The sequence below is a fragment of the Benincasa hispida genome, chromosome 9 (genome assembly GCF_027475165.1).
Source record: "Benincasa hispida cultivar pf3 chromosome 9, pf3_genome.v1.1, whole genome shotgun sequence".
NCBI lineage: Eukaryota > Viridiplantae > Streptophyta > Magnoliopsida > Cucurbitales > Cucurbitaceae > Benincasa > Benincasa hispida.
Window position 1 is genome coordinate 29,559,629 of NC_143486.1, and position 72,089 is coordinate 29,631,717.

General features: G+C 33.8%; 1 long non-coding RNA gene, 1 other non-coding gene and 1 pseudogene across 12 annotated transcripts; 2 read left to right on the plus strand and 1 right to left on the minus strand.

Moving 5' to 3' along the window:
• Positions 1 to 18,306: 18,306 nt before the first annotated feature.
• Positions 18,307 to 46,683, plus strand: LOC120086867 (uncharacterized). Of its 11 annotated transcripts, none has more exons than XR_016532460.1 (5): positions 18,340 to 18,722; positions 20,990 to 21,097; positions 21,459 to 21,586; positions 33,897 to 34,842; positions 42,870 to 45,241. It is a non-coding gene; the product is annotated as an uncharacterized LOC120086867 (long non-coding RNA). The 11 variants fall into 11 exon arrangements; XR_016532459.1 differs by having other exon boundaries at positions 18,357 to 18,722; positions 33,897 to 33,949; positions 34,758 to 45,241; XR_016532452.1 differs by adding an exon at positions 46,198 to 46,683 and having other exon boundaries at positions 18,360 to 18,722; positions 33,897 to 43,844.
• On the plus strand, positions 27,762 to 27,867 carry LOC120087374 (small nucleolar RNA R71). The gene has a single exon (XR_005484512.1). It is a non-coding gene; the product is annotated as a small nucleolar RNA R71 (small nucleolar RNA).
• A 19,859-nt stretch (positions 46,684 to 66,542) lies between the features above and the next one.
• On the minus strand, positions 66,543 to 67,494 carry LOC120084653 (uncharacterized; annotated as a pseudogene).
• Positions 67,495 to 72,089: the final 4,595 nt, after the last annotated feature.

Consider the following 72,089-nt stretch of genomic DNA (forward strand, 5'->3'; position numbering starts at 1 on the left):
GCGTCCATTTGTCATATCTCATAATCATAAAATGTGGCTATGGATAGGAGTATCCTAATAGACTTCAACATGACAACAGGTGAGAAAGTTTCCTTATAGTCTACTCCCTCAACCTGGGTATAACCCTTTGCCACGAGTCTAGCCTTAAATGTTTGCACCTTTCCATCTACACTTCGTTTTCGCCTGTAGATCCACTTACACCCTATAGTTTTTACCCCGTCAGGCTGATCTACAAGTTCCCAGACTTTATTGAAGTACATAGATTCCATTTCCTGGTTCATGGCCTTAATCTACTCATCTTTGTCAACATCCTTCATTGCTTGCTTATAAGACAATGGATCCTCGACCGCATCATCAGAAATAATGTTTTGGGCTTCAGTTAAACCCATCTAGCGTTCCAATGGGTTCACAATCCTCCCATTATGCCAAGGCAGTCTCAACTTTTGAGATGGTTGATTAGATGAACCGACCTCAACAACTCTTGTTGATCTATCGGTCTATTCAATAACTCTTGTTGAACCCTCAGTAGTCTCACTAGAAATCTCATGTAAAACAAGCTTACTTTGTGGTTTATGATCCTTGATGTGGTCTTCTTCCAATAAGATAGCATTTGTAGAAATAAACACTTTATTCTCATTCGGATCATAGAAGTATCCACTCCTCGTTTCCCTGGGATAGCCTACAAAGAGGCAAACTATCAAACGTGGTTCCAGTTTCTTCGGGTTAGTCACTAGCACATGGGCCAGACACCCCTATATCTTGAAGTGACGTAAACTACCTTTACGACCTCTCCACAGCTCAAAAGGTTTTTTCAAAATATAGCATTGTTCAAAATATAACATGCAGTCTCCACTGCAAAACCCCAAAACGAGTTTGGAAGATGAGCATAACTCATCATAGACCAAACCATATCGAACAAGGTTATGTTTCTTCTTTCTAATACACCATTCTACTGAGGTGTACCTGGGGCTGAGAGTTGGAACGTAATTCCATGTTTTATCATATAGTTCTAGAATTGGAGGTCCATATACTCTCCACCAAGATCAGATCATAGTGTTTTTATCTTCTTACCTAACAAGTTTTCAACTTCAGCCTTATACTCCTTGAACTTGTCAAGGGCTTCAGACTTACGTTGCATTAGGTAGAGATATCCGTACCTCGAATAATCATCTATGAAAGAGATGAAATATTCATACCCACCTTGAGCCTAACACTCATCGGACCACAGAGGTCTGAATGTATAAGCTCCAAGGTTTCCTTGGCTCTATAATTTTTTCCAGTAAAAGGTCGTTTGGTCATCTTGCCTTCAAAACATGATTCACACACCAGCAAAAAGTTTTCTTCTAAACTCTTTAGAAGTCCACATTTCACCAACCGCTCAATCATATTGAGGTTGATGTGACCTAACTGTAGATGCCAAATATGGGTGTTTTCCTTGGGAGAAGCCTTTGGTCTTTTAGCTGTTGTCACTGTACTGAATATTTCAATATTAAGCAAGGCTTTTATGATTAACAGCCTTAATACATATAAGTTATTTTCCATTGAACCAAAGCCAATCTCCATACCATTCTTGAAAATAAACACTTTACTCTCAGAAAATGAGACAGTGTAACCTTGTTCAATGAGACAAGAAATCGAGATTAAGTTTCTCTTGATATGAGGAACTACAAAAATATTATCCAGTAACAGATAATGTTTCTTGTCCAAAAATAACTTCAGCCTGCCTACAACAACAGTTGAAACAACCTCACCAGTACTGACTCGAAGAGTCATCTCTCCCTGTGGCAACAATTTCCAGGAACTAAATCCTTGATAAGAAGAACTGACGTGATTAGTAGAACTCGAATCAAGGATCCAGACAGAATCATCATTCTCTGCCAAACACATCTCCAAGACCAATAAATCATATTTACTGTTTTTAGACATCCTCCTCTTTTGGAGAGTAGTGGGAACATTGTCAGACCCTAAATAAGCTCCAAGTTCCATGTCAGAGAACACTTCTCGTCGATGAACTTTAATAGAGTCAGCAACACTTGCTGTCTCTTTCTGGAGGTTAACTTGGGAACTGACACTACTGGTTTTGTCATCCATCCCTTTATGCTCAAAAAGTAAGAATGAATGTTCAAACAATTCTTGCAACGAGTCCATGATCTTACGTGCAATGACCATGTTCTCAACCCTTTTGGCCAAAGCATCAAGTATGCTAGCCACAATGTGAAGCCAGGCCAATGAGCCTTCATCCACACCTCATATGTATTACGAACATTTCGCGGTGCATCAAGGGTCGGGACTTGAGGACACTCCTCAACCATGACAAACTCGAGGTTGTTTACCACGAAATATGTTGTAAAGAACTCTTTCCATTGTATGAAATCGATCAAATTAGAGGCATTTAGCGGAAAATCAAACATGTTGCTGAAAAAACAAACACATTGACCTACATTAGGTTTTAACACATACTCGTTGAAAAACATAAAACATCTAATACAGTTTAGCAAAACTGAAATGAACCCTGTATGACATCTAGTTTTGCAATGACACTTCAAAGGTTAAGGAAAAAAGCCACCGAAGGGTGGTTAATTTATCCCTCCTCTGAATTGAGACCTCAACCAACCATTAATACTAGAACAACTCTTGCTCCCATAATGACTAGCCATTATTGATTTGGTCAAGAAATCATTAACTCACTTAACAATTTCTCGTAAGTGTGACCCGTCATTTTAGAACCTAGAGTTTCACCCCATGCAACCAATCCAAAGGGAAAAAATCATTTCTAGAGTTCACCTTGATATTGACCAACTGCACAAAACCCATTCGAAGGGGGACTCTCCCAGGGCGCCATGAGAGAGTGCAAGAATGATCTCATGGTGCGAACCAATGAAGGAGACCACAGAACGTCTTGACACACACCCTTCACCCACTTACTATAAATACTCTCTCCGTCCACCTTGATATTGACCCATACAAACACCATCTGAAGGGGGATGTTCCCAGGGCACCACGACGCCAAGCATGAATCTTATGGTGTGAACATTCAGGAGAAACATGAGTGAAATCATTAACATATCATATATATCTCTTCCTCCTACTGAGTATTTTATAACCTAGGGTTTAGTTTACTTAGAAAAAATACAGCTAAGGATTTTAACTAAGTGACTTTTTAGGTTTGCTCAAGAGTAACTTTTACCTTAGAAAGTTGAACAACTTTTGATCATCATCCATTAAACTTTTTAATGAAGTCTTTGATTAACTGTCGCATGCTTGCAGAAAATCTATCTAATTCACCTTTCCAGGTAGGTTCCCAGGTAGGGGTGTTTCGTTTCCGTCAGCTTAAGTACCCCAACCTAGACAGAACCCGCCTTAGACAAAAGGTCCCTTATAGATAGATTTAATACAATTTTAATCTTTTATGCCAATCAATTTAATCCTATTAAACCAATTTAAAAGATTAGAACTTAGGTATCTAATCGTATTATAACCTTGAACTTAGGTCTATCTCAATCCAATTTTAAAACCCTTTTAAAACATGAGTTTGCCTAAGTCCACATGCAACTCTTTCTTCTTGATTTTAGTTCTAATTTCTATTATAATGGTTATAACAGAAACAACCAAAACCATCCACAACGCAAAGCAAACACATACAAGGCATTCATAACTTTTATAAATTAGCCTAAGTGTCATGCACCATGCATTGTTCATTCATTGCTATTTTTATATAACACTTATACAACCAAGCAATGAACCAAGCAAACATGCTTCCATTCACCCTTACATTATTATGCTTATAATATAAAGATGATGCATGAATATGCTTACTGCATAAATATAACTCTTATATTTCATGATACATGCGCATGCTGTCTCGTAATTTCATCATGCCATATTATAACACTTATAATATACGATGCATGAATAATTGCATAACCTAAGGTGGGTTTCAAATCTATATGTCATACACTATGCCATATAAACCACATACATCTCATGTACATTAAGTAAAAGTTGATGAACTGGGATAATTAGCCTCAAAATTCTAAAAATCAAAGCTAACTATTACAAATAGTTAAGAGTCTCTGGTTCAAATAGGCGAACCAGGTCTTGAACCATTCGGGCGAAAGAATGCATCTCCTTTGATCGTGTACCAAACACCTTGTGATCGCCTACATAAAAGAGTAAACGCTTTACTCAATCATTGACCAACGCTTTCTGAGCTAAACGATTGTTCATCAACAATCGTGTACCTTAACTATGCGATGAAGCATAAAGTATGCGATCATGCAGCACGTAATGTACAACACAAGCTGTAAACAATCATCTAAATGACAATGATGCGGTGAAGCACAATCGTCTAAACGATCACCGAGCAAGCACAAGGTATCGCATAACGGGTGATCGTGTAGTCAGTGACTATGCGATGAAACATGAAAACTACACGATCATTTAGTGTGCACGTCTTTTAATAAACGATGAGCATCAAATGCTCTATACACAATCGTCTACCTCCAGAGTCCATGCCATCGGGCAACCAACACTACGCGATAGAGTAAACGTTTTACCCCATCATTTAGCATTAGCTAAACGATCGTTTAGTAAATACTACACGATTGCACAAAAAATTTCTACACGATCGTTTAGCCAAATCCCAACGATCATTTACCTGAAGCCACATGATACGACCAAACCTTGATCTTCTTCCTCGATGAGAACCACATCTCCATGCTTCGAAACTTCATCACGAACAACTCAACTAACTCAAACACTTTGAATTACAGACTCGGTTGCTTGTTAATTATGCCCAAAAACACAGGGGCCTTTACAAATTAACATTTTGTAATTTTTTTTTTTTTTAAAAAAGCTTTAAACAGAGGTAATTAACCCATAAAAATTCATCAACACTATCCACAAACGCATTTAACATTTAAACGCAATGCAGAAAACCCACCATGACTGTAAACAAGTTCAAAACAGAAGTTAAATTTAGAATATCAGAACAATCTGCCTCTAATACCAATTGAAGAAAATTAGACATGAGGATTTCCATGAGCAGAAGAAGGATTGTTCCAAATTCTATTCGAAATTGAACACAAATAATTATAGTCACAAAAAATGGAAACTAACAAGTCATGCAACAACTAGAAATTACAGCATGCTAACAAGATAATCAAGGGATATAGTATGTGTACCTTTGAAGACTCATTCTCCAAAGTCTCTCGATCAATCTACTAGCGTCCACAACAATATAAACCTCGAATGCAACGACCGGTGCAACACGATCACTAGCACAAACATAACAAACACAATGACCACGAACCCAACAAACGGCCTCCAGAACCTCGAAATCAATCGAGTTGAGTGAGGACACCACCACAATGATTACCTTCATATTCTCGGTGTGAGAATCCAGGAGTTATGGGCTCTGTATGAACTTGGTTAGATGAAGAGATTAGAGGACAACAATCGTGTAGATGATTGAGCAAGTGGGAGATAAGAGTTTTATATCATATAGATGGTGTGCTCAATCGTGTAGAAGATGGCAGCCTATCGTATAGACAATGCCACACGATCATTTAGCTACGACCAACTGAATGAACTATCATATAGTCAATGTGCATGATCGTTTAGTCTCTGTACTAGCTATCGCTTAGTGAAACACTTTCACTTGATAGCTTTCACCGTGAGTTATTTTTTTAATTAAGTAACTTTTAATTTTAGGAAAATATTTTTCCTTTATCTCACAGTTACTATAAAACCACCAATAACCTCCCACTCAATTGGTTATTAGAGAGAGATAATTATCAAATAATTAATATTATTATAAATATATATGATAACCAACTTACTATATTATATTTATAACCTATAGTTTTAATATTTCATCTCATGAAACATATAAATCATAGTTCTTTTTCTATTTTATGGTACTTAATGTAAATCACATTTACATTAATCCTCCACTTGATATATCTCATACATCACACCAATTATATCATATATAATTGAATTTTCTCTTGTCAATTTGAACACTTTAAACTAACACCAAGAACTAATTCTCAACTTGAATTCATTGAGCTACCAAGAGGACCTTATGGACCTGTAGTTTGAAGCTCCAATGGTACGTGAATAACTGACTAAACTCTTTAGTCACGGAATTCACCATCCGTTAACTGTCGGGCACTCCACTAAAGACTTGCAAATGCACTTTCCTTACTACAAATATATTTTATGTCCAAATTAACCAATCAATAGTGTGATAACCTTTCACAGATCACTCGTAAGTACAGTTGGGCCAATTTATCGTTTTGCCCCTGTAGTAACATCTAACTCCTTAAGTACCACTGATTCCTTTAATGAACATAAGTCATAGCATAAGTCATAGTCCTACTATGACTTAGTCCTCTTTCAAAGAAAGGATGTGGCCACTATGTTCAAGACCCGGAATCAGCGCTTAAGGGAGCAATCTATCTACTTACCCCTGCTTCAGGGAAGGAGTGAATTCCATCTTGTGTAACTGAGTTCCTAACTCCCAAATCAGACAAACCCTCGAATAGGCTTTTTGAGTTTGCAATCTGGTCACTCTCACCCATACTAATCAAAGAACCGCCCTTAAAGACAGAAGTTCCTGAAACACTCAGGATTAAGATCATGTCACCTATTGTCGTTTAGGTGAGATGTAAGTTTCAAGTATCAACGACGTTATGTAAAGAGACTAGTCATCTTGTGGTCCGGTCTTATACATACTCTTTGTATAAGACACCCCCACTCGCATGTCTCTACATGAATTGCCAGGATCAGACCATCTGTAGTAGTTCACAACACTTATATACCTCTACAAAGCGGGTCGTATCCGTAGTGTCACCAAGGTAAGGTATCCCTCCTTTATCCTTATACTACAGATCTTTTTAGGTTATTACTTAAGGCATGATCTACTTGTATATCTCATATACATGCTTAAGTTTACATACAATAACCACAGATCTTTGTTTATTGGATATGAGTAAATGCAAAAATAAAATAACTTTTATTTTATTCATAACAATGTGTACAGTGTTTACAAACTACAAGACTCCGTGAGAATTAGGATACCAATCCCAATAACAACATATCGTCAAACACCTTCTGCATGACACGTTCATAAGTGGCGTCAGCATTCTTCAACCCGAAGGGCATTATCTTGTAGCAAGATATCCCTTTTGGGGTTCGAAATGCCGTCATTTCCTCATCTGCAAGGGCCATTCATATCTTGTTATACCCAAACGATCTGTCCATGAAGGATAAGGCCTCATGTCCGTTGTCGCATCGACCATGATCTCTGTGATGGACAATGGAAAATTGTCTTTCAGGCATGTGCTGTTTAGGTCACGAAAGTCCACGCAGACACGAAGCTATCCATTCTTTTTTCTAACTGGGACAATGTTGGCTATCCACATTGGGTATTTGACTTCGCAGATGAACCCTGCTTCAATCAGCTTATTGATTTCAACCTCAATTTGGGGGATAAGTTTCGGCCGAACGCATCGTTGAACTTGCTTAACGGGTCGACACCCTTGTTTGATTGCAAGATGGTAGACTGCTACCTTCGAATCTAGTCTCGACATCTCTTTGTATGACCAAACGAAAACATCCCTGTATTCGGTGAGCAAACTCATATATTCGCCCGATTCCTTTTACGAGAGGGATGTACTGATTAAAGTCAGTCGCGACTCTTCTGCTATGCCTAGATTTACCTCTTTGAGCTCGTCCTACGTGGATTGACCACCGTCCTCTAGACACTATGGAGCATCCTCCACTTCCTCCTTAGTCATATCATCTTCGGATTCTTCGGTGACGGTGATGTGGTGGCATGAAGTTTGATCCTCCTCTTACTCTAAATTTCCATCCTGAAAGTTGGTGAACACAACGTCATGCCTCTTTACCTTGAGCGAGGCTTCGCTTGTGTTTAAAGTAACGAAGGTCTTTCTCTTCATTCGTGAGGGGACGATACTACGAATTTCTCCGTCACTTCTTGCCTCACCTGATAGTCTCTTGTTCGATGGCCTTTCAGCGTCTTTAAGGTCGAGGAGTCGCCAAATTGACGCCTAGGGTATCGACCCCCTTTTTCTTATAGTCGTATTGGGGGCATCAATATAGGCTTTTCCTATCCCTTTTGTCTCACTAGAGATATGTTCTTCGAGGCGATCTTCAACCCTCTCGCGCTTCAGGCGATCAAAAACGAGGGTGCGAGGTTTTCCTTTGCTTTCTTTTAGAGCTGTGTCTAATCTCTCGAAGGCTGAAGGCCGCGCCACCACTGGCGGCTGACAAATGACTTCCTTCTTTCTTTCATTCGACAGAGTCAACCTTCGAAAGATCGAGCGTCGAGTAGCTCTGGGATTCGTATGTTGACTTCCTCTTTTTGCTTTCGTTATACTCAATCTCTCAAAGACCAAAGCGCGTGCGGTGGACGACCTAATACAGTCAAAGACGGAGGCTCTTTTATCTTTTCCCTCCTTTTCCCCTGCATCATTTACTTCTAATACAGTGATATAATTGTTGTTGGCCACCTTTTCCTTCTTCTTTCTGGTTATGAAAACCGGCTTCAATGATTTATATCCGAGTCGCGTCCTCGACGTAGGTATAGTGTGTCCCTCTTGCAAAAGCTTCTTTTGGGTTGACAAGAGTCTGGGTTGCTCATAAATCTTTAAGCTCTTGAACTTAATGTGAATTGTGAAGTCAAAACTCGCCTTAGCCAACAGTTTGTAAGCCTTGGGTAAAATCCGTCTTTAGTTCGCTTCTCGGGTAGATTTAACTATGTCAGGTCTGCCTCCGGCTTGTGGACTTCCTACTTTGTTATAGACGTGAGAAGTGTGACGAAACTCTCCTTTAAGATTTCTATATCGCCAACCTACAAACCTTTTGAGCATTTCATAAAAGGAGACTCCCCCTTCTTTCATCTTGACAAAGGGACATAGTGCAAAATCGGAGGTCTTAAGGCCTTTTCATCCTTCACTGCAGGTGTTTCTTCAATGCTGGTGGAGGTCCTACTCCCTTTTGGGCTGGAGGCCAATGATTTGCTACCCGTTTCCTTCCTTGTACCAACTGGTGACCTTGATCGAGATCTACCTGCTTTCTTTTCTAGCAAGGCCTCTGCGGGCATTGCTTCACCAGAATTCTCATTCTTCAAGTAAAACTTCGCATCTGCAAAGTAAGATTCAACCTTTGAAAATGGATTAGAGTCTGCTTCAGCCTTCTTAATCCCATCCTTGCAGAACTTGAAACATTGATGCATCGTGGACGTAATCACACTATTCCCATGAATCAAAGGGTGCCCCAATAGCAGCCTATAGGCGGTCTTTGAGTCTATAATGTGAAACAACGCATCGTTCTTCAGGTCGCCGATGAGGAGCTCTAAGCGTATCATGCCTATCACCCTTTGGCTGCCTTGATTGAACCCCTGAATCACCAACTTGCTGTTCGACAACTCTTCCATGGAGATGTCTAATTGTTTTATAGTTGCCTTAGGCATTATATTGACAGTGAATCCATTATCGATGAGAATCCGACCGACTTTTTGTTCCCGAATGTATCTGGAGACGTACAAAGGCCTATTGTGCAACTTGGATCCTAGCAGTAGATCTTCATCTGAAAAGCATATGGATGTACAACACGAGGCACATACACGTGCTGCGGAGGTCGGTGCACCAGATGCATTAGATTTCAATAATGTCTCAATGAGGGTCACCTTAGCTTCTTACGGAAGTGAGAGTAGGTCATCTATGCTGAATGACGATAAACCCTTTGATTCTTCTATTGATTTCAATGGGCTTAGGCGGGTATCTTCTTCTTCTGTGGTGTTGACATGTAACACCCTCTGGCATTTCTCCTGAACCTCAATCGCAGAAGTTCTCTAGGAGGAAATTCACAAACGTCAACTGTCGCCTGGGATGGGGAACATCTTTATCTCCCTCGTCAATGGCCTTGGGCTTCCAGACCTTCTTTTTACCCTTCTTTTTTTTGTGTCTTGCTCTCTCTCCTGTAACTTTGATAGTAGTGTGACTCTTTTTGGGTAAAATTCGACCCTTTCTTCTTACGGCATGTCACAAGGATCCAGCCTTCGTTATCATCATTATCAACGTGTTCTCCTCTGTTTTGAGGATACGTGGCTTGGACCTCCCACTGAAATCGCACAACCACTGGTTCGAAGGTCTCAAACTGAACCAAACTTTCACTTTCTTCATAACATATGATTGGCATCGATATGCCTGAAGTTATCTCATCACTGCATGATTTGTTTGGCCCACCTCGTCAAGATCCAACTCTATTTTCCTCTCACGTGCCAACTTGAGGATTGGCTCCTTCAATACAAAATATTTTTCAACCGGATGGCTAACGACCCTGTGATACTTGCAGTAATTGGGATCGTCCACTTTGTCGGCTTGTTCCAGTCATTTACATTCCGATAGCTGGATAAGGTGGTTTTCCAACAGTTGCTCAAGCATATTTGCAATGTCGGAGTCGGGAATGGATAGACTTTTTCCTATCGCTCCTTCAGAGTTAGTCGACGTCTTTCACCTTCTTCGTCTTTCTTTTTCGTCTTCTTCTCTTTCTCTTCCGAGGAAAACTTCAACGAGATCGTATTAACGACCATTGATTCCTTCATGGCGCCTTTCATAATCTTCTCAGCGCCCTTTACTTCGTTTTTGTCCTTCTTTGACTCGGGAATCAAGAAATCCTTCGTTCCCCTATTGATGATGCTTAGCTACATGTCGTGGGCGCGAGTCACCAATTCTTCAAAAGTACGGGGCTTTATGCCCTGCAGGATATAGAGAAGTCCCCAGTGCATACCTTGAGTGCACATTTCCACAGTAGATAGTTTGGTGAGTCGATCTTTGCAGTCTAGACTCAAAGCCCTCTCGGTTGATGTAGTCAATGAAGAGCTCCCCTTTCCATTACTTGGCGTTTGTCAGTTGCTTTGACTGTAGATGCTTGGCTTGATTCAGCAGCCTCTCGAGACTACATCTGTTCTCTCAGGGCAGTGATCTCATGGTCTTGCTCCTCGACAAATTTCATCAGAAAGTTGATCGTCATTTCCATTTCTGCCATGGTCATTTCAGTCGTTACATTTGCCATCATGACAGAAATCACATCTGGCTACGAATCCCTTTTCGACTTGCTAGAGGCAGAAGTAGAGTTGTCAAATAAGAGGTTCTCCTCGATGACAATCCCGCCTTATGGAGGGAGCTCTGGATGCAATCTTCTTTGGTGCCATTGTCTTGTTTAGATGCTGAAAGAGAGATGAAAGGTAGGGAGGTCCCACTGGGCGTGCCAATTTATTCACATTAAGTTTCCAGAAGAACGTATTTTGTGGAGTTGAACTTGAGTTGGTATTGATTTGATGTGATGTGGTTCGATCTCTAGTATTTGATCCTTTGATTCTCTCTTTGTTGAATGAATGTGCTTGACTTGAGAAGAAAAGCATCGAACATTCTTGAAATAGAATTCTTGGAAGAGTCTTAGTATCTTCAAGGGTCTTCTGTCTTCTAGGAGTGTAGCTTCAGAAGTCTTAGGAGTCTTCTACTTGTTGATGAATTCTCTTTCGGTTCTCTGAATGTAGAATTGTTGATCCCCACAAATGAGGTTGGTCCATAGGCCTGGCTCTTGGGCTTAGTTGGTTCATAGGCTTGGCCATTAGTTAGACTTGGGTTTGGTTGGTCCATGGAGTTGGCCATTGGGCCAAATTAGACACTTAGGTCAAATTCAGCCCATTTTTAGGCTTAGTTGGACTTTAACCCAAATAATAATATCAAATTGAGTGAAATTAATCTTATTTGATTCAACGGTCATGATGAAACCATGTGGCATCATCGAAATTTGTTTTCGACTTCAATTTGGGACACGTGTCAACTTCTAATTGATCCTAAATTTGATAACTTGGAATTTCGTCATGAATGACGTGGCAATTTGTGATTGGTCCAAAATTTTTCCTTCAACAGTATGTTTTTGCTTTTTGTTGGGTTTTTAAAAAGAAAATGAATTTCAAAAGAAAAATAATTTAATATTATATTTTGTTTGTGTCTAACGGCTAGTTTAGTTTAAAATCTCCACCATTGATTGTTACTCTCTTTGAGCTACAATTTTCTTCTTTTCATCTTCTTCTTGAGAGAGATATTTTATGTTGTGAGAATTACTTTGTTGAGTGCTACAACTTGTAAATCCACTCTATCGAGAGAGTTGTAATTGTGTCTTTTATTTTTTCAAACATTTTGTAAGGGTTGCTCATGATCCCAAAAAAAGAGTTACTGTAACGGTTTGATCCTCAATCGTGGAAAGGATCGGGTTCGTTCTTGCTCCCAAAAAAAGAACATTATAGCGATTGACTCTAAGTCGTGGAAAGAGTCAAAGACTTCTAGTGAACCCAAGAGGAGCTTGGGAAGTGGATGTAAACTGGGTTGTGTGGAACCACTATAAAATTACCGGTGTCAATTTCTCTATCCCTCTTCTCTTTAATTTTGTAATTAATTTTTTTTATATTTTATTGTTTGAAATTAATTGCAATTTTTGTTATTGAAATTAATTGTTCATATTGGATTATTTTGATTGGTTGTTCTTGAATTTTTACATCCATTATCAATCTTGTTATGAGAACCAATTTGAGTACTTTAAAGTAGTATTATTAACTTCTTGATTATTTTGAGTTGAATTAATTTGCATGAATTTATTGTTCAAATTACTTGTTAGCAAAAAGTGTATTAACTTGTTTAATTGGGTCCACTAAATAAAAAGTTTTCATTAAGTTAAATAAACCTTGTTCACCCCCTCTAGGGTTGCCATACCGATCCTACAATTTTAATTTTAAATTAGAAAAAACTAGTTAAGGTGCTTGGTAAATTAATACTAAATTAGTGTAATTTAGTTATATAATTATTTTAAAATATATATAATTTGAATTGCAACCATTTTTGTTTAATTAAAAAAAATTATGAAATAATTTTTTTAAAAAATAATTGTTATAGGAATTGAACCAATTAATATTTGGAATAAATGTGAGAAAATAAATTAATAAAATGAAACTTTGAGATGGGTAAGGGAATATACCAAATTTTTAGGAAAGTTAAATCTAAAAGCTCTATCAAATAACTTTTGCACGTTAGAACAATTTTAAATGTTTTTGGGTAGATTAATAAATAAGTTGTTTTACCAAACAACCTAGGCGGTTTATGGTGTGTTTGGAAGTGTTTAATTTAAAAAATAAGTTATTTTGGAAGAAATTGAAGTATTTAACAACCATTCAAAATAGCTTTTCAAATGTATTTCAATCAAATTTTGTCAAAAGTGATTAAATAAAAATAAATTTTTTGAAAAATATATTTTTCCCAAGTCAATTTAAATGGACCCTAAAATTCTCCAAAAATAGTTTTCAAAAACAATTCCAAAGAGGCCTTTAATATGCCATGACCATACTTCATGCATAAATTACAAATGGGAAGGGGAAGAATGATAAGGTAAAGGATGAATTTTCTATTTCCCTTTTCTTTGTGAGTGAGAGAGAGAAGATGAGATTGGACTTGGAAATTGTATTGCATTCCTCTTTTATATCTTTGCCTAATAAAATTAATGGTATTTGCTCTTTTAAATGTCTAATTTTAATTTTATATTTTTAATAAATTTTAAATTTAATCTTTCAAAATTACCTAAATAATAAGAATAATTTTCAGTTAAGAAAATGTAATATTTGAATATGTTTTTAAAATTTTGGTGAAAAAGCTAATAAATAATAAAAGAAAAACTAAAATTAACAACAAACAAGCTGCAAAGACTAAATTTGAGATTTATTGAAAATATAATAACTAAAATTGAATATTTAAAATAACGTAGACTAAGATTGAATCAACTTTAAAACGATATTTTAACCTAAAATTAACTTGAAGCCTATAATTAGCCTCCAATCTTAGCTTCATTTAAAATAGGGATTTTTCCTGTCTCATTCAAAAGTAGTCTAAAAGTCCACATCTTTAATTTGCATTAGTATAGTAAGATTTCCATTTTCCACCCTTCTTTTTTAATTTGGGATTTACTTGTAATTAATTAATCTTCCCTTGATCAAAATTATAGATTCAAATTGCCATAAATTGAAGGGAGATGCATTTCAATATGTGTTAGTCCAATTTAGAAAATAAAGTTATCATCAATATAAGGAAAATCTATCATACTTGATTTCCTTATAATATCATGACCATTATTTAGATAAATTAAGAAGGATACGTTTGGGATCAACTTTAACATGACTAAAATCACTTTCGTCATTATCAAAATCATAATATTCTAAAAGATTGATGTTTGGCCAATGTTAAAAACGATTTTAGAAAAATATAAAATGATTTAACGTTGATATTTCAATAATTAGTTCAGAGTTGATTCTTGGTGAAGTGACTAGCGAAAAATCAAATTAAGTTAAAACATAATGATTTTTAAAATAATTAAAAAAAAAAAACAAGTTGTGACGTGTGGAAACTATTAGTAAAAATAAGTTTTATCTAAAATATAAATATTTTATTATTTTCCTTTAGTTCAGATAAAACTTATTTTTACCAATATAAATAAGTTTAACTAATATAAGAAAACACTATTTTCATTTATATTTATATTAGTTAATGCAACCCACTAAGTTTCTGTATGTATATATATGTGTGTATAAAACGTATTTTTTTCCTTTTTTTTTTCATTTACTTTGGACCTTCTTTTCTTTTTCTCTTCTTATTCCATTTTTCTTTAGAATTAAATACTTTTTTTTTTTTTACTTTTTTTATTTAATACATTGAAACTTCTTTTTAAGATTTAAATTAACAATAAAATGTTTAATTAATTTTCTAATTCTAAATGTATTTATTTTTTTACAAAATCTCGAATTTAACAATTTTATAAATTTAAAAGGTATTTAAATGACTTAAATATAAACTTAAAATTGTAATTATAAAATATAAACTTGAACTAAATGTCTTTTTAAGGAGATATTATGAATGTCATGCCAAAAATATGGATCAATTGTAAATTCGTAAATTTGTATTTCGAGAAAAAATAGTTCAAGTGCCATAAGAAATTGATACCCGATGTGGTGGCTCACATGAAGCTCAAGTTAGACACTTGTATACTATCATAGCAAATTTATGGTTGAATATATATATATATATATATATATATATGTATTTATTTATTTATTTATTTGTATGAATAACATTCTTAACATCTTCTTGAGAAGACATTTAATTCATGTACTATATTTTATAATTAAAACCTTAAGTTTATATTCGAGTGATTCAAATGTCTAAGTTTATAAAATTGTTAAATTCTAAATTTTTGTAAAAAAATAAATATATTTATTTTTAACATAAAATTAGAAAATTATTTAACATTTTATTGATATTTTAAATATTAAAAAAGTTTCAATGTCCTGAATAAAAAAAATGGTTTATAAGAAAATGAACCAAAATATTTACAAATATAGCAAAATTTCACTGCTTATGGCAAAAGACCACGATAGACTACTGTCTGTGTCTATCCGCGTTATGATAGACACAAACAAGTCTATTGTCGATCTGTTACAGATAGATTGTAATATTTTGTTATTATTTGTAAATATTTTTACCAGTTTTGTCATTTAAAATAATTTTCTTAAAAAAATGTAGAAATTTTTTTAGTTCAAAATACAAAATAAATGAAAAAAAAGGTGAAAATAAAAGAAAATAAAAACTATATATATATAAACAAACAAACTAGTAGATTGCAAAATGCAACGCAAATAACTAATATAAATATTAAAATAGTGAGCTTCAGTCTTCTTAAGACTGAACTGAATAAAATAAAAAAATTAACTCTAGTTTTATAAATTGTTTTCACACGACTTCTTTTTTGCAAATTGCTTTAAAATCACTCTATTTTAACTCTTATTCATTTATTGATTATTGAAATGCTGAATTTTCCCTTATATTTAATGAATATTTTTTTTTATTTGTAGTCCAATAAGAAATAATAATTCAAAAATTACTTTTAAATATGTAAAAATTACTTTTAAAAGCTTGAAATCAAACACCAATTTGATCGTATGAAAATAAATTTTATAAAGTCAATTATACTTAAATCTTTTTTCTTTTAATTATTATTTCAACTATCAATCCTAAACCTGCACGAAAAGTCGTTTATTTGACTCGTTGAAGTTAAATAATATATATATATATATATATATATATATATGGAGAAAAAGACGAACGAAAGTATATTTTTTCTTTTATTAAAAAGGAAAAAACACTTGAAAAGAAATTTACCTTTGAAAATAGAAAAGATTCTCTCTTTATTACAAATTTACAGCGTGTTTTAAGGCCACAATTTACAGCAAGTGGAAGGAGATATAAATTAAAAAAAAAAAAAAAAAAGTTAATTCTTTAAAAGAAGATATCTAGTCATAATTTGTTTTAACTCCACAATTATCTCTTGCGTAAAATATAATCTCTCTCTTTCTCTTTCTCTTATTTCTTATTTCTTATTTTTTTTCAACAAATAGCATTAATTTTAAAAATAAAATTTGAGATGCCTAAATCATATATTTTGGTTCCCGTATTTTATTTTATTTTTTTGTTATGATTCATTTTAGTCCTTATATTTTTAAAATATTTATTTTGGAAACTATACTTTCAACTTTCATTCATTTTAGTCTATGTAGTTTCAAAGTGTTCATTTTAGTCTTTGTACTTATAATTTTGATTCATTTTAATTCTTAAACTTTTAAAAAGTGTCTATATTGATCACTAAAAAATGAAGTGAATGAAAATGAAGGACTGATATGGTTACTTTTTGAAAATACAATGATGAAAATGAACTTTTTTAAAATACATAGACCAAAATGAACAAAAGTTAAAAGTATAGAGACTAATATGAACTAAAACAAAAAATGCAGGGACCAAACTAGTATTTAAATCATTAAAATATATATTATTGACTTCAAGTGAGATGTTCACTAAATAAATAATAATAATTATAGGTTAAAAATCAACTTTAGTCCTTAAACTTTCGTAAAATAAACAATTTAGTCCCTAAACTTTACTATGTAACAATTTAATCCTTATACTTTCAAATTTGTAACAATTTAGTCCCTATTATATAAATTAATGTTAAGATTTAATGGGATTTATTGGATAAATAAACCGGTAGACTAATTAGAGACTCAATACTTTTATAAAATACAAAGTCTACATCATAAAATAATAAAAATTAACATCAAATTTTGATTATTTTTTTTTTAATCTTGGGGACTAGATTGTTACAAATTTGAAAATATAAGGATTAAATGGTTATATTTAAAGTTCAAGGACCAAATTGTTACAAAACTAAAAGTAGAGAGACTAAATCGCTACAAATCAAAGTTTAGGGACTAAATTATTTCTTTCATGAAAGTTTAAGGACCAAAAATGGTTTTTTAACCTTATTATTAATTATTATTATTATTATTATTATTAAATTAATTTAATTTTTTTTATAACTTTAGTTACAAGTTTTACCATAATATAATTCTAGGTTGTTCATACAAAGCTTTCCTACCTACAGATGTGACACATTTTCTTTTGGATCTTGAATCAGGAAAAATGATATGTTTTCGGAAATTAGGGTTTATAGGGTTGTACAAAGTAATTAAAATCCAGTCATTTCTTATGCATCCCATTATATTCATTTGGTTTTTCAAAACTTTCATTGTTTTTGTAAGTTTTGTTATCAAGATTTTTATGATCATTTTCAAATTAAATACCTGAATTTTTAGTCGAATTTCAACACCAAAATAATTTTAAAAAAACTATTGAGAAGTAGTATTTATAAAGTTGATTTTCAAGGACTAAATATAAAAAATCAATTGGTTATCAAACGAGACCCTTATCTGATGTTTACCAAATAAGTAACCTAATTTCCTTTATCTTTTACCCAACTCAGCTAATGAAAGCAAAAAACTTAGACCCCGTATGGTAACCAATTTGTTTTTTATTTTTGTTTTTGAAAATTAAGTCTATTGACATTAGTTCCACCTCCAATTTTCTTTCTTTACTATCTACTTTCCACCCATAGTTAAAAAACCAAGCCAAAATTTGAAAAACTAAAAAAAGTAGCTTTCAAATTTTGGCTTAGTTTTTTTAAATTATTGGCAAAAAGTAGATAATAAAATATGAAAGTTGGAGATAAGAATAATATTTACAGATTTAATTTTTTTAAAAAAAATAATAAAATGATTACCAAACAGAACTTTTTAAGTAACGAAATAAGGGATAGAACTTTCAAGGAAAACTAATCTTTCAGACAAGATAATGGCAATTGCATTATTGATGCATTTATTTGAAAAACCTTTCCCTCAAGATTATCAAATCAATTTTCTCTATGTTCAAATTAGAAATCTTCTATTACAACAACTTGCATATCCATTTAATGGCTGAACATGTGAGAAGCCAACTAAAATAAGAAACCTCACTACTATATGTATATAATAGAGCCTCCATTTTTCATATATACCATATCAATAAGCATGGGAGAGGTGAAGTTTATGTCTAATTGGATAGATGTTTGAATGTGTGTTAGAAAGTTGTGCGTATTCGTCGGAGAAGAGGCTTGGCGTTCCCATGAGGAAGATCATTCCGGTGATCGATCTTGCCACGCACGACCGAGCCCGACTCGTTGAAAAAATTCTCGACGCTTCTCAAGAGTTCGGATTTTTTCAGGTTTGAAAGAGCTTATGAATTAATCTCGTGTTCTTTGTTTTTTTATTAAACTACAATGCCAAACTCCCTAGTGTGTATACTAGTAAACTCACCACAAACTTAAGAAATAGGTTAGAATTGAAAATCTTTATATTCTAGTACTAGGCATCTTTAGATTGCCTGGGGCGGAAGTCTTTAAGCTTATAAAAGTTGTTTAAAATTAGTTACATTCTCTCAAAGTGTTTTTATAGAAATTTTGTATATGGTTTACCCTATACTCAAATTTCTATTGTTAATGTCAAATTACCATGAGTGACAATTAGTTACAAAAACTATTAAAATTCAAATTCTAGTTAAAACAGGGTGATCAACTGTGATCAAATTTTGCTAATATTATATATATCCGTGAGTGTCTGGGTCAACTTACAAATACTTCGATTAATCTCACTAGACAACCCACCTGACTCTACAAACATTTGGGTGTCAAGAAAACCTATAGGATATTAAATCTTAGGTAGGTAGTCACCATGGATTGAACTCATGATCCTTTGGCCCTTTGACATTTTTTTTTGTTCCAACTATTGATAGACCGGTTATTTTTGTCATTCTATTAAATACTTTCGAGTTTCTTTTAAAAGTTGGTTTCAAATATTATACTCAAAATGACTTTTTATCTCAAATTCTCCTTTTGAGAAGCCATTTCTAATGACCACATATTTTTGTTCAAATGACCTATTTTTAAAGATAAACAATTGAAAGACCCATCCAAACACATCGTTATATAAGTGGGGGAAAAGATAAAGAGAAAGGAAAAGAAAAGAAGGGGGAAAAGAGAGAGAGAAAGGAAAAGAAAAGAAACCAAAAAATTAGGGGGAAAGAAGAAGGGATTTTTAAAGATTTTTTTCCACGCATATTTTTGTCAAGAAAAGTTTTTTTGTCGACATAAATTTTTTAAGAAAATATGCACGTTACTCTATTTTGGCCGATGCATTAAATTTTTGTCGAGATAAATATATCTACGCCAACAAAAATGAATGTGTCAAAAAAAAATTAGAATAGATAAAAATTCTTGTAGTGTATATTCATTAGTTAAACTTAATCTCGAATTCTTTTAACCTTTCATTTATGTTTTCATCTTCATTCGAGTTTTTTATTTGTTGCCAATTTCTTTTTAACTTTGAAAATTTGAAGGCTTTTACTCTTCGAAATTTTGTATGAGATTTAAAAGGAAAAGTTATCTTCTTATTCTCTCACTTGAAAAAAATATGTGTTTGATCAAGTTTCCAAAGCGTAGTTTTGTAGCTTTCAAGTTTTTTTTTTTTTTTTTTTTTTTTTTTTTTTTTTTTAAAGAATAAGTACATTTAGTCCATAAGTTTCAAAATATACTTTTCTAATCCCCAGATTTCTATGAATAGTTTTAAAAGGTCCTTGAAATAATCTTTTATTTTTAAATTAATTATATGACGTTTTAAATTTGACAACTAATTTAAAAATTAATTTTAGAGATAATAGATAAATTTTTAAAATTATTTAAATAATAATATTTAGAGTCATTGTTTTAAATGGTAAAATTGCTGATACTATTTTCAAGTATAGCAAAATGTACAATATACTGCGTTAGACTTCTATCACTCAGTGAGAAATCTATCGTGATCTATCAGTAATAGACTGTGACAACTTGCTATATTTGTAAATAAGTTGACTCATTTTTCTTTATTTGAAAACAATCCTAATAATATATAGTCATTTTGCTACAGTTTTAAAACAACCTTTCTGTTTTTAAAAATTTGAAGACTAAAAAGTTAATTTTGAAAACTTAAGAGTCAAATGCACATTCTAAAAAAATTTGGGTTCTATGTTTTGCTATCTATTGTTACCCTCATTTTTTCTGATAAAACAACAAGTAATTTAAAAAAGTTTCTTTTTAATAAAAAAAAAATAAATAAATTGAACAAAAATCCAGGTGTTTCTTAACCTAGGTGATGACCATAATAGGAAACATAATTGATATTCGTTTAGTTTTCAAGACTTAAGAAACCAAAAATTAAAAATAGTTATAGGCTCTATTTGGATTATAATCATTTGTGTCTCATTTGGTTTTTTAAAATTAAGCCTATTTTTTCTCATAATTTTTTACAAAAATTTTCATCTTCTTAAGTACCGATTGAATTCTTAGTCAAATTTCAAAAAATAAAAACAAAATTTTTTAGAAGAAGGTACAATATGAGACAGTAGATGTACCGAATATCTCAACTAAATTGACACAATTCTTAACACTTTCATCATAGGAAGATGGACTATAGGCTTTGAGCAACTTCGACCTATGAGACCATCTACCCGAGAGGTTGCAAATGTCCTCTCAAAGCTTGACATTGCTTTTATATATGTCTCTGAAGGTGCAATTATTCTTTTCAATCCAGAGGTCTTTACATAAAGATTGTGAATAATGACATTTCTTCTGGAATTTTGTTTGATAGAGCAGAGGTATATACATAAAGATTGGATGGTGATGCTGTTATTTTGCCAACTGAGCTGATTTTCAATCCTATTCTGATAGGATAAATTAACATGCAACGGAAGCAATCAGAATCAATAAATACTCTAATTACGCTTAATTTGAATTCTAAATAGCATGCAAAAATATATTTTCACATAATAGGATTTCAAGAAAACAAATCTTTGAAGAATCCTCCAAATCTAGGTTGCTCTCTACGAATTCTTAACGAACTATCAAGAGATATTCCTTACTATTTTCAGCTTTGGTGGAACTCAAGAATGAAGTGAATTGAAGAGGAAAATTGGAGAGGGTTTGAGATGAAGAGAACTTTTCTGCAGCAAATTCAATTTTCCAGCAAAATCTCTTTTGTACCAGAGAAATTGGAGAGGTTTCATGAATCTTATTCATGCATACACTTATAAGTCTCAGTCAATGCCACTTCAAGGTCAAAGATTAAGTGGGCTAGGTGTTTATCTATTGATAAAACACATCCAATTTAAAAGAAATTGGAATTTCCCACTGTGTTTAATTTTTTAATTTTCATTTTAATTAATTCAAAATTAATTAAATTCAAAATTCAAAAATTCATCTTCTGAATTTGAATGAAAATTAATTTGATTTTAATTAATTAAATAAATTTAAATAATAATTTAATATCAAATATTAAATTAATCAAACACCTAATTTTAAACATTAAATCAATAATTAAATGTTATAAACTCTCCAATTTTGTTTAATTTCAATAAATTAAACATTAATTATATTGAACATAATTATACAAACCATAATTTGAAATGCGAGAAATGGGTTGAGAAAGTTACATCGTCCAGCTTCCTTGCCCAATCTTTGCATGAAGGCTTCACCACCTTCTCTAAGATCAGCTTGATTTCTCTATTGGACACCTCAGCTTGGCCGTTTGTCTGTGGATGGTATGCGGTGGCAACCTTATGGTGGATATTATACTTGAGCAACAATTTGTTGATGATGTTATTAACAAAGTGGGAGCCTTCATCACTTATTATGGCACTTGGGGTGCCAAAACGAGTGAAGATATTTTTTCGCAAGAACTTGGAGACTACCACCGCATCGCTTGCAACGCACGATACCGTTTCAACCCATTTTGAAACATAATCGACGGCCAATAGAATGTATTTGTGACCATTTGATGGTGGAAATGGCCCTATAAAGTCTATGCCCCATACGTCAAATAGCTCCAATTCTAAGATAATATTCATGGGCATCGCATTCTTCCATGAAATGTTTCCCGTGCGTTGGCATCAGTCACATTTCATTGAGTAGTCTCTTGCGTCAATAAAGTTAGCCAAAAATATCCACTTTGTAACACCTTTGCTGTAGTGCGTTGACCTCCAAAATGTCCACCATACGGTGAATATGGCATTGAGATAGTATGCGCTGGTGAGCAGCTTCTGGTACGCATAGGTGCAAAATCTGGTCTGACCCCCTCTTGTAAAGATTTAGCTCGTCTCAATAATATGATTTACATTCGTGTCTGAGCCACCTCTTTTGGTGGGCTGTGTAGTTCTCAGGAAATTGTTCACAAACCAGATAATTGACCACATCTACATACGATGATAACTCTTCAATTTTGAACAGCTACTCATCTGGGATGGTTGCGTTCACCTCCGACTGGTTGCGGGTGACTTCAAGATTTTCTAATCTTGATAGGTAGTACGCAACCTGGTTTTATGTCCCCTTGCGACCAATGATTTCCATGTTGAATTCTTGAAGGAGGAGAACCCATCAAATCAACCTCGACTTTGCATCTTTCTTTGTCATTAAATATTTGATTGTTGAGTGGTTAGTGTAAACGATCACTTTGGATCCTAGCAAGTAAGCTCTGAATTTCTCCAGCACAAAGATCACCGCAAGAAGTTATTTTTCAGTGTTAGTGTAATTTGTTTGGGCAGGGTTCAAGGTTCTACTCACATATGTGATGGGGTATAGCATTGTTTTCTTCTTTTATGCTAGCACTGGCCCCATCGCATAACCGCTAGCGCTGCACATTAACTCAATGGCTTCGTCCAGTTCGGTGCGATCAACACAGGTGCGGTTATTAATGCGTTCTTCAGTATCTTGAATGCGTTGAGGCATTATTCATCAAAGTTAAAAGTTCTCTCGGCCTCCAGCAATGCACTCAATGGTCGAGCAATCTTCAAAAAGTCCTTCACAAAACGTCGATAAAATCTTGCATGCCCTAAGAAGCTCCTGATAGCCTTTACATTTGCTGGAGGTGGGAGCTTTTCAATGGCCTCTATCTTCGCCTTATCCACCTCCAGCCCTTCCTTAGAGACTTTGTGCCTGAGCACAATACCTTCCTTCACCATGAAGTGGAACTTCTCCCAGTTCAGCACAAAGTTCATCTCTTCACATCTCCTCAGTATCTTTTCTAAATTTTTTAGACAGACTTCATATGTTTGCCCGTACATCGAGAAGTCGTCCATAAAAATTTTTCACTGAATCTTGAAGATACTGAGAGAAGATGGCCATCATACACCTCTGGAACGTGCTCGACACATTGCATAATCCAAACGGCATGCGTCGAAAATAAAACGTTCCGTAGGGGCAAGTGAATGTGTTTTCTCTTGGTCTTTAGGAGCAATCATGACCCACGTGTTGTCGGCGATTGGATAAATAATGCCTGCGTCCAACCATTTGATTATCTCCTTTTTCACGACCTCCTGTATCGCAGGGTTTAGTCTGCATTGATATTCGATCGACCCTTTTTGATTCTCGAGACAAATCCTGTGCATGTAATATGTGGGGCTGATTCCTCTAATGTCTGTGTGGACTTGCTTTGGATGCTAAGGATGTATGATATTCTATGCTCATGATGATGCGATACTACTTCTAAATATGCGTTAATTATGGATGTTCATGTAGTATGCCATGCGCTGTCACAAGTTTCCTTACAATGGAACCAAGTGTAATTTCTCTGCAAGTTTCTCGGCGTGATCTGAGGTCGAACACGAGGACTAGTTTAGGTTATTGTGTACGTTCATGATATATGCGACCAGGTTTTCAATCTTTAAAAGTGCATGTTCGTACAGTTATATAAATTGCAATAAAATAAAGGAAAGCAGTAAAGATGCGATAATAACATAAAAATACAGTAAACCTAAGCTAGATGATACAAGATACAGGCTTCATGTACAAGATGCTGGCATCAAGGCTGGCTGTGAAAGTTATGCAAAGACGTAGGATGCGGCAGCAAGTCTTATGAACAGAAATAGAAAGAGAAAGACAAATAATATAAACAACGCAATTTCTTAATTGCATTGAAGCTACAGATACTGTTCCGCTCTTCTCTTGGCGTTCGCCTCTCAGTGATCGGCCACGCTCCCACATGTCTGTGGTGAAACAGAGACTAACGTAATGAACGCAAGGTTGCTTCCATGTCTGGAAGTACTACTCGCTTTAGTTAACGCATTCTTCTGACCTTCTCTCGAAAGATCAGAATGACATCTTCACTTCTGCTCTCACAGGTGAATATGTCGTTTAGCATGCCTTAGTTAAACGCATTTTATATCTCTAATACATACTAAGTATTTGGTCAATTCACATTGCTTATCAGGGAATTAAAAAGATATCATGAAGAAAGTGATTGACGGGTGAACGGAAATAGACAGAAAATGATAAATGAAAGCTATCGAAACATTTAATATCTCTATTAAGCATTTGATACATGGTGTGTGAATGAAGAGATAAAGAGAATGTGAAATACAACGATGAAAGAGATAGAATAGATACAAACAAGTGCCAATGTCTTGGCACAAATTTGATGGAGATCTACTTGCTAGAAAGGATGGATTTGATGGTAGGAAGAGCTTCCCTCTCAGGCCTACTCCACTGGTAGTAGGGATCTTTCCACAGAGCTTTCAATCAGGTGTTTGACAGATTAAATCTAAGATTCACCTCTCGGACTTATCTCGTCTTCTTCCCGGATTTTTTCTCTTAAGCACTCAGCTCAACCTTTTCTCTATAATCAAGCAGTACTTAGCCCCGTATCAAGTAGCATATCTTTTCTCTGAAATTAATGGGGTATTATAGGTACAGATCTTTGAGTCCGGCCTTTTGGTCCCCACTTGATTGTTATGGTAATTTCGAAGATGGAGGGATATTATTCATTCTGTTGTGTAATCAGACCGTCAATTCTGCACAACCGTTAGTTGTACACGTGTCTCAATCCTCCACTTTTGCATGCTCAGCTGCATCTTTCGATCTTAGGTTCACTTGCGGTGTTGTTTTTATTACCACATGTAGTTGAAACACAACTCTGGACCGACTGTCGCGTTGCGCCGTCATTGCGGTAATCATCTCTTCATTGTTGATTGATGGATGCAATGTGACAAAGATGCATTGATCAGTTCCCCGTGAGCCTTTAGCGCAAGCGGTGACTTAGTCTCCTGAAAAATAGTGTAAAATTCGGCTTGTCTTCCATCTTTATGGTGTTAGTGGGTGAAATTGTAAACATTTATAATTATTGTAATACTAGGCTAATTTTCATACAATAGGTGCATATTTACTAACTTTTGGCCACAATATCTAGATAAAGTGACATAAATAACTTGTATTTCTATAAGTTATCAATCTGCTAGCGTCCATCCTATTGCTTTTATCTACTTTTTTAGGATGCTCAGCAGTGCATGCTCTTGTTCTTCTTGAAGCAAAAAGGAAATTATTACTGGTAGAGTTTCATTTTGCCCCAGAAAAGCATACTTCAGGTGGCTTGGTAAGGTTTTTAATTCCACAGTGGGTGGTTGTTCTGAGGATGGTTGTTGTGTTTTTCTCTCTTTATTCAACGTCAGTTTTTCTCTTTTGGTTGTTGTTTCCACGATCGCATTGCAGGTTACTATGGATGCGGTCGCAAACTCTCTTTCATCTTCATCTTCAAACTTTTCTTCTTCATAACAACTAGGTTTATTGTCGAAATCTGTTAGGACTTCTTCTTCTGGATACTTCATGGCTTTAATAATGTCAAACCTGAGTTTCTTTCCATTCACACTCAGCGTGATCTCTCCCTTGTACACATCAAACTGAGCACGACCAGTGGATAAAAATGGTAGTCCCAAAATGATGGGTACATCCTTGTCCGCTTCATAATCGAGGATGATGAAGTCTGCTGGTAATATAAATTTGTCAAATCGAGACCAGGACATCCTTCACCTTCCCTTCTGAATGAACTAGGGACCTATCTGCCAACTGGAGAGTCACCGTTGTGGGCGCCAGCTGCCCCACATTCAACTGTTTAAAAATTGAAAGGGGCATTAAGTTGATACTGGCCCCGAGATCGCAAAGCGCTTGACTTATATATATCCCTCCAATTGAGCAGGGTATTGAGAAACTTTCGGGGTCGCGCATTTTTGGTGGAATGATGGTGTTTGAATTTTGTGTTAACACCACCGTTGTGAACTTACCCGTGCTCCTTTTCTTCGTCACCATGTCTTTCAGAAACTTCGCATATTTTGGAATTTGGTCAATCGCTTCAATGAAAGGGATGTTGATATGTAACTGTTTCAGCATGTCCATGAAGCGATGATACTGCACTTCATCATTTTTCTTCTTCTTAAGTCTCTGAGGAAATGGTGGTAGATGTATTTTCACGGTTTCCTGTTCCCTAGGTTTGGAAGTGGATGCAACTTTCGGTTCCATCATCTCATTCTCTTCTAGTTCTTCTTAAGTCAACGGGGTCTTTGATTCCATCGCAACTAGAATAGTCCAGCTGGGATCCTTCTTCTTTTCCGCTACTGTTTTCCGCTTAAAAACATCACAACTTGACACTGCTTCTTTCTCGTATTCCCTGAATTGCACGGGAGCTCAGTTGAACTCGGCAACGCCCCTTGCGATCTACTTTTGAGCTCGCCTGTAATCTATCCTATCTGAATTTCGAGATTGTGGATAGACATCTCCTGATTCTGGAGTACTGTTTCATTTTTCTCAATATACTGCTTTAGTAGGCTCTCCAGAGATGAAGATTGTGGTGCCTGTGAGCTGCTAGCTTGATTTTGTGATTCACTATTTGATCGCGGGAAAAATCCTAGCGACCTTTCTTTTTGCGCCATAGGTTGAAATTTTGTTGTTGATTTTTTCATGCAAAATTGATGTCGTTTCTCCACCCAGGGTTGTAAGTGTTGGAGAAAGGGTTGTTCTTTACAAAGCATATAGATTGCGGATTCCTCGGACATTCTTCCATCGCATGGACTTTTCCGCAAGTGGCACAACTTGCGATCGTTTGATCGATTGCGTTGACCTGCCCCTTATGCGGTCCCAGGCTACTGATTGTGATGCCTTACATTAGATTCATCATTGCATTCATTTTATTTTGTAGGGATGGGATGACCTCATTCCTTGCATCACCTTCTTTAATTCTAAGCCTTTGATCGCTTTCCTTCCAGTCTTCGCGATTCTTTGAAATGCAATCAAGTATATTTTTAGCTTCGTCATATGTTTTGTCGAGCAAACATCCAGCTGCTGCTGCATTTGCAGCCGTCTGTGATGCAGGGTTCAAACCGTGATAGAAAAATTCCATTTGGAGACAATCAAGTAAGCCATTGTGCGGACAATCTCGTACCAGTCTTTAAACCTCTCCCAGGCATCACTGAGCGATTCGTCAATATCTTGTTCAAAATTTGTAATCAACTTCCTCCTTCTTGTGCTCTCTGTCCAGGGGAAGTACTTCTTCATGAACTTCTCTACTACTTATTCCCAAGACGTTATCTCCCATGGTTCAAGAGAATAGGCTCATTTCCTTGCTTGGTCACATAGCGAAAATGGGAACAACGTTAGTCGAACCTCCACAGCTGAGATGCTTGGGAACACAAAAGTATTGCAGATTTCATTAAAACTCTAAAGATAGGCGTGCAAATGCTCGCCATGCCTTCCACCAAACTGTCCGACCATTTGAATCATCTGCAGCATAACCGACTTTATCTCGAACCTCGGTTCGTCCAAGGCTGTCCTCATGATTTCTGGTGAGAAATCATAAAGGTTGGGCGACGCATAGTCCTGGATGGTCCTATTGCAATCGTTCGCCAGGAGAATGGGGTTTGCCATGATATTTTCGTTTGGTACTCTATCTTCAAGTTGCTCCGCCATGTTGGGACTTCTCTCTTGTTGTTGTCGGCGATCGTTTCTTCTTCGGAAAGTTCTCTCAATCTTTGGGTCGTAATTGGGCTCAGGAATTGTCCTTCGCTCATACGAGGCCCGCTTCTTCCCTTACCAAAGGAGAGGCAGTACACAAAGGTTGAAAGCTGCAAAAAAAAAAACAAAAAGTTACTGTTAACACAATATGTACTGTCGTAGTCCCCGCCAACGCTGCCAAAAACTTGATGGCTTGTGAATGTGATGAAATAATGGTATGAAATTGTGGTGATGAACTATGCATTGCACATGCAAGTTTCCCAGTAAAATCCAAGTATAAACCTTACTAGGTTTCTTGGTAAGTCCAAGGTCGAACACAGGGACTACTGAGACAATATGCGATGGTAAATTTTGATTCCTTTGCGGTGACAAAAACAATAAGTTGGTTGGTATGTGGTTTAAAGTATAAATCCTATGTGGTGGAATTGAGTAAAAAGTTGATGACAGTGAAAGTTACAATGAGTATGCGGGGAACGGGTTGAGAAGGGATTTAGCTAACACTTCCTAAGATTGCATTCAAGTTATGCAATTCGTCAATATATTGTTCAAAATTTGTAATCAACTTCCTCCTTCTTGCGTTCTCTGTCGGGGGGAAGTACTTCTTCATGAATTTCTCTACTACTTATTCCCAAGCCGTTATCTCCCATGGTTCAAGAGAATAGGCTCATTTTCTTGCTTGGTCACATAGCGAAAATGGGAACAACGTTAGTTGAACCTCCTCAGCTGAGATGTTTGGGAACACAAAAGTATTGCAGATTTCATTAAAACTCCAGAGATAGGCGTGCAGATGCTCGCCATGCCTTCCACCAAACTATCCGATCGTTTGAATCATCTGCAGCATAACCGGCTTCATCTCGAACCTCGGTCCGTCCAAGGCTGGCCTCATGATTCCTGATGAGAAATCATAAAGGTTGGGCGACGCATAGTCCCAGATGGTTCTATTGCGATCGTTCGCCAGGAGAATGGGGTTTGCCATGATATTTGCGTTTGGTACTCTATCTTCCAGTTGCTCCACCATGTTGGGATTTCTCTCTTGTTGTTGTTGGTGATTGTTTCTTCTTCTTCTTCGGAATATTCTCTCAGTCTCTGGGTCGTAATTGAGCTCAGAAACTTGTCCTTCGCTCATACGACGCCCGCTTCTTCCCTTACCAAAGGAGAGGCAGTGCACAGAGGTTGAAAGCTGCAAAAAAAAAAATAATAATAAAAAAGTTACTATTAGTGCAATATGTACTGTCGTAGTCCCCGGCAACGACGCCAAAAACTTGATGGCTTGTGAATGTGATGAAATAATGGTATGAAATTGTGGTGATGAACTCTGCATTTCACATGCAAGTTTTCCTAGTAAAATCCAAGTATAAATCTTACTAGGTTTCCTGGTAAGTCCAGGGTCGAACACAGGGACTACTGAGACAATAAGCGACGGTAAATTTTGATTCCTTTGTGGTGACAAAAACAATAAGTTGGTTGGTATGTGGTTTAAAGTATAAATCCTATGTGGTGGAATTGAGTAAAAAGTTGATGACAGTGAAATTTACAATGAGTATGCGGGGAACGGGTTGAGAAGGGATTTAGCTAACACTTCCTAAGATTGCGTTCAAGTTATGCGATTCGTTAATATCTTGTTCAAAATTTGTAATCAACTTCGTCCTTCTTGCGTTCTCTATCGGGGGGGGGGGGGGGGGGGGGGGGGGGAGGGGGAGTACTTCTTCAAGAATTTCTCTACTACTTGTTCCCAAGATGTTATCTCCCATGGTTCAAGAGAATAGGCTCATTTTCTTGCTTGGTCACATAGCAAAAATGGAAACAACGTTAGTCGAACCTCCTCAGCTGAGATGTTTGGGAACACAAAAGTTTTGCAGATTTCATTAAAACTCTAGAGATAGGCGTGCGGATGCTCGCCATGCCTTCCACCAAACTGTCCAACCGTTTGAATCATCTGCAGCATAACTGGCTTCATCTCGAACCTCGGTCTGTTCAAGGCTGGCCTCATGATTCTTGGTGAGAAATCATAAAGGTTGGGTGACGCATAGTCCTGGATGGTTCTATTGCGATCGTTCGCCAGGAGAATGGGGTTTTCCATGATATTTGCGTTTGGAACTCTATCTTCCAGTTGCTCCGCCATGTTGGGATTTCTCTCTTGTTGTTGTCGGCGATTTTTTCTTCTTCTTCTTCGGAATGTTCTCTCAATCTCTGGGTCGTAATTGGGCTCAAGAACTTGTCCTTCGCTCATACGACTCTCGCTTCTTCCCTTACCAAAGAAGAAGCAATGCACAGAGGTTGAAAGCTGCAAAAAAAGAATCAAAAAGTTACTGTTAGTGCAATATGTACTGTCGTAGTCCCCGCCAACGACGCCAAAAACTTGATGGCTTGTGAATGTGATGAAATAATGGTATGAAATTATGGTGATGAACTATGCATTTCACATGCAAGTTTTCCTAGTAAAATCCAAGTATAAACCTTACTAGGTTTCTTGGTAAGTCCAGGGTCGAACACAGGGACTATTGAGACAATATCCAACGGTAAATTTTGATTCATTTACGGTGAAAAAAATAATAAGTTTGTTGGTATGTGGTTTAAAGTATAAATCCTATGTGGTGGAATTGAGTAAAAAGTTGATGACAGTGAAAGTTACAATGAGTATGCGGGGAACGGGTTGAGAAGGGATTTAGCTAACACTTCTTAAGATTGCGTTCAAGTTAAGCGATCATGCTACACACACACAACAACATGTCATCTCTCAATGCAAATGCCATAGTTCCTAACTTTAGGACGCATGCGATGTATACGATAATGTCTATAGGACTTATGTCTAAGCCTCTATTCTTGTTTATGCGATGATGGATGATACACACATACACAAGGCGACCGCATACTATCATATCCTATTTTTAGGGTGCATGCGATGCATGATAGCAAACAGAACTTATCTCTAAGTCTCTATCTCTTGCTTATGCGGTTCTAATCTGACTCTCTCGAGCTTAGATTCTAACCTAACTCTCTCAAGTCTAGGTTCTTTCTTTAGACTACCCTCTCAAGTATCTCTAAAGGATGAAGGACGCATACATAAGACAAGATGATCGCATAAAATGAAGATCTTAGGTCATGCTAGCTGAATGCTTCTCAACCCATTCAGAAATTTAGCTGCTCATGTGCAATGTGAAGAGATTGAATAGATGTAGAGATACAAATTCCATTTTATAAATAAAATTAGAATACAAAACGACAATGGAAAGTAGGGATAGGAAGCCCGATAGCAATGTCTTGCTCCCCAAGGCTTTTACACTATGTTTTACTCTACTCTACCCAAAAGAATGTTCTTGTTTTCGCAAGAGTCGGCCCTCTCTCCGTTTGCAGCGCTTTTCGGCAGTCTCTCGTGCTAACCAGGAATGATCTTTCAGCGTCTTCTCTCTTCGCTCACCTCCACCTTCTAGTATATGAATTATAAACTAACGGCTATCTATGATCTATCTTCTATGTATATGGCAAACTGTGTATATAACGAGCTCCCAAAACTCTCAACTGGAACTGGTTTTACAGTGGCGGCCTTCGGTATTTATAGAGCTTCAAGGTGAAGAAGCTTTTCTCTCAAATGATTGCAATGATGGGAGGTCATTAAATCTCTGTCTGATGCGCCGATTAATAATCACCGAAAAGTTGAATGTACTTGCTACAGTGTGTCATTAACGGTGTGTCAACTAAATTCAGATTCGACCGTCATCAGATTTTTGTCCCATTATGATTTATTAAGCTTTCACCTTGATGTGTCGTCTTTATACGGCCACCTTCTTGAGCAGATTTTCGCGAGCGCTTACGATCGCATAGCTTTACGGTCGCAATCTTCTAATGCACTTAGGCGCCGAATTCCTTGGATCGCAATTTGCTTTGTGCCAACACATTTTCCTGCACAAAATAAGTAAATTAGCTATATTAATGCGATAGGCGCATGCGATCGCAATGTTCTCAACTTAATACTTTTGGACACAATTTTGCATGTTTTTACCGTCACATTCCCACATTTTTTTATATCTTCGTGTTGTAATAACGTGCATTTCTGCCCGTTATCAGCCATGTACTCCATTTTGATGTCAATCTGACCTTGTTCCCCAAGTTTGCTCAAGACAATGCATGGTAGCTTATGTTGTGCGCATGGTTGCCTCACCAACCTCTTATATACGTCCAAATTCACCTCTCATGTATCCATACAGCGTTTCCAACGCATGGTTCTTTAGTTTTGTTGTATGATTTCCTAACTATGCTACCAACTTGTCTTCCTCTTGAAGCATAGCTTCATTCTTTGGCCCATGGCAAGGATATGCATCTAACCTATTGTTTCCTCCCTAAATATGCATCCAACTAGGGCAATTGGCTTCCTAGGTGTAATTATTTTCCCAAGGGGTTGTCTCATGCTTCCATCTTGTTCCATATAGTCCAAATTGGAATCCACAAGGTCATGTGTTCTTTGTTTCCCTTCACCTCAAAGTATGTGTCCACATGGCCCTCTATGTGCTCAACACTCTAACTATGCGTCCAACACCCAATTCTTTAGGGTTTCCTCCAATTGTAGTGTCATATGTTATTCAACATTTAGCTAAGTTCTCAACCTGAATACCCTATGCATCCACCACTCATCCTCTATATGTTCCACCCTGATATTATCTCTTTGTGGTGTATAGTTCCACGCATGGTTGTTCAATACTTAGCCATTTCTTCACCCACGTGTTCACCTAGCCCTAAATATCCCAAGATAGCTCTTCTTGCCCTAACATGCATCCAAATTGGCTTGTTTTTGTCCAAGCATGCATCCAAGGCTTCTACACTTCTCCTTATGCTTCCAACTTTAGGGTAACTCATCCCAAGTCAAGCCCCTACTTTTAACATACTTAGTACTTAGTCCAAACTCCTCCTTCTCCCTTGGGCTAGGCATTTACTTTGTCTCCAACATTTAGCTAATTTTTTATCCTTCATTTTCAGGCCAACTCTAGGTTCAGAGCATAGTTCTCTATACTCATAGCATATTCTCCAACATCCCCCATGCATCCAAAACTATCCAAAGTCACCTTAAGGATGCACTTATCATGCGACCAACATGGTACCTCTAGGGTTTCCTTAACTATGCTATGAACTATACTATGGTTTCTCTCCTAAGCTATGACTTACTTCTTCAACTTCATTATGAGTTGAACTTAGCCACAATTTCCATTCTCTCCTATGCTATGGATCCAACTCTTATTCTCATAGCATAGTTTTGACACTTAGCCAAATTTTTTACTTCAAACCACCATGCCTCCAACACTTAAAAGTTTTTCTTTCTCCATGGCATAGTTTAGATACTTTAGTTAAACTTTGCCTCTTCAAGGCTTTAATTCTGAGTTCTTTTCTTTACTCCAAGAATCTTGTGAGAGTTTGGGTGTTACAATAAATGTGTTGTGGGGATTAGTAAGAAGTTTAGAAAAAGGAACTAAGAGTAAAAGTTTATATAAAACTCGTTAGCTCAAGGATTGGCTAGAATATTAACCAAGAGATGCTAATCTATTTTATAGGCCAAACTGAGATTGGAAGAGCCTACAAACCTTTGAGAGCCAACTAAGTATCTGTGAGTGACAATGTACTTTTTCAGAACTAAAGACTTGAATGTTCAAAGCATAGTTTTCCTAAAGATGTTTTCAAAGCATAGTTTTATTGAAATGAGTTACTTAATCAATGCCATGAGTTTAAATATGATTTCATGAGATGAACTTTCTTAGCATGAGTCAAGCATGATGTCTAATGTTTTTTTAAAGATACCTATTCCTAATGCTTGTACTTAAGAATGGATTTGCAAGTATTGTTTTTTATGTGCCTTAGCTTTAAAACCCCCGATACTAAAGGAGATGAAGGTATCCGAGACCTTGAGACTCAAGGAGAAAAAGGTATCTAGGGAATTTAGTAATATCCATCATATAGGTCTTCGGGACTCGCCTTGGCACACATATAGGCTTTGAGCCATGTGTAAGGGTGTTTAGCCTTTTGGGGGCATTTCTATGTGCACATATGAGAGTTATTGATGTTGTTTGTATGAGAACTCTCTACATCAGCTAAGGTTGTCGATGTTGAAAGTATCGAGCTTACTCTACCTCAACTTAGGATTATAAGTACTAGTTTTATTGAAGTTATGTATAATGAGGTTTTAAGCATGCTAAACTATACTCAGAGTTTAATTTTATTTCTGGCTGATGACATGAAACCTATTACTTGTACATTCAGTTTTGCTAAGCTATTAAATCTTAAGCATGTTTCATAAACCCTGAAGTTAAGTTTGTTTGAGGTACAACAGATTCTCTTATTTCAAATTATGCTTATTTATCTAAATAGTCACTCGTTGGGTCTCCTAGCTCACGTTTTAAAATTTTCTCTCTCTCCAGGTAGTGAACGTGTTCCCAGTGCCTAGCTTATAGCTACCAGTCTGCCACACATCCCAAAAACCTCAGATAACTCAACAGTTGTTAGGTTTACATTATTTTTTTGTTACCTTCACTACTACAAGAACAGTGTTTCTTGACTTTTTTAAATATCAAGAATAACTTTTTCTTTTACATTTTAAAAAACGTCAACGAAGCCAGTGTCAAGAATGTAGATTTTCTCGATGTTTTAAAAACATCAAGAAAAGCCATTCTTGACAGTTGAAAAACGTCAAGAAACACATACACTTGACATGTTTGAAATGTCAAGAATATGAGCATTTTTTACAAGGAAAAAACATCAAGAAATTTTGTTAGCTTAACATTTAAAAATGTCAAGAAACACAGACACTTGACATGTTTGAAATGTCAAGAATATGAGCGTTCTTGATAAAGAAAAAATGTCAAGAAATTTTGTTAACTTGACAATGAAAAAACGTCAGATATATCCTACTTGACATGTTAGAAATGTCAAGAATATAGGAGTTCTTGACCTGTTAAATATATCAAGAATATCTATAATCTTGACAAGGAAAAACGTCAAGATATATCCTACTTGATATGTTTGAAATGTCAAGAATATAGGAGTCCTTGACCTGTTAAACATGTCAAGAAAATCTATAATCTTGACAAGGAAAAAAGGTCAAAAAATTTTCTTGTGATTTTTTTAGAAAAATCTACGATGTTGACATTTTTACCTATAATTGATCTTATATTGTGATCCAACAACCACATTTGGTATATATATGACATACATTCATCAATGAAATAAACAATATACACACATTGACAAGCTTATATATCAACCAAAAACCACCAATATCTCTTTATAAAAACTTAACTTCTCTAACATTGTCAATAGTACAACCTAAGGAACATAATTCTAATAGTCAACTCATATGGACACTTCCAAAAAAAATATAAGGAACATAATTCTAACAGTCAACCCTATATGAACAGTTTCAAAAAATATATTTCCGAAACTTCTATCAAAACCATCCATCTACCCATATAACAACTATCACTTGTACCAATCCAAAACTATCCCCCAACACTTGACATGTTTGAAATATCAAGAATATGAGCATTTTTTACAAGGAAAAAACGTCAAGAAATTTTGTTAGCTTGACATTTAAAAAATGTCAAGAAACACAGACACTTGACATGTTTGAAATGTCAAGAATATGAGCATTCTTGACAAGGAAAAAAATGTTAAGAAATTTTGTTAACTTGACAATGAAAAAATGTCAGATATATCATACTTGACATGTTAGAAATGTAAAGAATATGGGAGTTCTTTACCTGTTAAACATGTCAAGAATATCTATAATCTTGACAAGGAAAAAATGTCAAGATATATCCTACTTGACATGTTTGAAATGTCAGAATATAGGAGTTCTTGACCTGTTAAACATTTCAAGAAAATCTATAATCTTGACAAGGAAAAAAGGTCAAAAAATTTGCTTGTGATTTTTTTTAGAAAAATCTACGATGTTGGTGTTTTTACCTATAATTGATCCTATCATTTGATCCAACAACCACATTTGGTATATATATGACATACATTCATCAATGAAATAAATAATATACACGCATTGACGAACTTATATATCAACCAAAAACCACCAATATCTCTTTATAAAAACTTAATTTCTCTAACATTGTCAATAGTACAACCTAAGGAACATAATTCTAACAGTCAACTCATATGGACACTTCCAAAATAATATAAGGAACATAATTCCAACAGTCAACCATATATGAACAATTTCAAAAAATATATTTCTGAAACTTCTATCAAAACCATCCATCTACCCACATAACAACTATCATTTGTACCAATCCAAAACTAATCAACCTCCCCCCCCCCCCCCCCACATATTTTAACAATACCAAAAGATATCACACCTATATGGATATGAAATAAATCCAAAAATTGATCAGCCGAAACAAATGCATTCAAAATGACCAACCACGATCACATGTAGCAACCCAAAAATTCAGCCAACTCTATCTGCACCTCTTCTAACTCGATTTGTGAGAGTATGTATTCCTTGTATCAATCTATAAACATAAAAGCCAAATATTATAATAGATTCTATTTTTCCCTGTGTTATTTAAAATGTCGAAATAACGATAACATACCAAATCTGAGATGATCATGCTTCTTTTGGTCACAATGTCCCTTATATACCTCATGACGTAGTATCCACATTCGGTGCTCCCAACTTCTAGAGTACACTACAAAGAAAAACCAATAAATAAGAATGAAGTAATTCTTACGCACTAGATGTCTACTTAATATGATGAATAAATAGTCATTGTTTATTTATACTTTCCTTTATTGTTCTTCATAAGGTTTTCTTTTGGCTTTTTTTAATATTCTTTTGAGATTGAAACATCGCAATTACCCTATTTGTCAAGAAATAACAAAAAATTCTAAAATAAAGTACACTTTAAAACAAACAATACAAATGAAAAAGGTTAACTTACGTGTCAATTATATATCTTATATCTACCCGTGATGTTGTCCTCATTGAGTCTAGGTAGTACACAGTATCATCGTATGCATTTATACTACACAGTATCACCGTATGCATTTATACTACACAGTATCATCGTATGCATTTATACTACACAGTATCAGCGTATGCATTTATACTACACAGTATCATCATATGCATTGAGTCTAAGTAGTGCAAAATGACAACTAGTTAATAAAATATAATTAGTATTTTTATTACTAATGGAAATTGATAAAAACAAAACAAAACGTGTTTTAACTCACCCAGTATTAAAAAGAGCAAGAACTATTTTGTTTGCTTCTAAGACCATCAGTCTACTACACAGGTTTCGAGTTTTAACTTCCTGAGAGTTATGTCTAGAGGAAATGAGAGATGGATCTACGAAAATGTATTGTGAACTTTCCTTTGAATCAATGAAGGATGTGTGCAAGTACGTACAAAAGATTTATAACATAAATATTCACGACCAAAATTGGAAAGAAACATCATAACTAAAGTCTACAAAAGTAATAACATTACTTACGCCATGTAAGCCACCAAAGTCATTGGCTTGACTTCATCTATGTTACAAAAGTTAATTATGTCCTTTTGCAGAACACAACTCTTTCGACTGATGCCAAAAAGTCCAACTGGAAGTTGTAAAGAAATACTAGACTCTTTGTGAAGGATCTCTAAACGAAGAGCATCCATGAGCGTGTTCGGATCTTTCCAATTTCACCGTGACCGAAATAAACCATATACATTCGAACATACAGTTATGCAAAAATACAGTAATTAACGGCATGCTTTGAACACTAAAAATAAAGGAAAGAGTTCTCATACCAGTTGAAGATGCTCTTCAAGCTTAGGAACACAATGCAGCGGAAGACCTCTACCCGATCAACAAACGGCCAGCAAATGCATAGGCTACAACAATACGAACAACCACGAACAAATAAACACAGCGGGGACAACACCAATAGAAAGGAGCCCTTTGTATTCTCGGAGTGAGAACCCAAAGTGTAGTCTTTAGTGAGTTTGATAGAGGTAGGAGAAAGAACTAATCGTTTAGTCGATAAGCAAGTGGGAGAGAATAGGAAGCTATCACATAGCTAGATGCTTATCGTTTGGAAGAAGCTACACGATCGTGTAGGTTTTACTGAACGATCGCTTAGGAAAAAGTAAATGATTTTTTAGCAAACACAACACACTATACAATCGTTTAGGAATTAGTGTGCGATCGTTTAGGCGCGAGGTAAACGATCGTTTAGGCGCTGGGCTACTATCGTATAGGCTCTCGACTTATGCGATCATTTACGTTTCCACACCAATGCAAAACCTTTTTCGAACTTTTCGAACCTTTTCGAAATGAAACAAAATTTCATTTTTATTCTTCAGTTACAATACACTATAGATTGATATCACATATCTACTATAGTAATTTCTCTTCTACTTTATATAAATCATATTTATATCTAATTTCCTCCAAAATAATGTATCTCATACATTTAGCCAATTATATCATATATAATTAACCAGTCCAATTATATCATATATAATTGAACTTTCTCTTGTCAATTTGAACATTTCAAATTAACCCAAATACTGATTCTCGACTTTATCCAAGCTACCCAGGGGACCTAACGGACCTGTGGCTCAAAGCTCCAATAGTCCGTGAATAGCTGACTAAACTCTTTAGCTATCCATTAACTGCCAGGCATTCCACTAAAGACCAACAACTAAACTCTTCTTACCATAGATATATTTCTGTGTCCATCGGATATAACCAATCATGAGTACGATGACCCTTCACAGATGCTCGTAAGTACAGTTGGGCCAAATTACCGTTTTGCCCCTATAGTTACATCTTACTTCTTAAGTACCACTGATTTCTCTAATGAACAATACAACATAGTCCAACTATGTGTGAACACCTCTCGAGCCAAGAGAAGGTATGTGGCACCACATCGTTCAAGCCCTAGAATCAGCCCTTAAGGGAGCTATCTATCTACTTACCCCTGCCTCAGGGAAGGAGTGAATTCCATCTTGTGTAGTTGAGTTCCCAACTCTCAAATCAGACGAATCCCCAAAATGGTAGGTTTGAATCGGCGACCTGGCCACTCGCACCCATACAAATCAAAGGACTGCCCTCAATGGCAGAAGTTCCCAACTCACTCAGGATTGAGGACATGTTACCTATGGTCATCCTAGTGAAGTGAAGTTTCTATCATGAACGGTGTTATATAACGAGACGTTAACACTTCGTGGTCAGGTCTTAGACAAACTCCTTGTATAGGACGCCCCCGCTCGCATGTCCCCAACACGAATGATCAGGATCAGACCATCTGTGACAAGTCACAACACTTGTTACCATTCCATTAAGCGGGCTGCATCCATAGCATTACTAGGATAAAGTTTCCCTCCTATATCCATTGACTATAGACCATTTTGGTTATCACTCAAGACATGATCCATTTGTATGTCACCCCATACATGCTTAAGTTACATACAGATGACCAGAGATTTTAAGTTTATTGGTTTGTGATAAAGCAAATAAAACATGCAACTGAGCAAAAAACAAGATGTGAAGTAAAATATCATATATTATACAACATAAACGTTCGTACAAACTGTTTACAAACTATAGGAAATAAAACTTTAGGGCATCAACCCCAACACTTTGGCCATCACCTTCTTAACATATCTAAGAATGGATTTCAAAGATACCAAAAGATCGATGTTGAGTAATTAACTTCTTTTTTCTTAGTCATTTCCATTGAAGATTTCTCCTAATGCAGCAAAATCATAGCAATAAAAGTATATAAATAAGAAAAATTAGACATTTGATGAACTTAATTGATTTTACATTCCCTTTTATCTTGTCTCTTCATTTCTCAGGGGACTTAATCTCCTCCACCTTAATACTTCTCTTTTTGTTTATTTTCATATGCAGTCTTCATCTTGCCTTTTGGTTTACCTTGAGATTTGATCTGATCTGCTAAAAATTTCCTAGAGCAACTTCCATGTCAAGAAAATGCAGTAGAATATGATATTTGAAGACGAGCTTCTAATTCTCTAACACGTTGAAGAAGTGCTTCATTCTCACTTACAATTTCGTTGTTTTCATCCTTCCCATGTTTTAATTTTTGTTTCATTATATAAAAGTAAGTCGTTGGAGTAACAAAATCGCCAACTCCACGCACACGCCCGTGTCTTTCTTGAGTACCCAAAGCTTGTGTTAAGACTGAAGGAACTCTTAACGAAGAGCATCCATGAGTGCATTCGGATCTTTCCGATTTCATCGTGACCAAAATACAACACATATATTCCAACAGACAGTTATGCAAATTAACACTAATTAACGACATGCTTCGAACAATAAAATACAAGGGAAGGAGTTCTCATACAAGTTGAAAACCCTCTTCAAACGTAGAACTCAGAAGCAGCGGAAGAACTTCTACTCGAACTCTATCGTCCAGCAAACCAGTCGGTTGCAGCAGCACGATCATCTACACGAATGGCAGCAACACGAATAGTCACGAACAAGTGAACATCGAGGACGACACCACAAGTTGGAGCCCTTGGTATTCTCGGAGTGAGAATCAAATGGATCATGTCTTGGAGCCCTTGGTAGAGGTCGGAGAAAAGACATATCATGTAGATGATAAACAAGTGGGAGAGAAAGAGCTATCGTATAGTTGTGGAGCTATCGTATAGTTGTGGTACTTATCATTTAGAAGAAGCTACACGATCGTGTAGGTTTTACTAAGCAGTTGTTTAATAAATGGTAGACGATCCTTTAGAAAACGCGGCACGCTATGCGATCGTTTATGAAAGTTAAGCGATCGTTTAGGACTAGCGTGCGATCCTTTAGGGGCTGATGTGCGATCGTTTAGATGATGAGTGACTATCACATAGGCTCTCAAACTAGGCGATAGTTACGTTTTCACAACGATTGTGAATTTTTGAACTTTTTGCTAAATGAAAAAAATTTTCATTTTATTCATCGGTTACCATAACCGAATGCGGCTGCTCCCACTAACGCACGACCGAGGAGATGTTTTCGGCCAATTATCATATAATTAATCAATTTAATAATTAATGAATATAATCATATTATATTCTTACCCTATAGTTTGATATCACATATCTACTATAGAAATTTCTCCTCCACTTGATATAAATCATATTTATATCTAATTTCCTCCAAAAATAATGTATCTCATACACTTAGTCAATTATATCATATATAATTGAACTTTCTCTTGTCAATTTGAACATTTCAAATTGACCCAAATACTGATTATCCACTTTATCCAAGCTACCCAGAGGACCTAATGGACTTGTGGCTCGAAGCTTCAACGGTACGTGAATAGCTGACTAAACTCTTTAGCCACGAGATCCACCATCCATTAACTATCAGGCATTCTACTAAAGACCAACAACCAAACTTTTCTTACCACGGATATATTTCTGTGTCCATTGGATATAACCAATCATGAGTACGATGACCCTTCACAGAAGCCCGTAAGTACAGTTGGGCCAATTTACCGTTTTTCCCTGTAGTTAAATCTCACTCCTTAAGTACCACTAATTCCTCTAATGAACAATACAACATAGTCCAACTATGTGTGAACACCTCTCGAGCCAAGAGAAGGTGTGTGGTGCCACATCGTTCAAGCCCTGGAATCAGCCCTTAATGGAGCTATCTATCTACTTGCCCCTGCTTTGGGGAAGGAGTGAATTCCATCTTGTGTAGCTTAGTTCCCAGCTCCCAAATCAAAAGAATCCCCAAAATAGTAGGTTTAAATCGGCGACCTGGCTACTCGCACCCATACAAATCAAAGGACCGCCCTCAATTGCAGGCGTTCCCAACTCACTCAAGATTGAGGTCATGTTACCTATGGCTATCCTAGTGAAGTGAAGTCTCTGTCATGAACAGTGTCATATAACGAGACGTTAACACTTCGTGGTCAGGTCTTATACAAACACTTTATATAGGACGCCCCTGCTTGCATGTCCCCTACATGAATGATCAAGATCAGAACATCTGTGACAAGTCACAACACTTGTAACCATTCTACAAAGCGGGCCACATCCGTAGCGTTACCAGGATAAGGTTTTTCCCCTATATCTATATACTACAGATCATTTTGGTTATCACTCAAGACATGATCCACTTATATGTCACCAAATACATGCTTAAGTTACATACAAATAACCGGGGATTTTATGTTTATTGGTTTGTGGTAAAGCAAATAAAACATAAAACTGAGCAAAAAACAAGAAGTAAATATCATATATTATACAACACAAGCATTCATACAATCAGTTTACAAACTACAGGACACGAGACTTTAGGGTATCAACCCCAACAAAGACATCATTAGGAGAGTGATGTTTGTGGCACAATGGATTTATATTATTCTTTGAGATGAAATTTAATATAATTAAGCTATATGTCATATACTTCATGTAAATTTAATACATGTTTTACTATTCGATTAACAACTTCTTGAACATCTTCATTGTCATATTCTCCCTTCTTATTAACTCGATCCTTCTTCCACAGGTTAGCTCGATTGAAATCACTTTCATTTGAAGACACTTTCTTCTACATTCAAATGAAGAAAAAAAATAGATATTGTGATAAATTTAGGAATTGTGAGAACATATACTAAATTCTTACCATCTCCTCAACAAGGTTAGCATAACCTTTCCTTGAAATTCGATGATTGTACTTATTCTTATATCGACGTTCTTGTTGCAATTGTCTTTTTTCCTATACAAACGTAATGATTATTAGTAGAAATGGCATGACAAATATTTATAAAATTAAAATGAAAACATCATTCATACCTGAAACTTTACACACTGATCTCGATCTTACAAACTCTTCTCAATGACTTTGATCAATAAATGAATAATTTTCAGTTGGATTTATTAGAAGTTGAGGTTCATCTTTAAATGACATAATGTATTTTGTTGTTAACCAATTCTTAAACTAACGAAAAGCTATCACTACAACTTTCATAACATTCTTCCTAGATCTTTTATCAATTACAAAGGTGGCCTAAACATTGAAAAGTTAGTGAAACATTACATATATATCTACAATAATATCAAGATAAAAAGTTGAATATATATACCTCAACTGTACTATATTTCTTATCTTTCAACTCAGTAGGCACATGTTTCCAAGATGTATATATCGGCGTTTAACGGTAAAAAAAAAAATCGTTTAACAGTAAAAAAAAGTCATTTAACATGTGCCTACTGAGTTGAAAGATAAGATATATAGTACAGTTGAGGTACTATGTGGATTTACTCCATCGACTGACAATGCTAAACGAAGATTCCTAGGTTCAGAACAAAAGTCTTGCCATTTAGAGTCTACTAACTTTCAATCCGGAGAGTCTGCTAGATGTCGTAACTTACCATCTACAATTCTTTCATCAACGTGCCAAGTCAAGTTTTTAGCACAATCAATACTTCTAAAAAGCCTTCTGAATCGGGATTGGTGAAAAGTACCATATCACTTTTGAAGGTATTTGTTTTTTCCTTTCATTGTATTCTTCCCCTTTTTCCACCTTGATTCACCACATTCAGGACATTCAATTGCATCTGTATATTCTTTTCTATACAAACAAAAATCAATAGGGCATGCATGAATCTTTTCATATTCCATTCCTAGTGCACCTAATGTTTCCATTGCTTCATACATTAAATTTGTTAGCTCATTGCTAGTGGGCAAAATTTCCTTTATGTTTTGAGTAGTTCTGAAAAACTAGTATCACTTCATCCATGTCTAACTTTTAAATTATACAATTTGACTAATGTAGACAACTTAGTGTATTTTTTGCACCCTTCGTATAATGCTTTTTCAGCATCATTAAGCAACTTCTCAAATCCATTCGGGTCTCTTAAATATTCCTCGTGAGTAACTTCAACCATTTCTTTTAAACTTTCAACATTAGTCTCTTCGTACATTTGGGTGTCAAACTTAGAAGATTCTCCACAAAAGGATGAGTTAGGAAGTTTTTCCCCATGCCAAAACCAAATTTTATAACTTTAATCAACCCATTGACATATAAATGTTCTCTAATATCCTTGCTACTATGCTTTTCATAATTCCACATTTCAAACAAGGATAACGAAAATAGGAGCTATTTGTATTAGAAAATCCAAATTTTATGAAGTTTTCCACACCCAATTCATAATTTTTGGATAATCTACTCTTGTACATCCATGATTTATCCATGATTGTAAATCTATTAAGAAAAGATGATAAACAATGATCAACTTCAAAAAAACAAGTTGTGGAAAACAAACAAGTTCCCAATACATACAACATGTCATTTCTAGCTCTGCAATATTCCAACCTCAAGAAAGTAAGATAAATCAGAGAACATCGACAAATCAGAGAACAAAGACAAATACATCTAAAAAAATTAAACTCAAGGTGTAATCGAACCTCAAAAAATTGAACCCAAGGTGTGCACGTGCTCTAATGTGCTAAACATATATTAATTACAATAACTAAAAATTGAACCGAAGTTTGGCCAAGCATTACTTAGTTCATAAAGCCCTTACAAATTAGACACATTGGCATATCTAACTTTGGCAAGCATTGAATTAAAGAAAAGTGGCAAGTTTTTGCAAATTCTCTAAAATTAAAGCCCTAACTTTGCCAAAGCATTGAATTAAAGTGGCAAGCCTAACTTTGGCAGGTTCTCTAAAATTCAATCTCATTCAAGAACAATATGAAACAAGAGTTTATTATGAGATTCAAGAATATACATGAGAGATTAAACCCTGACTTTAAAAGTTCAAGCCTCAAACCAAAAACATCAAGCCCTAACTTTGAAAGTTCATGCGTCAAACCAAGAAAATCAAGCCCTAACTTTGAAACTTCATGCATCAAACCAAGAAAATAAAAAATTAGACCTAATCTAAACAAGATTAAGCCTAATCTAAACATGAAAATCAAGATTGAGCCTAATCAAACCAAGAAAATCAAGAATTAACCCAATCTAAACAAGAAAATCAAGATTAAGCCCTAACTTTGAAAGTTCATGCCTCAAATCTACTTACCTCAAGGAAGAATCCATTCAAGATTGATGGAATAATAAAGATGCATTAAAAGGATGTGAAAAACCAAGAAGATTTTGAGTGTATTACGCAAAAAATCGACTGTCTCGACTAGAATTTCTTTTAATTTTGTCTGATAGTGTTCCAACGCTACTAAAAGAGCGTTGCAACGCTATTTGCGAGGCACGCAATTTTCCCATCAAAACCCATAGTGTTGCAACATTACGTGCGTGAAGCGCGTGCGTTTTTCATTTTCTCGTCAAAATATGTAGCGTTGCAACGCTACTTTTTAGCATTGCAACGTTGCCCTGTATTCTTGATGTTTTTAAAACGTCAAGAAACCATTAATTGAACTTGACATTTTTAAAACGTCAAGTACTGAATTTCTCTAAGAAAATTTCACAAGCCCCCCTTTTTAAAATTAATTCTTGACGTTTTTCTTTAAAATCACATATTTCTTGACATTTTTTCATAATAACATCAAGTATTTAAAATTGCAAACGTCAAGAAAGGTGATTTTTCTTGTAGTGCCTATAATCATGTACATACTAGTTGGGACGGGAAGGAACCCCTGTCTATAAATATGATTGTAAATATTGTTGTATAATGGGCCTACTGCCTGCAAGGCTTTAAATAAGAGTTATATGTATGTGTGTGTGTGTGTGTGTGTATATATATATATATGTATGTATATTTATGCGTACTTGTTTATTAGGTCTTTCAAGAGTAAGGAAACAAGTTACAAGTTACGGATAGGCAATAGATGTCTTGAGAGGGTTGACATTTGTTTTTTTCACACCTCTTTCCAGGTTAAGAGGATAATCTGTGAGGGGGTGTGACACTTCATTTGAAGATGGAAAGATAAACGTTCTTGTTGAGAGAGAGTCTCATACTTAAGAAGAACAAGGGATTTTTGGGGCAAGGAGTAGAATACTGAGCTTTACAGAGTTATGAAGTCAAGGAATTGATGCTTTTTAGGAAGAGTGGGATCCACAAACTCCTTGAGCCAAATAAGGAGTGAAGTTCGCAACTCCTACTTCCTAACTCCTTAGGCCAAACATACAGTATCAATATTCACTAAGATTCTCACACTTAGGGGGAACCTATGTTTATTTAAGAGAGAGTCTCACACTACTCTGGAGAGCTTAAGTGATCATTTATTAAGTTAGGATATTTGTTCACTGTATTTTTTTTTTTATAAATAAGTACAACGTTGTAATCGTTTGACTGTATATTAGTAAAATTATCTTTTCTAGGCACACTGCCTCCTGACATAAGTGGTATATCACCAAATTGGATTACCAAACATTATGTTTTGTCCTTTAATGTTTTTATCATTGTTTTTCTGTATGTCCTTGAAATAGTAGTAATGTTGTATATACCAAGTTACATAGTGTGATAAATAACCTTCCTTTCAGAGGTGAAAATCTTGTAATAAAGAAATTATGGAAAAAAAAAAAAAAAAACCATTTCCACATACTAAAAATGTAAAAATGAAATTTGACGTAAGCAATTCTTCCAAATATTAAAGAATGTGCCAAACGCAAAAAAAGAAAAAGAAAAAAAAAAGATTTTGAAATGCATGGATAAGATTAATAAATTCTTAGACTGCAGTACTAGTTTATCTCCTTCTATAGACTCATAATAAATTATGTATTATCTTAAGGAATAAGCTTCACGTCCATCAATTCTTGGTTAATATTACAAACATTAAAGGTAGCTTTAAATTATTAAATATATATATATATCCTTAAACTTTACTATTCATTTAAAGAATAAATGACAATATTACCTTAAACTTTCGTAAATATCCCAAAAGTATCTTTAAAATAGAAGTTTTTTAAGATTTTGAATGAAAATTGAGATATAGAATGATGTGGTTGTGTCCTAAACACAAATTTAGATCACCAAATTGTTTTAGGTTATTGTCACATAGTTTTAAGTCTCTATTTTTGTTTGAAGTTTTAAATGGTTTTTATTTAAGGATCATTTTGAAACATTTAAAAAAGTTTTGAATAACATTGTAAGAGTGTTATTTTAAATAAATGAAAAAAAAAATCAAGAGTATTTGTTGTAGTTGAGGAATGTAAACTAGTTTGAAAAAATTTCAATACTATTATTGCACCAAGATTTTAAACATCAATATTGACAGAAATATCGAAGCCACAATTTTATAGAAATAAAAATTAAAATAAATAATTTTTGTTGAGAATTATGAATCTGTCACATTTATTATTATTGTTATTATTATCATTTAGGATCAAAGTAACAATAACGATCATGGTAATAGTAAATGATAGATTTACACTTTTTTCATATAGTAAACAATAACGATAACGGTAACTATAATGGTAACGATATCAACTAGTGGATTTCATATAATCTTAAAATATAATTGGATTGATCATTCTCTTTGGATCATACTATTTGATTATCAACTTTAGATTCGGCCCCACATTTCATGTTAATGTATAAACACAATGAAAAGACAATGGACATATAGTCAAAACTTTAAAACCCTGCATGGCACTAAGAATAAGAAGGATCCATACATGGATGCAAAACAACTTTATTAATGGAAGAGAGATAAACATATGGATATAGTCATAGCTTCATTAATGTAAGAGAGAAAGAGGGGCAGAAATAATGGGAGAAGATCAACAACGCATTTAATGAATATAAGTGAGAGAAAATAGTCATTATAATAGGAGTGGGAGAATTTCAAGAGAAAAAAAGAGAGAGATATTATTTTTTTTAAAGATATTGTAATGAAAATTTGGGACAGAAAATCGAACCTTAAATTTCGATATTAGTAATATAAATACTATACTAGTTGAGTTACGCTCTTCTTGGTAAAAGTTAAATTGTTTAAATTATATATCCATTTTTTTTATTTTTACAACCAATATTAAAACTCAAATTTCTTGTAAGAAGAGATATTATTGAAACAGAAAAAGTGATGGAGAAGATTGGTATTGATTTTGTAAAAATACAATTCTCGTTCTAACATTTTGAAATTAATATTAGTTCAATACTTTGAAAATTTAAAAAAAAAAAAAAAAAGAAAAGAAAACTATTTATCTAAAATAGTAAAATTTAATAATTCTTTTATAGAAACTAATAGAAATTTATTAGTGTCTATATGATAAAATCTGATAAAGTCAATCATTGATACTATGTAATAGACGTTGATAGAAGTTTATCAATATCTATTTGTGTTTTTTTTCTCTTTCTATAAATAATTTGACATTTTTTCTATCTGTAAAAATGTTTTTTTCTCTTTCTATAAATAGTTTGACATTTTTTGTATCTGTAAAAATTTTACTTATCAAGTTACGTTATGTCGATTGAGCTACGCTCTTGTTGGCAATATAATTATAGTTCAAACTAAAAGCAATATGGACATTGATTTAGCAATAGATCTCATTAATGTGGCCACTCTCTACCCACTTAAGAATAATAACTGATATCAGTATGCCCATATCCATCTTATCTTAAACTGCATGGACTTGGCTTGATCCATCTCTACCCATTACTATAATGAGAGAGTTGTTTGACATATTTGACTTTACTTTACCATGGCATTAAATTTTGCCCAAAGATGAAATTTTTTATTGATGCTTTTTCATTTTAATACATTCGATATTGATACTGGTGGATCGATATTTCTATTATATTTTAAGAAATTCTATGAAAAAAAAATGTACTAATGTAAATATGATATAAATAATAAAGATAATTATTTTAAATGGCAAGCTTACTTGAAATGTTTTCAAATATAACAAAATGTCATTGTTTATCATTCTATCAGTGGTAGACAATAATAGATACTGATAGACATCTATCAGTGTCAATGATAGATCTGTCTAGCACTAACACAATAGATATCTATCAGTGTCTATCATTGTCTATCACGTAGATAGTGACATTTTGCTATATTAGTAAATAATTTGGTTTATTTTGGTATATTTGAGAACTACCAATAAAAAAGATATTAACTTGTTTAATAAGTATAAAAATTAAAATTAATTTTTTGTTAACTTCTTTGTTTTTATAAATTTTTTAGATATATCGATTGACTTCAGCTATTTATCGATATTTTTATCAATATTATCGTAAATTTGATATCTAGATAATTTTATGGACATCATCATTTTAAAATGTTGGTATTCACTAGTAACAATTCTAATATTGAAATTGAGATTAAATTTTCAAAAAAAGGTGGGGTGGGAGAGGGGGAAATGTGAAATTAAATTTATGAAACAATGACATTACAATAACAGAATATAATGACTAATTCACATTGTATCTAGACTATTATAATGATGGGCGAGGTGTAAAAAATATGGGCTAAGGACTCGAAACTTCTTAGGGGCATTTTCCAGATAGGTTTGGAATTTTAAACTTGAAAATGTTAAGTCCGAGGATTAGGTAATCTGGATTTGCAAAACCTGTATTTGGAGTGCATATTTTGGAAGTATGGGTTTAAGAAGCTGTTTGGAGTAAGTAGTCTGATAATGAAATGTAAATTTATAAATATTTAGTTTGTGAAATACTTTTTTTGTTTTTAATCACTAGCTAGATTTTAGATTAGTTTAAATTTATTATCTTAATTATTTTAATATAGTTAAGTTTAAAATAAACTAAAAATTTAGAAGAATATTTTTAAAAAAATAATAAAATAAAGATCTTTACTAAAATTATAATTTTATTTAATCTATTGTTTAAATAATTTGATATTTTAACTTAAAAGAATTAGAAGAGTATTTTTTTTTTTTTTGAAACTTGACTAAAATTATAATTTTTTTAATATATTGTTTTAATAATTTGATATTTTAATCTTACTGGATTTTGAAATAAAATTGTATTGATTTTTGTTACTTTAACTAATTCGAAAATGATCCATTTTTTTTTTACCATAATATGCTAACTTAAAATTTAAATAAACTAATATATTAATATTAAATTTCCATTATTGAAAAACTATACTTTTTAATCAAATTACATTCGAGGAATAAAAAATAAACTTGATCTCATTGATACACTTGATACACTTTTGATATATGATATATTACTAGTATATGCCTGATATACTTGATATATTGCTGATACACACTTAACTATTGATAGACACTCGATCCACTTGATATACTGTTGCAAACAAAAAATACAAAAAATATACAAATCAATGAAAAAAAATACAGAAGTGATAGACTTTAGATGTGGTATATTAGTTGACTGATATACCAAAAAGCGTGAGTTTGTTAAAGGGCAAAATTGGAATCCAGAATAAACAAAAATTTAAATTTGAGAATTTTGCTATATCTACAATTTTTCATATGTTAAATGCACGTCCCTAATTATATAATTTAGATTTGCCACCCATTGTAAATTCTATTTTTTAAAAGAGAAAATATTTTAAATGACAATACTGCTAAAAATATGTACAAAATATAGCAAAATTTCATAATCTTTCAATGATAGATACTAATAGACAATGAGACTTCTATCTATCTTTCAATATATATAATTGATAGATTCTGAAATTTTGTTATATTTAGTAAATGGTTCATTTTTCAATATTTGAAAAGAGTCATTTTTAAAATGGCTAATTACTTTTTTTTTTTCCTCCCAAAAAAAGACTAAACGATTAGATTCATTACATTATTAAATTTAAAAATAGATAGATAACCTCTATTGAAATAAGGTATTTAATTAAATGACTAATTACATTTTTCTTCGTAAAAAGTTAGATCCTTAATTTATTAAATTTAAGAATGAACCGAGAACCTTACTAAATATAAGATATTTAAAATGATTTTTTTTTTCCAAAAATGACTACACAATTATATTCATTACTTTATATTAAATTTAAAAATGGAGAGATAACTTCTACTAAAAATAAGGGTTTAATTAAATGATTAATTAAATTTTTCTTCACAAAAATGACTAAACGATCAGATCTGTTACTTTATTAAATTTAAAAATGGACAAATAATCTCTATTAAAAATAAGATATTTAAAATTACATTTTCTTTCCTAGAAATGACTAAACGATTAGATTCATTACTTTATTAAATTAAAAAATGGACAAACAACCTCTATTGAAAATATGATGTTTAATTAAATGACTAATTACACTTCGCAAAAATGACTAAACGGTTAGATTCATTACTTTATTAAATTTAAAAATGGACAGATAATCCCTACTAAAACTAAGATAGTTAAAAATAACAAATTACATATTTCTTCCCAGAAACGACTGAACGCTTAGATTCATTAATTTATTTAATATAAAAATGGATAAATAACCTCTACTACAATAAGGTGTTTAATTAAATGATTAATTATATTTTTCTTCGCAAAAATGACTAAACGGTGAGATTCATTACTTTGTTAAATTTAAACATGGACAGATAATCCCTACTACAAAAAAGGTATTTAGAATGACAAATTACATTTTTCTTCCCATAAATGACTAAACAATTAGATTCATTACTTTATTAAATTAAAAATGGACAAATAACGCCTATTGAAAATAAGATATTCAAATAGAATTTAATCAAACAAAATCAAATGGAATCAGAATAAATCAAATCTAGTAATTGATAACTTTGTAGAAATATAAGTTATTGTTCTCTTAAAGTTGGAATAATTAGGATCTTTAGTAATGTAAAACATACTCATCATAAAGGAAAATGCATAAAATTCTACATATGTAGTAAACTCATACAGAAATATTCTTTAAGTAAAAAGTTGCTTCACTAACACATTTTAACATAGGAATCAGAGAAATTTACTAAGCATTGCAGACAAAGGCAACGGAAGGAGTATGCCTCCAAGACTGTTCGACTCATCAAGGATACATTTGGCTCATGCATTTCATGTCAAATCATCACTTTCAGGAATGGACATCTGACTGAAGGCGTTGAGCAAATTAGAAGTGGCAGGCAACTATCCCAAGGTATGAAAATTAATGCTGAAATCACCAAGTTGCTGCAGAGATTGCCTATAAAAGGGGAAGTCACTTGAAGAATCAAGAGTTAGACAATTTTGAGGTTAGACAGTTAGAATTTTTACAAGAAGCCAATAGTTAGAAACTTTTTGTCATCTGCAAGTACGAAGCAGGAGGGACGACCACCATTCCACCTTTGATCAAGAGGTGTTACCAAAGAGAAGCTCCAGAGAGATATCTTCTTCAACTCCCTTACCAAGTTGGTCATAGCAAACATTAAAAACAAACCAAAAAGGACAAGAGATTGAACTCTGCAGCTTGACTTCTTCCTTTTTATCTTACATTTCTATTCACCATTCTATTTCATTGAACTAAGATTGTTGTATCAACAATTATTATCATTAATTCAATCTTATTTTCAATCATTCATCATTTCTCCATTTGTTTACTTTCAAATTTGTTTTTGTTTGTGAACTTTCCGATTTGATGAGAGCATAAAATTTCTTGCGTAAGTCTTCCTGATCAGTTGATTAAAGTGATAAAGTAGTTAAGTCACTCGAGAGATTAGTTTAACTATTGAACGCATCAAGTCAGAGCGTGAAGTAATTTTAGAGATAGAATTGCTCATGTCTTTCGTATGTTCTTTGTAACTAACACATGCACCCTAGAGATAGGATCATGTGTGGCATTTCATTGAGAGATGTTGAACATAACATGTACTAAAGAACATAATTTCCAACGCATTGCACATATATTTAGACTGTAAACAAACCTCTACACCATCTTCATTCCACTACCAGTGTGCTCATATTGGCTTGCTATTTTTACTAGAAAATCAATGCATATAAATTTACACTTAAAGCCATTCATCCACAAATCCCTTTTTCCCTTATAAACTCTTATTTTCTTCTTGCATGTGTATCATTAGTTTTACGTAAATAAAACATCTCTCATTTAATTAGGAAACATTTGCGTTAGATCCAAAAACAAACCTTGCATTAGTACATTATAGAGTCCCTTTTCGACCCTAAACTTACTAGGAAATTTAGGTAAGATTTATACTTGGGTCTAACTTAAGAGAACTTATACGCACTAACAAGGTGTGCACGCATCTATCACCAATGCATCGCCTTATTTTCATACTAAGAGATAGATCAATCCTTCATCCATCTTCAGTTATCATAATCATTCATCATTGTTTACATTCATCATCATAAGCACATTTAGGAATCAAAATTATGAGTGAACAATTTTTTGGCACCACTGCCTGATAGTAACATAGCTAATGGGAATTTGGCTTTTGTATCTTTTTGCAGAAACATAAATCAAAAGAGTATTACAAGTTGAGCCTGAACTTGTGGACGTTTCATGAGCAGAGAGAGCACTCTTAAACTCATGTACAACTCTGAAGTTGAAAGAACCTTCAGAAGAAGAAACAGATCGAATTGACATTGAAGTTAAAGCAACAAAAACAACAACAACAAATGGCAGACGACCAAATTAATCAAAACTTGGCTCAACAGCTAGCTAATGCTGCACTAAATCTGATCCTAATGGCAAAAAAAGCACGTGTCCAATGCATGAGTATGATTTCTCACCTAGGATCATCTACCTAATGCCTGACGGGACAAGTTTCAAAATGAAATCTGTCATTCTCCAAATGTTGCAGACAGTAGGATAGTTTGGAGGTGTCTGCGGGGTGGATCCCTATGTTCACACGAAACACTTCTTAGAAACCTGCAATTCATTCATGATTCCTGAAATCACGTCAGAAGCTATCAGACTATCCTTGTTCTCTTACTCATTCCGTCATGACGCCAAAAAATGGGCAAGCTTATTAGAGCCGAGTGAAATAACAACATGGGTTAAGTTAGTGGAGAAATTCATGCAGAAATAATTATCTCCCAAAGTCAATGCAAGGAGGTGTCGGGGGATTATAAATTTCAAACCAGGAGAATTTGAAACACTTAGTATCGCATGAGAGAGATTTAAAGGGTTGGTCAAAAATTGTCCTAACCATGGACTACTTCTGACTGTAGAAATGGAAATGTTCTATGGAGGATTAAACCGGCCTTTCCAAATGGCAATAGATGCAGCCGCCACATGTGGCATTATGGATAAATCATATAATAAGGCCAAGGAAATTTTAGATCGGATTGCCAAACATAACATAGAAGGGTTGATGACGCTTACGACTCAGTTTCTGAAGTTAAAGTTCTGATGATTGACTAGCCGTCGAGAGATAATAGAACTCCCGACACTCTCATCGGGAAATAGTGCAATATCCAAGCCTTTTTTTTTATTTTTTGATTTTTTTTTATTTTGATCTGAATAACCTAAAATTTAGAAAATTATTAAGAAAATCAAACACACAAAACGTATTCACATACAAATAAACAAAAACAAAACCAAAGTTGATAGTATTCTTTATAACACAAAAGAGAGAAAATTTGGCAAAGATGATCTACAAAACAAATAATACTTGATGAATACATAGAAAAAAGTGTGATGACATCTCCAAAAAACATCTCCAACAACATCTCCAAGCTGCATCTCCAAAACAGTAGTTTACATACAATTACATTAATTAGATAACATTATTATATATATGAATGTAAGAAGAACTCTCAACCCCTCATTTGAAAACTAATCTCAACCCACCCCCACACAACATTCAAAATTCATAAATTTTCATAAACAAACAAAATGAATCCTACAATCCTCCAAAATAAAGAAAATCAGATACTTCCAAGGCTACATGTTCTCAACCTTAAACATCCTCAAACACACAAAAGCCACAAGTTGAACTCCAAAAGAAAGATAATTAATCTCAACCCAATCCCACACAACATTCAAAATTTATAAATTTTCACAAACAAATAAAAGTCATAAGATGAATCCTACAATCCTACAAAACAAAGAAAATCAACACACTTCCAAGACTACATGTTCTCAACCTTAAACATCCGCAAACACACAAAAACCATAAGTGGAACTCCAAAAGAAAGATAACTAATCTCAATCCATCTCACACAACATTCAAAATTCATAAACTTCCACAAACAAACAAAAGTCATAAGATGAATTCTATAATCCTACAAAAAAAAAAAAAAAAAATCAACACACTTCCAAGACTACATGTTCTCAACCTTAAACCTCCACAAACACACAAGAACCACAAGTTGAACTCCAAAAGAAAGATAACTAATCTCAACCCATTCCACATAACATTCAAACTTCATAAACCTCTACAAACTCACAAAAATTTCTAAGTTAAACTCCAAAACAAATATAACTAATCTCAACCCACCCACACAACATTTAAATTTCATAAACCTCCACAAACACACAAAAACTCCAGAAAACACATCAAAATCCAATTATTTGGCTATCATAACTGCAGGATAGCCATCAATTCATTATTATAAAACTACTAGTAAGACATAACTACTTTGCTATCATAATTGCAAGATAGCAACATATTAGTCAACTAGATAATGAAGTAATCATACCTAATTTGATGGCCCTTCTCTCTGTGATCATATCATATCTTCAATCATTTTTTTTCATTTCTTCCATTTTTCTTTCATGATCCTCTCTCATCTGTTTTTTAACATCTTCAAGTTCCTTAATCTTCAATTGATACTTTTCGATATTGGTTTTCAATTCCCTCACCTCCCTACTTTTCATTCCTTGAGTAAATGATTAACTCAATGAGTTGCCACCCCTCATTGACTTAGGTTTAAGGCCCCAACCTAGGCCTTTTACATGACCAAATTGTCTACCCAAAACCGTCTCACAAATTTCGTTCCCTGTTGGAGGTTGGGAACCTTCTGGAATGAGGTTAGATTGTAATACTAACATTTGTTTCTGCACATATTAATTAATTGTGCAAGTACGAGTGACTGAACTTATAAATGTAAAACAAAATGAAAAGAAAAAAGAAAAAATTGATTACATGTGCATCCTCAGCTGCCCGATTCACAAACTTGCCACTTTTAGAGTGTGCTTCTTTAAATAGGTCAACACGTCCTACTTCTCGACCTTATTTTTCCCAGCTCAGATTCAATTTGTAGGAACGACTTCGATCCACTTGTGGTTGAACGATAATTTCTCTCTATTCTTCCTATTCGTTCTCGAAGTTTCCTACATTAAACAAAAAAAAAATTTTAAAAAAATATTCCATAATAATAATGAAGAAAATGATAGACGTACTCAATTATTATAACCTAAAATTCTTCACTCTAAAAATGGTCATACAAAAAATGTCAATCTTTTAATCTATTCTTAAGCTAGCTAGGCGGGTTGGCATGTACTTGCTAAGGGTTTCTACATATTCTATAATGTCTATGCAAACCTACTCTGAATTCTTTAAATGAGTTTTACATTTGATGTTTGATAAAATTATTAAGTGTTTGGTCGGATAAATCAAGCATGAAATAAGGCTACAGAAGAATTAAGAAATAATTAGCATATATGATGTTTATGACAATCTAAAAGAACAAACTTATAAACTTACCAACAATTAACTCTTAGCCAATTCTACAAATTTGTTTGGAACATCAGCGAATGTATGACATCGTACTAGAAATGCAAATCTGATAGTGACACCAATCGCATTACTAAATTGTACAAAATTTAGACAAATTGGCTTTTTTCTTCCTTTATTTGATCACAATTGTAATTCTCCTATATTTTTTGACGTATTTTTCTAACTTGACGTTCTGTGAGTGCTTGCGTTTCCTCCAAGTGGATGGAGAGCTACCACCTGAGGATTAAAAATTAAAAGAGTTTAGGATATATTTCAGTCAACAGAAGATGTGTACAAATACTAACCTGAAGTGTCACCTACAGAAGATCTTGTGTGAGGATATGTCTCCATCTCCTGTAATTCTTCCTCTGCCTCATGCTATCTGTTAGGGATTGACATCGTATCTATACAAACACAAAAATACAAGACAATATAAAAAATCAATATTAAATATGTGTAAACAGAAAAAGAAAAGTGAGTAGATACATGATTATTCATCATCGTCATCTAAATCAAATTATTTGTTAGCACTTGGACTATTATGAGAGATAATTGCTCTTCATCATCGTTTATGAAGTCATCATCAACATGCCAAAAATTATCTGTTCCAAAATTGTAGGATCAACGTTGATTCTGCACAAAGTAACCTCCTCAATGTAATCATCCACTCAAACTCCACCGACAATTTCTAGTAAACCAGTTATTTATTTTCAATCCTCCACTTTTGATATATCCCATATTTGCTTATTTTGGACTACTTGAACAACTTTCCAATTGCTACCATATTTTATGTCGTTGAGGTAAAAGACTTGTTGTGCTTGGATAGCAAGAATGAAAGGCTCATCAATATACCAAAAAAAATGAGATGTGTTGATTGATTTATGTCTTTCCATGTGTGTCCTATTAGTTTTGTTGTTATCTATGTCAAACCATCTATACTTAAACATAAAAACACGTTTTCTGTTTGCATATTGGAAATCTAATACTTTGTCTAAGACACCGTAGAAATTATTATCAACATTTCCATTCCCATTGATCTCCAAGCAACCAGAACTCCACTATTTTGTGTAGTTTGACGATTATCACGCTTTACAGTGTGAAATTGTACCCCATTAATAATGCATCCATTGTAAGAATGTACCTGAGATGAAGGTCCCCATTACAAGTGAAAAGAAATCATTAGAGAGATATTCTCTCCCATGCACTTGTAGAACCTGATAATTCGTTATACGTTAAAAATGACCATAGAAAAGGAATCACCTCTCCATTTCCAATACTATGTATATCTGAGATCTGAAACAATCAGAAAATTTGTGTTGATGTCTTATATATAAGTAAGAGGCACATTAATCTTCACAACGAATTAACCTCAAGTGTTGCCTAGAATTGATCATTAGAAAGTTATATCAAAGAATTTATCTTAAAAGTTAGAAAATTATAAAGTTTAAAATGTACTTGCGATAATTTGTTGTTTCTTTACAATTGTTGAAAATGTATCAATGTGTGATACGCTTTTCCACCACTGATAGTGTCCATAAAATTGACGCCCATAATGGTCATATCTTCTGCCCAAATAATTCAAATTCACCAAATATCTCATAATCAGGACTGTTATCATCATTTCGTTCATCTCTATTGAATCTTGTTTCAATTTAGATATCGTGAACAAAAGTTGCATGATTCATTCATTACATATGCTTCTACTATAGACCCCTCATGACGTGCTTTGTTCCGTACAAATTGTTTTCATGTTCATAAACTTCTTTCAATAGGATACATCCAGCTGTAGCTAACCAAAACCATCACTTTTGGTTTCATATGATAGATGAACAACAAGGTGTACCATTACATCGAAAAAGGCAGGTGGGAATATTTTCTCCAACTTACAAAGTATTTCTATGATGTCTGCTTGTAGTCGGTTCAAATCACTTACATGTATTGTTTTTACACATAAGTCGTGAAATAATGCACACAATTCACCAATAGCAGTGGACACGTTCTTCAATAGGTATGCTCGAATACCAATAGGGAGTAGTTTATGAATCAAAACATGGCAGTCATGTGTTTTCAGCCTCAATATTTTATCATCTTTATCACACAAATCGTGATATATTACACACGAATCCATCAAGAAATTTCACTGATTTCAAAAACTTACAAAACGCAATCCGTTCACTATTAGTTAATGTGCATGCTACATGTGGCTTTACAAATTGTTATCGACTTGTATCAAGTGTAAGTCATTTCTTATTTTAATATCTTGTAGGTTTAACCGAGCGTTTGTTGATCCTTCAGTTTTCCTCAATATTTAACAATTTGCCTACCAAGTTGTCACATATATTTTTTCAATATGCATTATATCTAATTTATTTCGTAACAATAGTCTAGACCAATATGAAAGTTAAGAAAAGTACTTTTCTTAGTCTAGTTTAGAATTCGTTTTCTTTTCTTATCTTGCTTTGATGGATGTTTGCCAAGGATAGGAAAGTTCAACATACTTATTTGTTGTAAGATCTCTTCTCCACTCATTATGACTGAACGAGGTCTACGTTCAACTTTTCCATTATGTTGCCTACTTTTACGCCAACTCTGATTATCTGGAAAATAATATCGATGTCCAGTATATGTTATTTTCCTTCTTATCCTGAAAGACAATTTATCTTCTTTACATTGGGACATACTTGATTACCTTTTGTACTCCACCCAGATAAGTCACCGTACGTAGTGAAGTCAATAATAGTCCACAATAAGGTCACATATAATTGAAAAAAATCCACCAGTAAGACAATCATATGTTTGTACACTAATAGTCCATAATTCTTTCAAATCTTCAACTAACGAGTGCAAGTAAACATCAATTTCCTTTCCAGGAGATTTTGGACCAGGTATGAGCAAAGACATGAAGAAGTTTGTGTCCTTCATGCATTTCCAAGATGGCAAATTATAAGGGATTAGCACTATAGGCCACATACTATACGAAGTACTCATATTCCCAAATGGATTAAAACCATCTAAAGCTAATCCTAAACGAACATTTTAGGGATCTAAAATGAAATGAGAAAATTCACGACCAAAATGTTTCCACCCATCTACATCAACTAGATGTCATAAGACATCCTCCATTTCAACTCTCTTATCTTTATGCCATATCATGTCAGAAGCACCTTCTTTCGATGCAAACACTCATTTTTATCTCAGTATCAATGGAAAATGGCGTAATACCTTATATGGAATTTTTTTTAACCCTTGCCATCATTAATTTTGTACCAAGACTCACCACAAACTGAGCATTATTGTAAATCTGCAAATTCTTTCCAATACAACACACAAACGTATTTACACACACGAATACTCATAACCAAGGCCTAAGCCATGCAATTTTCGCTTAGCTTCATAAAAAGAAGTAGGTATAGAAGTGTCGGTTGGAAACACTGCTTTTAACAATTCCAACAACATGTCAAACGATTTGTTACTTTAGTTATTTAGAACTTGGATATGCATCAAGTTTACTAAAAAGTTCAAGGACACAAAATGCGAACAACCAGGGTATAATTCATTACGTGTTTCACCCATTAAATTCTCAATAATTTTGTGGTATATCTTTCTTGACCATTAGAGGAATTTCATTCTCGATATCTTCTTTATTTGCATCTTTGTTTTAAACTGGAATTTGTAGATCGTTTATAAGATTCAACGTTTCATTTTCTTCAACAACATTACACCCTATTTTAGTTTCTTCATCATTATGTATTGAATAAGTTGTATGTCTTTCAAAACCTCTAAATAAATTGACTGGCTCTCCATGATATACATATTCATAGTATGAGGGGGATGTTCCATATCTTAATAGATGTCACTCCACACCCTCTAATGACTCCCACATTGAATTCATACAATTCATGCATGGGCATCTTGTTCTTCTGGAATCATTAACATGAAGTTTTGCCAATTCTAAAAATTGGGATACTCCTCTAAACTTGATCAACAACTAACTTCTAAGTTTGATCCATTCTTTATTCATCCTTAGAAATAAACCTTTTAAATCTTAATAATATATTAACAATGAAAACTAAACACTTTTGATAAGAACTCATTAAAATAAAAAATACACATGTATTGCAATTCTTTCTTTAAAGTATTTTTATATACAAATTTATCTAGTTTGTTATATACTAAGAGTGCTTTTATTAATGCTTTTCAAGGTTGGTTCATGGCGTTCTTTGGAGGTGGTAGTCGAAGGTTGGTCGGCGAAGTTGGTGGCAAGAATTTCGCTAGTATGGGCAGAATGAGATTGCCAAAGGTTGGTCAATGGTGGTCGGAGTTAGCCGATGGCAATCCGAGGTGAGTCGACAATGATCATTGAGGTGGCGACTAGAGGTTAGCCGATGACGATCACCAAGGTGGCGACTGGAGGTTAGCTGACAACAATCATCGAGGTGGTGGTCGAAGTTGGCTAACGACGGTTACAGGAGGTGGCATTTGCATACAGAGATGTTGAACATAACATGAACTAAAGAACATAATTTTCAATGCATTGCACATATATTTAGACTGTAAACAAACCTCTGCACCATCTTCATTCCACTGTCATTGTGCTCATATTGGCTTGCTATTTTTACTAGGAAATCAGCGTATACCATTTACACTTAAAGCAATTCATCCACGAATCCCTTTTTCCCTTCTAAACTCCTATTTTCTTCTTACATGCGTGCCATTAGTTTAGTGTAAATAACTAATGCCTCTCAGTTAATTAGGAAACCTTTACATTAGTCCAAAAAAAAACCTTGCGTTAGTACATTCTAAAGGCCCTACGTTCGAACATAGGGTCTCGTGCTCTAATTCCATCTTAAATCATAGATAACCCCAAAAGCATAAATTGATGGAGTTGGAGGAAAATTTAGTATTATAACAAAAGTTACTTGAACATGTGTCGTTTGTTTATCCGCGAGTCTGTCTTTATAGTTCCAAAGCTTTCAAAAACTAATTTTCTTTGCTCTCCAGTGGTCTCCTTCACTCTCAATTTCATTAAAATTGCACTCTATCGACTTTCCTCTTAATCAATTTCTCATCTTGTCGTTCAGACAAATTCTACCTTTTTTTAAAAAAATTATTGGGAAAAATATCCTTTTGGTCATTGAATTTCAAAATATGTATTATACATTTAGTCCTTAAATTTGGAGTTTGGTTTCGATTAAGTCTATTTTAAATTTACAATATTTGTCAAGGAAATCTGTAGGATATTAAATCCTAGATAGTTGGTCATCATGGATTGAACCCATGACTTCTTAGTCTTTTATCAAGGTCATGCTCCCCTATTCACTACTAGGTCAACATATGATGATTAAGCAAAATACAAATCTGAAAGAGTAAAATTGTAATATCTTTAAATTTACGGACTAAACTGAAACTAAATTATTAACATGTAATATTTTATGAATCTTAGGGACCAAATAGAAATTAGACCAAAACTTAGATTCCTTAAAGTATATCTTTCATTAAAAAAAATCAATTCTATACTACAAATAGAGTTTAGGTGATGAGGTTGCGATATTAAGAGAACATTTCTAATATTACGGTAGTACTACATTTTTTCTCCTAAGATAATGCAATAAACAATGTTAAGATCAAGGTTTAAAATACCAATTTCGATGGAAATATCAAGGTCTTAATTTTATGAAAATTTTAATACAAATATCGATAAAATATTGATTTCGATGGATGTTTTTGGAAAAACTATAAAAACAAAAAATTCAAGATTTTTAAATATAAAAATTGGGCCAAAATTATTACAATCTGTAGCAAAAAAAACCTGTGGAAAGTTGCAGCCCAACCAAAGCCCAAAAATGGTGTGAAATACCAAAAAAATCCTGCCCGATTTTTCCTCTTCAGCCGATTTTTCCCTCCAACATTTCATCTCCTACTTCAGATCGACTTCGTTCACTCTTCTTCTTCTTCTTCTTCTTCCATCATGTTGCTTCACGTCGACTTGGTTATTTTCCATCATGCTGCTTCACGACGCTTCTTCAATCGAAGTTGATTCATCTTCCCCAACATTTTTCTATTTAGGTCCCTTTCATGTTATTATTATTTTATGTTGTTAAAGCTGCAGGAAAAGTTACATACAAAGTTTAGACCAAATATATGTTCAATGTAATTCTATTAGGTACATCAGGAATTCTATCATTGATAGACAATGATAGAAGTCTATAAAAGTCTGTTAGTGATGGTCTATTAAAAAAGAACATGATTGTAAGCTCCATCTCACTATGATGTTCACGTTCACAATCACAAAACACTCAGATTTAATAGTCAATAACAATTCAAGAGTCAAGGGAGGTAGTATGTCGAAGCTTGAAATTCGTCTGTCGTTTAACAAATGGCAACTCGATTGTATAGACGAATCTCCAAAAACTAAACGGTAGTTCAATTATGTAAACGGTTGGATGAAAAGCTAGATGATCGTGTAGACGATAGTTGACTCTAGCTAGACGATCGTGTAGATGACAACTGATGAGCTAAACGATCGTATAGACGATTGGATACGGAGCTAAACGATATATCAAACATTGTCTATCACTGTCTAGCAAGCGAATGCCTACGCGATCATGCAACCAACGTCACCGATCTTGTAAAAGACTCTACACGATCACGTAGCATTAACTAAATGATCATTTAGAAAATGCTATATGGTCGTGTAGTAAACTCTACATGATCGCATAACAAAAGCTATCCGATCATTTAACTTTGTAAAATTTAAAGAAAGCCTTAAAACGAGAATTCTATCATGAAACATTCATTAACACTGCATCCACAAACATTTATCACATAAATGCAATGCATATAAGAAAAAACTCATAGTTTATTGATAAATATATTTAAACTACCATTAGTGTCTATCAATGTTTAAATATATATTATATACTTTTGAAGTCTATCAATTCTATAGTTTACTGATAGACATTGATAGACTTCTATCAATGTCTATCAATTCTCAACTCAATTACTATAGTGCTATAATGCTTCTAGTTTTGACGCCAAAAAATGAATCAACAATGGATAATCCTAATATTGCAACAACTTTTACATAAAAAATGAAACCAATATATAAATTTTAATAACCAAAACTGATATACGGTATCAAATGGTAAAAAAGAAACACTGACTTTCAAATTGACCATTAGACAAGTTCAGTATCAATATCCATGATCAGTTCATCAAGTATCTTCATTTTTAGAATAACTGTGATATACACTGATTGAAAGGTATCAGTGGATATCAACACAATGGTATACCAGTATCTATAAATGATAGATACTGATAGAAATCTATCAGTGTCTATCAATATATATTAGTGTTTGTATAAATGGGTATATCACATGTTTCAATTTAGAAAAAGAATATAAACAAAGAAATATTGTTAGTGATGGTAAGCTTAATGATAAAATTCATGTTATCATGAATTCTATCATTGATAGACAATGATAGAAGTCTATAAATATCTGTTAGTAATGGTCTATTAAAAAAGAACATGATTGTAAGCTCCATCTCACTATGACCTTCACGTTCACAATCACAAAACACTCAGATTTAACGATCAATAACGATTCAAGAGTCAGAGGAGGTAGTATGTTGAGGCTTGAAATTCTTCTGTTGTTTACTAAATAGCAGCTCGATCGTGTAGACGAAACTCCAAGAACTAAAGGATAGTTCAATTATGTAAACGATTGGATGAAAAGCTAGACGATCATGTAGACGACAGTTGACTGTAGCTAGACGATCATGTAGATGATAGCTGATGAGCTAAACGATTGTATAGATGATTGGACGCAGAGCTAAACGATATATCAAGCACTGTCTATCACTGTCTATCAGTGATAGACAATGATAGAGCTCAACCATAGTATATCACTAGTGATAGAGCTAAATCAATGTTATAGAGAATGATAAAGTTCTATCACTTTCTATCAAATGATAGACAGTGATAGAACTATATCACTATCCATCACTGATAAAAAGTGATAAAACTTTATCACTTTGTATAACTTATAAACAGTTATATATGTGTATCATTGTCTATCAGAGGTAGAGAAATGTTCACATCCATACATAGTCCCACCAAAAACTATCTATCTGTGGGGAAGAAGCCATAGATGGATGGTGTTATTGGCTATTAATGAATATCAACACAATGGTATATTAGTGTGTATAAAAGATAGACACTGATAGAAATTTATCATTGTCTATCAGTATATATTAGTATTTGTATAAATGGTTAGATTACATATTTCAATCTAGAAAAGGAATATAAACAAAGAAATATTGTTAGTGATGATAAGTTCAATGATAGAATTCATGTTATCATGAATTATATCATTGATAGACAATGATAAAATTCTATAAATTGAAATTCTTCAAGTTCACGTTCACAAATTCTTCATTGTGAACTATGATCCTCACATTCACAATCACAAAACACTCAGATTTAACGGTCAATAAAAATTCAAGAGTTAGGGGAGGTATTATGTTGAGGCTTGAAATTCTTCTATCGTTTAACAAAAACTATACGATGGCATAATAGATATCTCAAAGGTCGTATAACAAAAACTAAATGATCGCGTAATAATTAACCAAATGATCGCATAATGGATATCTAAACAATCGCGTAACAGTTAGCTAAACGATCTCTTAGTATTCTCTAAACGATCGTTTAACAAAAACTATACGATCGCACAATAGATATCTCAACGATTGTATAACAAAAACTAAACGATCGCATAATAATTAGCCAAACGATCAAATAATGGATATCTAAACGATGGCGTAATAGTTAGTTAAACGATCACTTAATATTCTCTAAACGATCGTTTAACAAAAACTATACGATTGCATAATAGATATCTCAACGATTTTATAGTGGATAGCTAAACGATCGCTTAGTATTGTCTATACAATCGCGTAACAGTTAGCCAAACGATCACATAATAGATATCTAAACGATCACGTAACACTTAACTAAACAATCACTTAGTAATTTCTATATGATCACTTAGTAATATCTATCTGGTCGCTTAGTAATATCTATCCGATCGCTTAATAATATCTATTTGATCGCTTATTAACATTTATCTGATCGCTTAGTAATATCTATCCGATCACGTAATATCTGAATGCTCACTTAAACTATTCGCAGAGACGCGTTCATCGTGCGATTGTGTACACGATAGGATAAGAACTACATGATCGTGTAAATGATACTTTAGTAGATTCTAAACAATCGTAATGTCTTCAGTATCAATATCCATGATCAGTTCATAAGTATCTTCATTTTCAGAATAGCTGTGATATACACTGATTGAAAGATATCAGTGGATATCAACACAATGGTATATCAGTGTGCATAAATGATAGACATTGATAGAAATCTATCAGTGTCTATCAGTATGTATCAGTATTTGTATAAATGGCTATATCACATGTTTTAGTCTAGAAACAAAGAAATTCAAGAATTTTATTCATATAAAGATAGTGTTCCATTCACTTACAAACTCAATAATAGAACCAACAAAGGGTAAAAAAAACTTTTATAAGTTCTAATATCAATATATTTGGCAATACAAGGGGAAAACTAAACTATAATGATTACATCATTGACTAATTAGGCGAAGTTTTCAAGTCCTAGAATTGTGACCTTTAGAATGACAACGAGTACATCTTAATGAACTACTTTTAGTGTCACCTATAGATGGAATCCTTTGTTTTTTAGGTCTTCCTGTTGAACGTTTAAAAATAGGAGGTAATGCTCTAATACCATCATCTAAAACCCTCTAATCTGAATGGACTCCAACAGGTCGAATACAACCCATATATGTTCATGACAACGTGCTTGAGTAATAATAATTAGATATATAGGAATAAATATCCATGTTAAGCAACCAAAGAATAGCAAGCGCATGAGAGCATGGAATATCTTCAAAATCCCATACTCGACAGCTACAAGATCCAAAATTAAGCTTTACTAGGAATTGTATATCACCATCCATTACTGAGTATTCAACGTTGTCAATAGGATGAACCTAATAAATAAAAATGGGAAAAGAAATCAACATATTACAAACATACCAAACATACCAAATATACAAATAAATAAAAAGTTATAGAAATCTACCAAGGTCAAGATGATGGACTTCTATCATGGTCTATCAGCGATAGACAGTGATAGACATCTATCACAGTCTATCAGTGATGGACAGTACCACTATCTATCACGCTGAATATCATTCTCCTATTAATTTTATAAAGAACACTTACCATGAAACTTCTTGATTGTTCATGTTGGTTGCATAATATATTCTTTGCCCAAGGAGTCAAAATTGTTGTCATTGACAAACTAGCTTTCCTTCGGTCATGAAACCATTTTTGCAATAAACCTCTAATTGCATCGAGTAAACTTGCAACTGGTAAGTTCCTATTATCTTTTAAAACAGAATTTACACACTCTGAAGGGTTTATTGTCATCATTTCATACATTCTTCTTCCAGAATATGCACGAGACCACTTCTCAAATCCTACATTAATAAGGTAACTTCGAATATTTGGAGAAATTGACTTCATAAATCTCATATTAAACTCGAAGTCATCAACAGTATAAGATTTAACACAACTAAAGTAAAGTTGGTCAATCAAAGGATCCTTGAACAACTTCTTCAAATTTCGTAGAATATGTTGAATGCACACACAGTACTCAACATTGTTAAACACACTTAAGACACCATTTGGAATGCTCAAATGTCGATAAGAGACAATGACTAAATATTCTCTATCCTCTAAACTAGTTTGTATATGTTCGAAAAACCATTTCCATGATACATCATTCTTAGAATCTACAATAGCAAACGCACCATCTAGTATGGAAGCTGATAGTAGAGTATCGCCAAACTTAGACTTCAAAAACATGCCATCAACGGATATGGTAGGTCTACAGCACCTCCACCCCTCAATAGATGCACCAATAGCCATGAAACAGAATTTAAAATGTCCATTTTCATTAATCTTTAAAGCAGTGTACGTTCCTGAAAAAATAAATAAAAACAATTATATTAGTTACAATGGTAACAAATCAATCATTGTCTATCATTGATGGATAGATAGTACTAGATAGCTATCACAGTCAATCAGTGATAGACAATGATGCACAACTAACATTGATAAACAGTGATAGATGACTATCACAGTCTATCTACAATACACAGTGATATAAAATTTATAATAAGAATATACTTCATTTGAAATAATACCTGGATTTATTTCTTTCAACCATTCAAAAAACTGTGGAATGAAGCTATATGATTCAGTTGCATCACCATTTATGATCTTAATATATGTTCTTTTGCCCTCTAAGCTTTTTTATCACTAATATTAACACCAAGCTTAGTACGAGCCTTATAAACAATATCTATAGGAAGGGAGTGATCAGTAGAGATAAACCTAAAATCCTCTTTCAAGCAGTCCCCAATTACAGATGAAGAAGCTTGCCTATGACAACTTTGAGTTGTATTCATTGAACAATTATGATCGAAAATATACTTTTTAAGCATCCACAACTCACTCTTCTTGTATCGAGATGCCTGAACATACCATTGACAGCCTTTTTGCGAACATTTCAACTCAAGCGACTTTGAATTTGACTGTGTAGTCCTAAATTGAAAATTCTTATTCACTACTATTACATAAAAACACTTACACAGTATTTCTTTACTTCTAAATACATCTTTTTCCTTTAAATCGCAATTAATACCAACATTTCGTATAACTTGATCATTTGAAGAACTAGAAAAAGAACCTAAACATAGTAATCTATCACCATCTCCACCACTAATACTACTGCAAGATCCTTCTACAGAATGATGACTGACATGAGCAACTAAAGGATGCCTAGTCCCTGCATCTTTAGCCAAAGAAAAATATCATCTAATATCCTTATCTTGCTTTATTTGAAATATAGATTGAATATTAGTTTGACAAAATTCCAACAATACTGATAAATCTATTGAAACATCCAACTGAATTTCATCCAATATTAAACTAACTAAACCATTGAAGTCTATTATATCATCAACAAAAACTCTAGCAACACTATAATTCTCATAAGAATTGTAATGAGTCCACTGTTCACCATAAAAAATGACTATAGGAATATTAACCATGGTACCAATTTACTGCAATAAAAGGAAAAGAAGATTGTATAAGAAAAATGTCAATATGTATATAGCTCTATCACTGTCTATCAGTGACAGACAGTGATAGAGCTCAATCACAGTATATCAAATACGGTATATCACTAATGATAGAGCTCAATAGAGCTCAATCACAGTATATCAAATACGGTATATCACTAATGATAGAGCTCAATCACTGTTATATAGAGTGATAGAGTTCTATCACTTTCTATCAGTCATAGACAGTGATAGAACTATATCACTATCTATCACAAATAGAAAGTGATAAAACTCTATCACTTTGTATAACTTATAGACAGTAATATATGTGTATCATTATCTATCAATGGTAGAGAAATGTTCACATCCACACATAATCATAACAAAAACTATCTATCTTCGGGGAAGAAGCCATAGATGGATGATGCTACACGATCGTTTAGCACGCAAGGATGCGTCGAGTATCCAATACCATGCGATTGTCTAGCAAGTGAGCGCCTACATGATCATGCAGCCAACACCACACGATCGTGTAAAAAAATCTACACGATTGTGTAGCATTAGCTATACAATCATTTAGCAAATACTACACGATCATGTAGTAAACTCTACATATCGCATAACAAAAGCTATCCGATTGTTTAACTTTGTAAAATTTAAAGAAAGCCTTAATATGTATATAGCTCTATCACTGTCTATCAGTGATAGACAATGATAGAGCTCAATCACAGTAGATCAAGCATGTTATATCACTAGTGATAGAGCTCAATCACTGTTATAGAGAATGATAGAGTTCTATCACTTTCTATCAGTGATAGACAGTGAGAAGCCTTAAAATGTATATAGCTCTGTCACTGTCTATCAGTGATAGATAATGATAGACAGTAGATCAAGCATGTTATATCACTAGTGATAGAGCTCAATCACTGTTATAAAAAATGATAGAGTTCTATCACTTTCTATCAGTGATAAACAGTGAGAACTATATCACTGTCTATCACTGATAGAAAGTGATAAAACTCTATCACTTTGTATAACTTATAGACAGTGATATATGTGTATCACGTCGAGTATCCAATACCGCGCGATCGTCTAGCAAGCGAGCGCCTACGTGATCATGCAGCCAACGCCACACGGTCGTGTAAAAAAATCACTATAGATTGTTTAGCAAATGCTATACGATTGTGTAGTAAACTCTACATGATTGCATAACCAAAGCTATCCGATCGTTTAACTTTGTAAAATTTAAAGAAAGCCTTAAAATGAAAATTCTATCCCGAAACATCCATCAACAATTCATCCACAAACATTTATCACATAAACGCAATGCAGATAGAAAAAAAAAAAAACCTCACCGGTATTGTAAACGAATTTGATGAAGAAACGTACACTTACAAACACAAAAAATAGAAGGAAAAATCGTACCGTGGTCAAGGAAGAATTTTGATGAAGAAGATCACGACGTTCGACGAGGAAGAAAGAAAAACAGCGTTCAGCGAGGAAGAAGATCAATGCGTTCGACGAGGAAGAAAGAATAACAGAGTTCAGGAAGCGCAGCAAATCAAATTTGAAGAAAAGGAAAATCGGCGAGAAGGAAAATCAGGGTGTGAATAAGGAGAGAAGGAAAATCAATACGATGTTTGTAATTTGAGAATGGCGAGGAGCAAAATCACGGAATCGGCGAGGAAGCAGAGTTTAGCGAGTGAGCGCGGAAAATGAAAATTTGAAAAAAAGGAAAATCGGCGAGGAAAAAGGGTATTTTTGAAAATTTTAAAAAAAGGAAAACTAACAAAGTGTAAATATTATTGTTTTTTCTTATTTATAAGAATTTTCCAAAATTAAATTAGTAAATAATCATTTTATGTTGTTAAATAAATTAATATGTTTATTATTTATATTATATTTAAATTAGTGATATTGAATTATTGATTATTTTATATTTTATGAATATTTTACTATATAATGAAAATATGGAACTAACCCATGAGACATGAGACGAGTAAATACCATGGAAATATCGCCGGTGTTGGGAAGAGTTGAGATGCTAGGTCAAAACAGGCAAAAATCTTAGCGCCACATGTCATGCTTCTAGATTTTTGTAATATTGGGAATTTTGGAAGAATCGAGACAATACAGCTCGGAATTGTGGCTTGAATAATTGTGCTTATGCCACTGTGTTTTATTGTTGGAGCAGCCAGAGAAATGGCTAAAATAAAAGGCCACTCAGTAATTACATTTTTCTTTAAAATAATAACGAAATGAAAATGGATAGATAACTCCGACTGAAAATAAGGTATTTAATGACTAATTATATTTTTCTTTGCAAAAATACTAGACGATTAGATTTATCACTTTATTAAATTAAAAAATGACAGATATCCCGTATAGAAAATTCACAAAAATGATTTTCTTGAAAAACACTTTTTTCTCTAGCTATTTCAATACCTCCAAATTGTCAAAATGAGCCTACTAAATTGAGTGTTAGTGAGTTTTAGGTTGAATTTCCTTAGCCTATTGTACATTTATATTTGAAAATGAAAGAAATAATATTATTTCAAAAGGAAAAAATAAACTACAAATGGAATAACAATGTAGTAACTACAAAAATTAAAGTGAGTAATAACTCATATTGTTGCAAACAAAAAGTATACAAATCAATGGAAAAAAATACACAAGTGATAGACTTTAGATGTGGTATATTACTATATTAGTTGACTGATATACCAAAAAACGTGAGTTTGTTAAAAGGGCAAATTGGAATCCAGAATAAACGAAAATTTAAATTTGAGAATTTTGCTATATCAACAATTTTTCATATGTTAAATGCAGGTCCCTAATTATATAATTTAGATCAGCCACCCATTGTAAATTCTATTTTTTAAAAAGATTATTTCAAATGGCAAAACTGTTGAAAATATTTACAAAATATAACAAAATTTGATAATCTCTCCATGATAGATACTAATAGACAATAAGTGTCTTTCAACGTATATAATTAAT